The 51,341-nt window shown below is 39.6% G+C and overlaps 1 protein-coding gene and 1 long non-coding RNA gene across 4 annotated transcripts; both read left to right on the top strand.

Annotated features, from left to right (window-relative positions):
- Positions 1-2,575: 2,575 nt before the first annotated feature.
- On the top strand, positions 2,576-34,072 carry LOC145787120 (STAM-binding protein-like A). Its single transcript, XM_082598846.1, has 11 exons — positions 2,576-2,737; positions 18,457-18,521; positions 27,050-27,221; positions 28,889-29,085; positions 29,376-29,545; positions 31,547-31,688; positions 32,152-32,290; positions 32,395-32,532; positions 32,715-32,828; positions 33,283-33,384; positions 33,501-34,072. The coding sequence occupies exons 1-11, from the start codon at positions 2,624-2,626 to the stop codon at positions 33,564-33,566; spliced, it is 1,419 nt and encodes a 472-aa protein (XP_082454972.1). The 5' UTR covers positions 2,576-2,623; the 3' UTR covers positions 33,567-34,072.
- A 7,655-nt stretch (positions 34,073-41,727) lies between these two features.
- On the top strand, positions 41,728-50,601 carry LOC145787710 (uncharacterized). 3 transcript variants are annotated; one of them, XR_014291436.1, is made up of 7 exons: positions 41,728-42,177; positions 42,402-42,485; positions 42,691-42,820; positions 43,461-43,597; positions 43,934-44,110; positions 48,548-48,660; positions 50,477-50,601. It is a non-coding gene; the product is annotated as an uncharacterized LOC145787710 (long non-coding RNA). The 3 variants fall into 3 exon arrangements; XR_014291435.1 differs by having other exon boundaries at positions 42,402-42,491; XR_014291434.1 differs by lacking the exon at positions 42,402-42,485.
- Positions 50,602-51,341: the final 740 nt, after the last annotated feature.

Below are 51,341 nucleotides of genomic sequence, written 5' to 3'. Positions count from 1 at the left end.
TTGTTTTGGATTTGTAGCCAATTGATTCGGGTAGATGTATGATTGTGCTTTCCAACGATGGCAAAATTGTTCAAATCCGAGCGGAAACAAGAAAACTACAGCAAGTTTAGTTGAAGCACTATTTACCGATCACTGCAAACAGGGGGTGGTGTATACTGAATAAGGATCGATTTGCCTTTACAATGCATTGGAAAAAAGTGTCGCCGAGCGGCTACGTTTGAACGACGATTGCCAGTTTTGTGGATAAGATATAAACCTGAAAGTTTTCATGTGCATAAAGCAAGACATATTCTTTTAGTTTGCAAAGATTTAATGATTTTATTGCAAAAATTAAATTGCTGAGAATCGTTACAAGTTGGTGAAGTTTAAGTTATTACAAGATAAAGCTAGTACCTATTTTGTGCTACTGTTTAATTGATTCGTGTAGATGTATGATTGTGCTTTCCAACGATGGCAAAATTGTTAAAATCCGAGCAGAAACGAGAAAACTACAGCAAGTTTAGTGGAAGCACTATTTACCGATCACAGCAAACAGGGGTGGCTTATACTGAATAAGGATCGATTCGCCTTTACAATGCATTGGAAAAAAGTGTCGCCGAGCGGCTACGTTTGAACGACGATTGCCCGTTTTGTAGATAAGATATAAACCTGAAACTTTCCAGGTGCATAAAGCAAGACATACTCTTTGCAGTTACGTTAGATTGGTACTTTTATTGTAAAAATTAAAATGCGAGCTGAAATTAGATAGCTACAACACATTTAGTTGCAAACGTTTCATATTTTTATTTTTAAAGTTTAATTGGGTAAATTTTTAGCTGAATTGATGCAATTTGGTAAATTTTATGTCATTCTAGGTAGTTATATTCAACACTCGACGTTGGTTTAATGTTTTTATTGTAAAAACACAGTAAAATTGTTAAAAAATCCATATCCATTCCGCTTTATCACCTTCATTCCGCCGCTTTTCAGCATCCTTTTTTTCACCCCTTATGTAGTAGTTGCGTCCGTTTTGTGACGTCATGTTGACTAGGGTGGCGGATTCTATACTTGCACCCCCGTTCGTTATACGTGCTGGTAGGTCTGTATCGATTTTTGTAGTTAGTATATTTTTCGTCCCGGACGCGTTAATGACGAAAAATAAAACGATTCATTGATTGATTGAAACACTCCTATAAAATGAGTAGATATTCACTCAACTTGTTTAGTTTCTGTTTAAGTAGGCCTAGTCTCTAGTCAATACTTTGAGGTGTAGAGGAAAAGATTGTATTTGACAAAGAAGAGATATTGTAGCGATCCATTAGCAAGTACCTCCACGTGGTCGTCCCCGCAAGTACCTACTTTGGGAAACTAAACTTGCTACAACTGTCGCTATAAAAGTCAACATGCGGAAGATTTCATCATATAAGTTTTCCTGCCTTTTACTATAGACTAGTGAACTAGTTTAACCTAAATTTATTTCCTAGTGTTTCTGTAATTTTCCATGTAATCTGCTCCCGAAGTCAATAAGAAAAAGAGAACTGTTAATATAAAATGATTCGTTCGCATTTGGCGAGAGCCGAATTAGACAAAAAGGTCAATCAGACCAGCTTAAGCTGAGCTCACTTCCGAAAAGATAAAATAGATTATGCAGTATGTAACAAGTCATTAACAAATTTGACGACTGTTGAAATGTGAAAATTTGTAACCCTTCTTACTGGACGGTTACTGGACAAGCATTGCCATAAGCCTTCTTAAATCTTTGTTATTTCATGCAAAACATTGACAGGGGGGGGGGACCGGGGGGTCAATTATACTTTTAGCGTTACTTTTAGCTTGATATTATTGTTTTGTTAATAATGTTGTTTCCAAAACAAATTAGTATCAAAATTGTAGTTTGTAGATGTATTTCAGCTATTTATGCACTCCATGGCCTTGATTTCTGGATGTAGCACAATATGAATGTGTAATAAACGTAACGTCAAACCTTACACTTTTGGCAAAAGTAACAATTTGCTGTTATCGTTTCTCACAAACCTGACGTGATAGGATAAATCTGAGGTCAGATTTGGAATCAGCATCCCACAGTTATTATAGTATATATAAGTCATATATTTTCATTTGAGAAATAAATTTGATGTTGCCCAGTGTTCGAAAACACACGATTGTGAAGAGAAAGTGTTTTATAAGAATTATTTAAATACGTAACAATGAATAAACAATGGATAATTTGAGATAAAAGTTACTGCTGGGCATTGTGACATATTTCCTGCTTTGATGGGTTAATGTGGTTTAATTGTGTCGCTGTTCCCAATTTACAATGCTTCTGCGAGGATTTTGAAAAAATTACTCTCATAATACACAAAAAGTTTGTCAACAGCCATAATTTGACAAATTTTGACTTTATTAAAAAATTTGACTTTATTGTCAATTTTGACTTTATTTTGACCTATAAACTTCTTAGAAACAGCCCCTAGGTGCTTAAAACAACTTTATTCTTTGATTAGTGGACAGACGAGATCCTTAAGATTTTGACTTTATTGACTTTTGCGGACCCTATTTATCATTTATATTTTTACATGCGATACAGATTCCATTGTTTACATAGTAATTACTAAGTGAAAAGTTAACAATAAAAAAGTGATTAATGGAGCCGGGTGAGAGGCTTAGGATATTGTTTGAAAAGGGTACTCAAGTTAATGTGCAGAATAATGTTCCAATACGGAGATATTTTAGATCCTGCCAAGAATTAATCCGCATGGTGAGATATATATTTTTTATTTTAGTGATGAATTTACAGTTGACTGCTTTTATTTCATGTTTTTGTAGGTTCTATTTTTAGGATGCCACCCATTTCGTACCCTGAAAAGATCGAGAGAAAAATAAAACAAAACCAAAGTCGCTGATCGGAGTTTTCGCCAAACATTTTAACATTTTTCTCTTGAATTAATCATTGAATTTGTATGGGCCAGCACTAAATAAGTGTGATTTTTTCTTTGTAATTTTGTCTAGAAATGTTAGTTGCAAGTGAATAGACCATTGCGGTACCTTATAGCAGCTCGTGATCATTTGCTACAATCTTAATTCAATTTGTGTATTGACCGGTGATGATCCTAAGAGTTTTAAAATATATTATATGCAAGAAAGATCGGTATACTGATAAGTAGCCTATAGCTTAGCTTTGAAACACTGTCATTAGCCTACGTTGTGTTGCCAATGCTACTATCAGCTAGAAAATTCCAATGCAATTGCGCCCCACTGTCTTGCTTCTTTCCTGTTACGGTAGGCTACGTCACAATAAAAAAAAGTCATTCATAGGGGCTGTCATGCAATACAGCCCACAATTTACATTTTTATTGAAAGAACACAGGCTACTTCCCCTTTGTAAAGATTTTGAAATTTCATGACAAACTTATCATTACCCCCTATGCAGTTTTTAACCAACTGGCAAAACAAGATTTTAGAAAAGTAACTAAAACAACGTGCAGATTAGTGGTCAATCCGGTGACAGATCAATTTTGTTTAAAAATTTAAGGCCACTTTGTAACAACAACAGACTGCTCTTCTCTTGCCAGATAAAGTGGGGCAACCCCTTTCCAATTTCCATGCACACCATTCATCTACTTAACTACATTCAAATCAGCACAATTTCTACAAACACTGACATCACAATTCACAAAACTATCGCAACAGAAAGGTGTCATACCAGGAATTTGTGACCACCAAACATATCGTATACAGGAGTGGGTTTGATACTACTCCGCTAGTTTCCTATTCGGTTACAGTTTTGAATTGTATTTTATTCCACAATATTGTTTCTTTTGCATTCCGACAAAGAAAAATAAATTGAAATGAAATTTAGCGCAAAATGTTTGAATTATTAAATTGAAATGTTTGCTCACATAAAATCAACATGTATCCTACGTCACTGTCTGTAATGCAAACTTAGAATACATTAGAATCCTCAACTATTACAAAATTCTTAATCCAACGACGCCTTCTGGGTTATTTCATTATATATAATACAAACAAAATTTGAAAATTTTGGCACCACCTAATTTTTTATTGGCTTAAAACATGCTTCTCACTTTTCTGAGAAGAATGGTGCAAATTTGATGAAAATCAGACAAGTGATTCTCGAGTTATATAAGTGAAATAACCTTAGCCCCTAAATGGCTTTATATATACCAGATTATGCAGTCACAGTAGGAATGAAGCAACTGCGACAAAATCATTCATGCATGACTGTTCGTATCAATTATTTAATAACTTTTTTTCTGTTGCTCTGAGACACTTTTTAATATATTTTTTGAACTCCTTACCCCCAAAAACCCCTTGACAGCAACTTTCACCATTTTTCTAGTATTATTTGGCAATAAATTAACAAAAATCAATCATGCGTGACTGCATAATCTGGGTACTTAAACGGTCATAACTCTGGTACCAATTGTACAATTTTGATAATTTTTTTTTAATTCTTTAGCATAAGAAATGCTTTCAGATAATCTAGATATCAGCATACTAGGTTAAAAGTAAAGGGGTTTTAACGGGGATTTTTGTAATTTTTATGAAAAGTTGTTGCTAAGCAACAGCGAATAACTTCCCAGACGTTGATCAAAAAAAATTTTTATGCATATTTTTGAAATCAGCATCGAAAACCCATGCAGAAAAGTCACAATATAGATGAAAACAAAAGAAAGTCTGGGGATTGGAGAAGTCTAATAGACATGTTTAAAAGAAATATGGTTGCACTTAATCCATCCAATTTGAACTAGTTTGCAGGACTTTGAGACTTTAGCACTTTTCTGTTTTTGCTAAACTTTTCGTCCATCTTTCCTCTACCCAATTAATTTTTTTTGCTAAGTTACGCATCATGGTTTTTTGGTAAGTAATGACAAGAGGTCAATTTTTTTTATCTTAAAAAGTAGTAGCCAAAACTTGTTTTAGTGTTTATAAACAGATAGGAGAACATGGGGGTTAAGCTAAAAATTATCCAAATATGTTAAGTGGTTTTTCCGATATTGCCGTTTTTGTATTGCTCTTTATCTATGAAGCCACCTAGTGGCCAAGGATTATTTCACTTATAACTCAAGAACCGCTTGTCTGATTTTCATCAAATTTGCACCATTCTTCTTAGAAAAGTGAGAAGCATGTTTTCAGCCAATAATAAAAATTAGGTGGTGCCAACCGGTACCCGGTCATTTGGTCAACAGGACGTTTGGTCGACAGACATTTGGTTGACAGGACGTTAGGTCGACAGACCAATTCATTTTAGGGTTAGTTAACTAACCTTAACCCTAACCTAACCCTAACCCAAATGTCCTGTCGACCAAATGACCGGCTACGGTGCCAACCAATGTTCCTATTATAATGAAATGACCCTTCTGTTTATTTAGAGAATGTTGTATTTTATTCCACAATATCGTTTCTTTTATATATTGTTGAAATTATCGAAGCTTTAGATGAGTGGGGTTTAGACCTAACCACTGAGATCTTAAAACTAATAAGTGAATTAAATTTATTTTTGAACTATTAATGTTTGCTCAGATAAAATTGACATGTATCCTGCGTCGCCGTTTGTATGCAAACTTAAAATATATTGGAATCCTCAACTATAACAAAAATCTAGATCCAACGACACCTTCTGTTTATTTAGAGCAGGGGTGATGAACCTTTTTGCGGTCGCGGGCCACTTTGTCAATTACACATGAGTTATCGGGCCACACAACTTTTTAATCGTAACCTACTATGAAATCTTTTAGAAGCGACTCAAGATATTATTCATGAAAAGTAACAAAAGGCACATGAAGGTAATAAAACCTACATAGTTGAAATTATCTTACACCAAACCAAAACATACAACAGTAAAAAATAAAAACAAATCAACTTGAGCAAAAAGGATAGAGCAACAGTACTTGTACTGATAATGAAGACAATTTAGTTTTCGAAGCGTTTTCTTTCATATGACTATGATATCTTCTTTTTTTGGTTCTATCCTGTTTGCTCAAGTTGACTAAATGTTTCGACCATTATGCTTCGAAACAACAAATCAGTTAATGAAATTTCTTTGCGAATCATACAGCTGAAGCTATCTAATGCAGCATTGAAGCATAAAATATTAAAAAATAACATTGAAGCATTGAATTTTTTGCTTAGTGAGATTTTTGGAAAGTTTCTTGCTTAACTAAGCGTTCAATATTACTATTAGGTCGAACAGACGATGTAGCAACTCTTAATTGCACACTAAGATTTTCATCTGTCAGCCTCGACCTGTAACGACTTAAAGAAAATAGCAAAGGAAAGGTGTACCAGTGAAGGCATAAAACAGCTTTGAGTTGTCTTTTGTCTTTAAATCAGAGGTGACAAACCTGTGGCCAGTCATAAAATTTGGTGGTGTCCGCAAAACAATATGACAAAACAATATGACAATGTTGTATTTTATTCCACAATATCTTTTTTTTATAGTTGAAATTATCAAAGCTTTAGATGAGTAATGAGTATACAGTGAGTAGGACACGTAGGATACATGTTGATTTTATGTGAGCAAACATTTCAATTTAATAGTTAAAACATTTTGCGCTAAATTTCATTTCAATTTATTTTTCTTTGTCAGAATGCAAAAGAAACAATATTGTGGAATAAAATACAAAATACATTTCAAAACTGTAGCCGGATAGGGAACTAGCCCAGGCCTTAAAACTCGTGTTTTTTTCTGGCAGCCATCGTGGCCTACCGAGAGCTCCTTCTCGGCGACCAAAATACAATAACGATAGATCAAGTAAATAGCATTAAACTTGCAACAATGTTAAAATAATCACTTAGCGATGTTGAAGTCTGGGCGACGTCCTGCAATAGAATCGTTGTACCACGCATTAAATGCTTTATCGGGATTGTAATCCGGTATTGCGGGACCATCTAACGACCCTAAATTGTTTTAACTGCTTGCAGCTCAGTAAATTGTTTCAACTGCATACCGTCTTTCATAAAACCTGACCATTTATTCCGTTATGATGTCACCATTGAGTAGAGCTGGGCGATATTACGATATTTCGATACGATACGATATTTTTTTGGCAGCGATATTTATTCACAAAGCTCCGATTTTATCGTTTATAAATGTACTGAAATTATAGCAACATTTTCGCATGCGCAGTGACACAGACATCGCATGCGCAGACAACCCAGTGTGTGTGCATTATTTACGCATTACAAGCAGTCTTTGTGATTACGCAATCCTGCTTATTGATTCCCACGTGTTGCGTTGTTGCGAAGGATGAAGTCCGGTAAATACGATAGGAAACTTGCGAGCTGACTGAATTTACGTAGTGTAGCCGCCGTAGCCTACGGTAGCTACAGCTAGGTGAACAAAGACGGTTATTTTTCTTGAATGTATTAACAAAAGAAAAATGATCGAATCGCAATTTCTGCAACAAAATACACAACGTAAGATTGTTAAACTCAACACTAGAACTAGAACAAAAGAAGCTGTTGTTCGCTAGCCTGCCAGAATGAAATGATACGAATAAAACAGAGTACTGCCTCGCGGAGTACACGTGACAAAAGGAGTGCAGAAGTAATCAAGGAAGCATGCTAACTGCAGGCATTTGTGCATCCCCCCCAGCTCGTAAGGCGAAACTGTAGACTTACGAGCTCGACCCCTTGATTACCCATTGACCAGAGGATGCGTCTAAATCCAATGCCGGCCGTCGGGACCGCGTGGAACGGCGCAAAACAGGCGATTTTTCAATGTGAGGGACTCCACTTGTAGGTTCGGTTGGTTCCACTGAATCGAAAGGTAGCGGCTGCTTTGGAGGTTCAGGTGAGTGCTGTGGCTCACAAAGCTTCGGGCTTGAGGCTGGTGTCGGGCAGGTGAGTGCGGGCGGACTGTGATCTGCATCGAGAAGCAACATCGGAGATTCTCCAATTTCTGGGCTAGGGCCTATTTCGTGATGCGGAGGGTGGGGAGGGCAGTAGTCCGTTTCAGGAGGCTGGGCAAAAGAAGATGATGGGAGGCTCTGTGGGTGAGCAATGATGTTTGGTTGAGGAGGGATGGGATCGGCACATGCTTTAGTATGTGGAATTACTCGCAAGAAACGTCGATTCCGTTTTGTGATTCTGCCCGACCCGTCAACTTTCACTACATATTTGTCATGCGGCAACGTTTCGACAACCATTCCCACTTTGTCCCATTTTCGAGGATAGTTGCCGTTTTGGTTTTGGATAAATACGCGTTTTCCACATTGTAAGGTACGTAAAGGACGAGTATGCTGAGACAGCGCCTTATCGGTTCGACCAGCTCGCAGGCGAAGGGCGTCTTCCTTTGCCTTCCATGTATCCCGCCATGTACGACGAATGTGACGATTGGAGAACTTGACTAGGCGGTTTACAAAACCGAATGCGTCGCGCAGAGGGTGACCGAACACGATCTCTGCTGGAGAGATGTCACAGTCAGGATCAGGTGTGTTTCGCAACTGTAACAATGCACGTAAGAAGGAATCGTTGTTCAGGTCTCCGTTTGGGCTCACATTAGTCATGAGCAAGCGTTTTACAGTTTTGACAGCCACCTCAGCTCGACCATTAGATTGAGGGAAGTAAGATGACGATATGCGGTGCTGCACACCCCAATTTTTAAGAAAGAGTTCAGTAACGGCAGCCGTAAATTCGGGACCCCCATCTGTAGATATTTCCTCAGGAACACCAAACGTGGCAAAGTACGAGCGCAAGAGTTGAGTCAAAGCAGCTGCTCCTGCGGCACTCGATCCTGATGGCGTGGCAAATACATCCGACCACCCAGAGAATCTGTCCCCAATGACCAAAAAGTGACGGCCCCCATAGTCAAAATAATCTGCAAAAATTTTCTCAAATGGTGTAGCTGGGGGATCACATGGCGTCGGGGGAGGAGCTGCTTGAGATGGAGCATTACGATTACATGAAGTACACGAGTCACGAATAGCATGGATATCATTAGTCATACCGGGCCAAAATACTATAGCACGTGCCCGGCGTTCCATGGCAGACACACCTTGATGACCAGCATGCAACGTTGAGAGTACTCTAGGCCTAAGCGATGGTGGTACAACAATACGATCATGATATAGAATAACGTCGTCTTCAACAAAGAACCCGTCACGATAGGGGAGATATGGGCGAATGTCGCCGGTGTTGGGAAAGGTGAATCCCGTTTCAATAGCTACCATTAACTTGCTAAGGTTTGGATCGGCGGCTGTTTCCCGAACGATTTCAGGCCATTGCAAGCAAAAGGCATGGGCGGCATCTGCCTGTATGGCAGTAACCAGCGCCATTTCTGCTACATTATTTTCTGCACACGACGCTACAGCAATGAGATCGCATGATACTGGGTGACGTGAGGCAGCATCGGCTGCGCAGTTGGTTGTGCCAGGTAAGTGTGCGATATCAAAGCGCCACATTAGTGTACGCTGTTTTAAACGAAACAGGCGAGTGTTAGTGATTTCGTCCAACGTACGGTCACCGAATATTGTTACCAATGGCTTATGATCCGTTACAATAACCAAATTATCACAGCCTTGCGTAAAATACTTTGTCTGTTCTAGGCCCCACGCAACTGCTAGGGCTTCGCCTTCTATGGGAGCATAACGTCGTTCGGCCGATGAGAGGAATCGGGATCCTGCAAGAGTCACTTTCCAACCTGATGAGCAGCAGTCCGGTATAGTGGAAGCACATACGCAATGTTTTTGGAGAAGGAAATATCCGATGCCTTTGTTGGACCAGTCAGGGCGCAAACATGTTCGACGGCAGGGGTCAAAGATTTCTACCCCATGGCGAATAGCATCAACGATTGCCGATTTGGAGGCGGCAAATGCGGAATCCAGCTCCTGAGACCATTCGAACTTATGCTTTGGGCTAAGGAACGGCTTGAACGGTGCCATTAGGTCACGCAGTTGAGCATAGTTTCCTACTTGGTTGATTAATCCGAACCAGCTGCGTATGTCTGTGATATTATTCGGGACTGGAAATTCTTGGATGGCGAGCAAGTATTTAGGGAGGGGCTCGACCATTGCTTCTGAGATACGGAATCCAGCGAAATCTACGGTGCGTTGGGCAAATTGAAACTTGTCAGGGTTAAGGACAATGCCCGCCCGTCCCACTAAAGTGAGGAATTTTATGGTTCGCCACCAATGTTCCTCCAGTTGGCTATCATAGAACACTGTGTCGTCGACACAGCGTTCTTTGCGCACAAAATCGGTTAATATGGTATTGAAACGGCGATTGTAGCCATCCCCAGAGGATAGGAATCCTTGCGGTGCCCTAGTGTAGCGCCATCTTCCAAAGGGAGTGATGAAAGTTGTGAGATGCCGATCAGAAGGACGCAGTGGAACACTGTGATAGCCGTTCCATGCGTCAGTCACCGATTTCCAAGTGTTTCCGGGGACACGACGGGACAGCTGGAATGGAGCTTCGGAGGCGAAGGTTTCTCTCTGGCAGAATTTGTTTAAGGGGGACAGGTCGACAGTACGGCGTGGTGAGCCATCATTTTTGCGTGTGATAACCATGCGATGACACCATGTGGTGGGTTCGCCGTGGGGGACTTTTTCAAGGATTCCCAGAGCCTCGTCGCGGAGGAGATCAGCGTGTACTTTTTCTTGCCAATGCAAGGGGATAGACGCTGGTGTATGAACGGCCACTGGTTTCGCGTTGGGGTCAACATGTATTTCTATGGGAGGACCAGCCATACAATGTAGCGCGCGGTGCGGGCAAGTGTTGAAAGTGGATGCGGCGTACCTCTGGAGTAGCCAGTTTGCCATCTTGTCATTGTTTTCAGGTGTGCATGGGAACGGAAGCTTGGTTGGGGGAGCTGGAACTGCACCACGTTGAGGGCAAGTGCACGACTCCAGTTGCTTGCTGGGTACTGTGCATCCACCGTTGACAAGTCTGACGACGTTGATTTCTGGTTCGATAAGATTGTGCGCCATTTCTTGCTTGATCTGATGTTCCCCTAGAGTTGGGAACTTCGGGGATAGGGCACCTAAATGCAATAGTGTGTCATGAGATAAGTATAACTTGTCAACGTCTGGACTGATGTAAATCATGCACCGACGTTCAACATTGCAGCCGTGCGCTGTACCCCGAATGATGGCACGAAATGCTCCTGTAATGGAAATAGTAGAGCGATTTGCAGCTATTAGGTTTGGTGCGGGTACAAGGGTCTCTTGTCCAAAGCCGGATTGCACAAAGTTCTTCAGTGACCATACATTTATTTGGGCACCAGTATCTGCGATTGCTGTTACTTGTGCTATCACGCTAGTGTACCTGCCTTGATGACATGAGTCATCCATAGATATGTCTACCCGAACTGTGGGATGTTCTCGCATGCGGGATGGTGTCCAATGCCCTTTTTGGAATGTGTGGTGAGGACCACGAATTGTTGAGAACATTGGGTCTCGGGCTGCGATGTCAGTTTGTGTTGAGGCAAATGTGCCTATTTGAGGTACAGTAGGTGCTACACAGAGTGCTCCGACTGATGCATCTTTAGGAGGAGCGCCCCATTTGTTTTTATGACGAGATGACCGAAAGCATTCGAGACAAAGGGAATAAGGCGTAGTGTTCCAACCTCTGGGGCCTTCTCTGTAACGATTGAATAATCTATTGCATTTAGGGCAGTGAGTTTTTTGTGACCAATTGGGAGAGGAAGGTGCTGCCTGGATGTGTCCACGGTCTCTTGGAATAGGGCTTTGGCTTTTCTTGCGCTTGAACGTCGACACTGCCGAAACGTCATGAGATGGTACCGCATTGCGAGCCATTTCTTTAATCTCGACAAGGGCGATGATATCGTTGATGGGAATCGACAATACTTTGTCCATTCCCATCATTTCGCGACGAATCTCACTGTCCGAAATTCCACTGAGTAGTGTGTCGCGGATCATGTGATCTGTATAACTAACTTTCAGCCCGCAGGAACATTTCGTAGTGAACGCACATATATCCGCTTTTCCTCGAGCACGAGCTGCAAAAGCGCGAAATTTTTCGTCGCGCATTTGGTGCATCGCCATAAACTCTGACCGTAACACCCCTGTGGCGACAGGTATAACGGCCAGTTGTCGCATTGCAAGCAAAAGTTCATCTACAGGTTTGCTCACTGTCTCAGCGTCAGCTTGGAGAAGGCTGTCCCCTAGGGCTTGGCCGGTACATTGAAATAACTGGACTGAAGCTGCTTCATCAGGAATGCTGCAACCTTCTTTAAAAGCCTTCCATCTTCTGGTGAACACGCTCCATTCTTCTGGAGAAACTCCAATATCTACAGTAGGTCGATTTAGCTTCGGGCCAAGGTTTACGGGCGCTGGAGCGTTGCGCGTCGTAGCAGCATGACTGTACGTGTGACTTTGCAGCACCACACAAGCAACCGCTTCGGGCACGTCGGCTGTTTCAAAATTACAGTTGGGAAAGGCGCATGTTATCACCACCATTCCACAAATTTCTTTAAATTAACCTTATCCTATTGCGATTCGATCATGAACAAAGACGGTTATTTTTCTTGAATGTATTAACAAAAGAAAAATGATCGAATCGCAATTTCTGCAACAAAATACACAACGTAAGATTGTTAAACTCAACACTAGAACTAGAACAAAAGAAGCTGTTGTTCGCTAGCCTGCCAGAATGAAATGATACGAATAAAACAGAGTACTGCCTCGCGGAGTACACGTGACAAAAGGAGTGCAGAAGTAATCAAGGAAGCATGCTAACTGCAGGCATTTGTGCACTAGGTAGAATGGTAGATACTTTATTTTGTTTTGCTACTCAAAGCTGCATTAGGGTGAATAAAAAAAAATGAATTTTTGGGTTCAACTTAGTGCATCTGCCAAAAGTTGCAGTTTGGGCTATCTTTTACATTGGTACTTGAAAAAACATTTTTTGACCCCGTTTGACCCCTATCCAAGAGCTCTCTAGTGGCCACCGAGCCAAAATTCCTTAAATTGGCGATATTTTTTTTTCTAGTAGGTGCAGGCTTGTGGTTTTGGTGTCTATCCCCGCTAAATCAAGTCTTGGGAAGTCATTTCTGCAATCTAAAATCATCTATGGGCAAGCAAAATGACATCAGAGCCTTTATTCAGCAAAAATGCTTGAAAAAGTTGGAAATTTATTGTTTTTTTAACCTTTTGCGGTCCAAGTAGATCCCTGGGATGCAAAATAAAATTATGTAACATGGTCTAACGTCACCCCTGGGATGATGTCTACATATTGGTGATCAACAAGGTCCAAGCATTTCCGTGGGGTGCTTTTGAAAATTGGGAAATTTTGAAAAAAAAATATTTTGGCCCTCAACGGACCAAAATCGGAAAAGAAATTTGGAGCTCAAAAGGTTAAAAAAGGGCAAAGAAAAACAAATGCATAATGCTTCTAAAGGTATTGCTGTTAATACACTAAAGAAAACATATAAAAGCAAACAATTACAGTATGAAGTTTTGCAAAAATGTCTTTAATTTATGCATCCAGTTATCCATAGCATTACAGTAATGGACACAAAATGCACAACAACGGGTTCAGGCAAAATCAGTCTGTTAGTGTTTTGTTGAGGAGCTTATATCAAATCCTGCAGACATATCTTTCTTAAAATCAATGATGCCTGACAGCGACAGGACAGCCACAATAGCCGGATTTGACTATTTCATTCGCACGATTTAGAAGGAAAGAAAATAGGATTCTGAGTGCAAAAAAACGACAAAAATACTCTAAAAAAGAAACACAAAAACTGCTTAGAACTACTGTAGCTCTTAAGATAAGGAACTTCTCTGGTCAGCTTGTTTACATCACATCGGTGAAAGCGTTGTGTCACGTATCTTTGAAGATTTAAAGCTAGAGGTTTCAAAATAACCAGAAATGAGCATCTTCATGAGACTCCGCAAGAACTGGGATTCTATTTCACAGTGGCCAACTGCTAAGTACACTGGATGTCAATAGCTTTCCAGTAACAACACACGATCTCATTCAGAACCTCAAAGATGGCGTTGTTCAACTTGCACAAAGCAAATTGTTCATTTGAGGCAACTATAAAGAACTTATGAACTTGTGCAATGTGCATTGCTTAAATATCAGTCCTGGTCTACAAAATGTGAAATTCTACCGTCCTGGGGCCACACACAAGGCCAGATGGATGGTCAAATTGATTCATTCCTTTTAATTGGTGCTCCTGGAAAATCAAATAGCTAAGTTACCTAAGGGAACTATCACATCAGTTCTACAAGTGGCTAAACTGAAAGATCTCATGAACTTCATTTCACTTGTCTAATGTCTACTGTACATATTGGTTTCGGTGTAGTACTGTAGATGCTCCTTGGAACTGTTTGACTATGTACAAGAACATTCTCAGATACGGAGCAGTGCATAAGTTGATATCAGATGCTGCTGAACGTAGCTTCAAACGTCACTTTTGGTATCTCTCTGCTGAGATGGTACCACTGGCAATGTTCAGCTCTGAAGTTCAGGAAGAGGGAAAACGTCAGATGGCTGATGAACTTATACATGTAAAACCTACAGATCCTGTTTTTACACCAGCAGATCGGTTTGGCACTGGCTAGCTACAGGAAACCACGTTTTCCATCAGAAATCAATCTGGAATCAAAACTGACAGATTTTATCACAAAGGACTCTCGGTTCTTTTTCTCTGTTTTAGAGATAAATGATGATTTTCTTCCTTTATCAGTAGAGAAATGGTCTGAATCAAAGTCGTACCAGAAAGCTGTTTACAATGTTGGTTCCATCAATGTCACAAATGATGTGGCTGAACGTGGAGTTAAACTGAACATCGATTACCTACATAGTGCCAGAAACGAGGAACACTATCAAAACACTTTACAAATAGTGAAAGCCAACAGAAACGACACACCTAATTTGAGAGAGAGAAAACTAATATCCTCTTGCACAGATTAGACTAGTCGATCACATTGCCTTCTGTGACAAGGTGTGTTTGTAAAAGTTTGCAGTTATACAGATTCAAGTTTCATGTAGCAAACTTACTAGCCTATTGTTAACCTTCTAGATGTGTATTTGATCTATTTCTAGTGCGAAAGTAGAATTTTAGACCACTTCCGCTCACTGAAGTTGTATTTTTAGCTATTCCAACGCGCAAAAAATGTGAATTTACAGAGAATATTCTTTTAATTCACTGTACAATAGATAGTCGAACAGGCATACTTTTTATGAGTTTTATGCATATTATTTTGTTGAAACATAGCCTACAAATTCTGCTAAGAAGCGTGAAAGTAATTCCATATTTACTTAATGGCAAACCTGGAAATTTGAATGGGATGGTGGCCCACATAAACATGCCCCAATTCTACTGATTTTTGGTCCAGCAAAGATTCTTGGCTAGTGGAAGAATCTCACAAATCTACAAGTCAATAGTACAAAAAAGGAAAAACCAAGGGGGTTGTGTGCACGCTACCTAGGATGTATTCAATGGGATGCTTATTCAGAAGCCAAATGCAAGTTTTGCCTCTAGTAAACATCATATAAACTCAATTGAAAATAAACCATTGAAATAAACAATATCTAAAGCTGTGATGAATGCAATAGTTAAGTTTACACTTGGACCTCATATCACCACCACCTCGACCATCTCATTGGACTAGAGGCCAGTTTGCACACAAATGGTCATATACTAGTGTGTTATACCTAGGTTACACTTTTTTTAGTATTTCATCCATAAAACTGCCCAAAATATCTAAAAATGCCATTTCTTCCCCATAAAATGCGTTTTTTAGAGCAAAAATGTCATTATGCAATTTTGGCTGCCCATGCATCATTTTAGACTGCATAATTGACTTCCCAAGACTTGATTTAGTGGGGTTAGACACCAAAATCATTAGCCTACACCCACTAGAAAAAAAATTATAGCCAATTTAAAGAATTTTGGCTTGACGGCCACTAGAGAGCTCTTGGATAGGGGTCAAACGGGGTCAAAAAATGTTTTTTCAAGTACCAATGTAAAAGATAGCCCAAACTGCAACTTTTGGCAGATGCACTAAGCCGAACCCAAAAATTCATTTTTTTTGATCCACCCTAAGCTGCATCTCTATTTTGCATCAAAAACTATCAACAAGGATAGCTGCATCTGTACATGGTGGCGAGCTAATGCACTGACTTTTCCTACACTTGCAAAAGTTGCAAGAAAACTTCTGTGCATTCAAGCCATCAGTGTTAGTAGTGAAAGGGTGTTTTCACTTAGTGACTCAATTGTTTCCAAGAAGAGATCGTGCCTAAAACCCTGCAATGTCAACATGCTGACATTTTTGTCCAAAAATGTTTAGTTTGCGACAGTTAAATCGCAGCATTGTTTGCAATAAATGTTGTTCATTTCAGTACCAGTGCTCAGTATGTTTTTCATGCAGTTATAGAAAGCTGTGCTTTGCGATTCGCCGTAAAATATCGAAACTTAGATAATATCGTTTTATTTTTGGTAATATCGTATCGAAATTATTTTACCAATATCGCCCAGCTCTACCATTGAGGGTGTGAAGACACTAACCCACAGCATTCTCAACTATGAAGACACGTGTTTTACCCACGGATGTCAACTAACCTAGTTCTCCTTTTTAACAACGATTCAATGTCCGACAACATTGAATCGATACAAAAACGGCAATATTGCCAGCCGATGTAAATTAGCACTTCGGATTAACACTTCGTTAAAATAAACATCGGGATTGCAAACAAGACTTACAGCGCTGGTGATCGCAGCTGGATGTATTCAATACAACCGTAGTGACTATGATGCGCTGACCTAATTCTGCGTCACTCTTTGATACTACATATTTTCAACATTTAATCCACGATCATTCTATTGCGAAAATAAAATAATTGGCTAGATGAAACCGGCGGCCAAACTTGGCCGACGGAGGAGGTAGCACAGGCGGTCATTCAAGCACTACTTAGCGGCCATGGCCGCGATGGCCGCCGGCTGCGTTAAGGCTTGTAGCCGAATCGGACTAGCCGAACCAGCCGAATTGGACCAGCCGAATCGGACCAGCCGAATTAGATCAGCCGAATTGGACCAGCTGAATCGGACCAGCCGAATCTGACTGTAGCTGAATAGGGAACTAGCCGAATCGGACTAGCCAAAACGGGCCATTCTGCTATATATATAGTATACACCATTACACCTATATAAGGCATGAAAGATATTGCCTTTCAGGCCTCGAAATTCGTTTTTGTTGACGGCGGACAAATGTGTCCGATCTGAGCAGCTATCTCGGCGGACAAATTATGTCTCACGGCACACACACCAGTTTTAGCATCGATCGTCATGCTTAATCACTTTATCTTGATAATTCTTCGCCATTTGAGCACTATAACTATGGTTTAGTAGGCTTTTTACAATTTCAAGAGTCAAGCGCCGTGTAGCTGCTTAATGCGCTGCATTACTGATTAACTTCTACTGAACGAGGTCGTGTGGCTTCTTGCGTCACAATGCTCTGGGCACGAGTCAGAAAACTTCTACACTAACTTTACTATTTTCTGCTGTGCAAAGTTTCACTAGGCTTTTTTCTTTAGGTTTGCGTGTCATGTGAGCAAAAATGAATTTTCCCTTGGTATTTCTTTCTTACTGTAATATCAAAACTTAACAAATTTTGCTGCATCTTGCTGTTATAGCCTACTCCTGTAATCTAATTTTGTAATCAACCTTGCCTTATCAATATTACTCAAAGATTAAAGCCAGACATTGTGATGTAAGACTTGAACTTAGTTGCGCGTGATTAGTGTCGAAGTACCCATACTCCTATCGATTCTTGCGAAGAATTCACCTTTGCTACGCTGATTCAATGCCATCAATCGTTGAAACAACATAAATATCCAAAGTTTTCCTGCTTCAACGGAAGCTGAGAGATACAGTATTCACACTTTCTAGATGCGCGCTGGATAGAATGCACGGGAAATTATATTCTTGCAACAATTGTTCGTGCTATGCAATAACGATTTATATCGCTATTTCTCGGCGGACAAATATGACCGATCTAGAAGGTACTTCCGGTGGACATCACATGCTGTGACGGCCATGAATTTCGAGTCCTGCCTTTAATGATGTACCAAAAACAATCGTGCATGAAAATTTCATCAGCAACAATATCCTAGCTAACCAAATGAAATATCTCGCGGCAACCTGGAGTATTATAGATGATGCCCCAGGATGTCGCGGCACCCCAGAGTATTATAAATGACAGCCCTGTTGGGAATCACTGGTATAAAGACTGTTAAGTTCGTAACTGTCAAGTTTATCACCAATCACCATACCTATTTTTGTTCCTGCAATTTTCCACAGTTATTTGACAAAAAAACATTAAAAATTAAGAATTTCCTGAAAAATTGTGTCTTTCAAAATGTATTTTTTTGCTTTCATGTTTGTTGAATTTCTTTATGTGTTCATTGTTTATACCATCTTCGTTCTATGTATGCTCGTAGCTATGCCAAAAAAGTTGCATTACAAATCATGTTCACTGTTTCCAGGCTGGAGTCTATTATGATGAAGAAAATTACGAAACGTCCTATGTTTATTATGCCAAGTTTATTGTGTAAGTTGATGTTTTTGATATTTTAGTGAGCTGCCATTTTTGTGAATTGCAAACCACAATTTATAATTTTTTGTCATCAACTGTGCGGTTTACATTCAAGGAGACTTTTGTTTTTATCAGAAGAATGTCCTGATTTTAACTAGTTTACCGGTATTTCTCCAACCACAAATCGCCCATCCATAAAATATGAATGACGTGTAATGAGAGGAAATAGTTTTCAAACAGAGATGTTATTATGTTGTAACCACATGCATTCATGTAATACAGACTACAGTAGTTCCGATTGTCCTCATTAGCAAGCAAGGAATTTTTAAGATAATTGCTATCCATTGTTATTGAACAGAGTATTGTAAGTAATTGATAAAGAGGTGTAGCAGTTCCAAAAAACAGCAAATGAGGTAGGGTCATGCGGGGTCAAACGGGACACTTTTTCAGTTTTTTGAATGCCACATAAAACCTATGATGAAATTTGAAAAAAAAATTTACCACAGAGCATTACACCTTTCAGCAATGAAATAAGACATTTTTCAGAAAAATTAAAAACTTGCAAAAACATAAAAAAATGTTCTAAGCTGGGGTAGGTGTGGCCCATTTGACCCCATCAGCTGTGGGATCAAATGGGCCACAACTTTTATACGTCTAAATGGTAAGGAAAGAACTTTATTTTTGCTATTTTATCACAGACCTGTTGGGTGGCATGTATTTTGTTCAAGTAATGCTCAACAATTTTAGCAATAAAGGCCTTCTACGCCCTTTTCTAATAAGGAAACACTTTACAAATGTTCAATTTTAAACAGGCAGTCATAAACAGGGTAGTAGAAGGCGGAATGGCCCGTTTCGGTGAGTCCGATTCGGTGAGTCCGATTCTGTGAGTCCGATCCCTTAACGGGGGATTTTTTCAATTTTTTTTTTAAATTAGTGGGTACCGTAGCCTAATTATCATTGCCGTTTTAGGGTTAGGGGTTAGGGTTAGAGGTTAGGAACTCACCGAATCAGACTCACCGAATCGGACTCACCGAATAGTAGCAGACCCAGTAGAAGGGGCCAAGTCAAACAGCAGGGTCTATAGTTGACAATTGAAATAGGATACTATACAATAGGGTGATTCATAAATTGGGGAAAACATTATATAATATTTTGAAATTCAAATCGGGCACCCTCTCGCATCGTGTCAATACCTGAAAAATAATCCTGTCAAATTTTTGGGGCAACTGAAAACATTTTAAAGGTTGCTACATACTTTGAAAGCTTCACAAAATACACTAATAGCAACACGGGATTACATGATAGGAATATAATGGCAAAATTACTCAAAATTAATTAGTTCAGTGTTGACAGATGTCCAGAATGTTATTAGTTATAGTTATTGCATCAATGTAGACATTCCTATCTGGATACAGCTGTCTGAAGTTTCAGACTGTCATGACGAGGAACTACTTTTGCTCTTTGTCATTGGTGTGCAGGCCTTAAAACTTGTGCTTTTTTCTGGCAGCCATCGTGGCCTACCGAGAGCTCCTTCTCGGCGGCTAAATCTGCGTGCTTGGAGGCCAAAATACAATAACTATAGCACAAGTAAATAGCATTAAACTTGCAACAATGTTAAAATGATCACTTAGCGTTGTTGAAGTTTGTGCGACGTCCTGCAATAGAATCGTTGTACCAGTACCACGCATTAAATGTTTTATCGGGATTGTAATCCGGTATTGCGGAACCATCTAACGACCCTAAATTGTTTTAACTGCTTGCAGCTCAGTAAATTGTTTCAACTGCATACCGTCTTTCATAAAACCTGACCATTTATTCCGTTATGATGTCACCATTGAGGGTGTAAAGTCACTAACCCACAGCGTTCTCAACTATGAAGACACGTGTTTTACCCACGGATGTCAACTAACCTAGTTCTCCTTTTTAACAACGATTCAATGTCCGACAACATTGAATCGATATAAAAATGACAATATTGCCAGTCGATGTAAATTGGCACTTCGGATTAACACTTTGTTAAAATATATTAACTTACATGCAGAACAATACATTGCAAAAGTGTTTAGCAACGCTTTCTGTCACAATAATGACTGCAGGCAATTCACCAATTCAATTTATTTTTCCTTGTCTTAATAAAAAAGAAACGATATAGTGGAAATAAGACACATCAACGAAACCAACAAAAGAAAAAAGTTCAAACCGCGAAAGTTTTATCTTAACTATTCATTACAATTTAGAGCTGAAAATGCCCACAGAATGCACCAAATTAGGTGTCATTTTTCAAAATTTTCTGGCGAAGGCCCCCCAGACCCCCCGTCGTTTTACTCGCCTTTGCCGAAAACACGCCCGGGCTGCGCCCGTCCGCAGCACCACCACTTTCACACCTCACCAACCGCCACTGCCTATGGCGCCGCGGCGCCCCCTAAAATTCCAATTTATTTCTTTATGTCTGCATGCAAATTTCCTTTATATGGTATACTTTAACTTGTAAATTTCCATTTTATTAACCTAAAACAATGCGTGATGTTTAGTCTCGGCAAGTAGACTTACTAACCGCTAATAACCCCTGATGACGGTACAAGAGACAATGGACATTATATAAAATACTAATAATTAATAACGAAACTTTTTTTAACTCAAGTTTAAGTAATATAATGCATGGTAGCAATCCAGATTTTATGGCAGTTTAGGCAGAGAGATAGGATGGAATGCCATACATCAACCTTTTGGACAGTGAAACTGGATCTGGTCTTGAACACATCTCTGCTAAATTTATTAGGCCTACGTATTTTATTCAAAACATGTTTGTGATCGAATTACTTGTTTGAGGAAATCTAATGTCATTTTTATATGTTGTTACAAATTACAATTACGTATTGAGACGTTTTTGCAACATTATCAGCATGAGTAGTTTAATCGTATTGTTCTTTTGCTCAATTGCATCATTGTCAGTTCACAATATTTTGTTTTTCTGATAGGGCATAGGCCCGATTTCGCTTATTCTACAAAATAGAAATACAGTAGAACTTGGATAACTCGTCTTCGGAAAACTCGTCAGTTTGCCCAAGTCGTCAATGATTGCCAGGTCCCGGCAGAAAGCCTATCTTTTGTACACAATCAAGTTCGGTTAAGTGGTCATCGCATAATTCGTCAATTTGATTAAGTCGTCACTGTTTTTCTTCCCCTGGGACGTAAAATTCGTCTAAGTTGTCATCCACCCAAATGCTGGCGTGGCATTTACAGACTCTTTCGAAAAGAAATTACTGCGCTAAGACGTGTGCACGCACACACTCTATCGGGCCAGACGCACATGCGTGGAGTATGTAGGTCTGGTCGATTGCGGGTGTGCGAGCACCGCGCACGTGCTCTATTGCCGATAAGAGAAGCGCTGTTCACCACGTGCGTGATTCATTTGCGACAATACCGTTTCGTGTAAACAAAAGTTGCAGCAACGCATGATGACGAAGAGAAAGGTAAAGTGCTTAAACTTACAAGCTAAGTATGAAATTGTAACGAAATTCAAAGAAGGCGAAATTAGGAACAAGACTAAATTTTCTGAAGAACATGACCTACCAAGGACGACGTTGAACACCCTCCTAAAAAATTCAGAAAAAATTATTGCGGATTATGAATCTGGTAAGAATAGCACCTCAAAAAGGAGAATACCACTATCGCATTTAATTAGTTCGCGGAGCACCATGAAATTAATGCGACACGAAAAAATGGCAAAATTTGGCTGTTTGCATTGGTCGTCAGTTCGCGTAAGTCGTCACTTTTTCTGTTCTCCCTAGAGTGACGAGTTATCCAAGTTCTACTGTAGTAAACTCTTATGCACTGCAAGTGCTTTGTTCATATTTGAATTATTTTTTTATTCGCAATAGTTGTTTTGTTTTTGTTTTATTATCTTCATCCTGCATTGCGGGAAAGCGGACTTGAGCGCTATGCATCGGTGTACGGCTGTACGCCTTCCGACGTACACCTGACCCACGCTGCAGCCGACTGCAATGTCTGTTTCCGGTTGTCTACTCTACTTATGACTTAAATTTGGTACTACCCATTACTCGAAATCGATCACTGGGTAGAGGCAATTATCGTAAAGTTTCTTGTCCAGAGAAACAACAGCAAGTGCGGGTGGCTGGAGTTGAACATGCAGGCTCTCGACTGCGAGCCCAACGTGCTAACCACTCGGCCAACTGAGTACCACTCACTTGTACTAAGTACACCTCTGAGGCCTCACCGTTTGAATGTTTTTTATAATGCATTTTTTTGAGCTATATGCACCAAGAAGATTTCAACGTTTAGCGACGTTAAAACGATGTAGAAACGGCAATTTCTGCTGGTCGGGATAATTAGCCTACGGTATTTCAACACTTAGTGACGTTAAAACGATAGGCCACACATTTGGTTATATGTTACTACAATGTAAAAATGAACTGTTAGGCTAACTGGGTTCTTGGAACAAATTTTTGCTGTTCGGGATCACTAGGCTACGGTACCCGATAAGTTCCTTTAAATCCAAGCTGTAGGCCACACATTTGTTGATCCAAACTACCAGTAAGCAGTTTAACTATTCAAAAGTACTAACTTATAGACATAAACATGATTTTTTTTTTGTAACATCTTTTTTATTTTCCATTCATATTATAAATTTTTCTGAAGGTGTTGCGATCGTGCCAAATTTCTTTCAACTCAATAACTTACTTCGATCACAAGCACGTTTTAACGTTCGCATTTTGTTGCTTCTACCTTTTTCTCAACCTTTGCTATGTTGACATGTATTGTTTTTGATATGATGGTCACAAATAAAAATAACTCAACTGAACTGACGAATTCAAGCACGTTTTAACGTTCGCGTTTTGTCGCTTCTGCCTTTGCTAATGCTATGTTGACGTGTATTGTTTTTGATATGATGGTCAGAAATAAAAACAAATCAACTGAACTGACATGACGAATGTTTATTTAATTGTTCAAACATTTTATTTCTATTTTTTCTGCACGGTTTCAACGTTTAGCGGCGTTAAAACGATGTAAAAACGGCAATGATAATTAAGCTACGGTACTCGATAATTTTCAAAAAAAAATTCAAAAAATCTCCGAATAGGGAATTCTCCGAAAAAGGCTGTCTCCGAATAGGGAACTCTTCGAATCGGACTCGCCGAATAGTAGCAGACCCAAGAAAACTACCGAAAAGATATTCTTGAGGGTTCAATGTTGTAACACTTCAAAAAGACGTAATTGGTCATTCCAACATGATTCTGCCCCTTCACATGGAGCTAAGAGAACGCAAAACTGGCTTTCAGCCAATGTGCTGTTCTTCATAATTTCCAAGGAGAAATGACCTCCTTCATCCCTAGACCTGAACCCCCCAGACTTTGGCATGTGGTCTTACCTGGAGAGCAAGGTTTCGACTAAACACCACCAAAGTATGGAAATGCTGAAGGCTAATCTGAAATAAGAATGGACCTAAAAATACCTCAAACAGTTATTCATGACTCTTGCAGGTCCTTTTTGAAGAGTCTCCCACTTGTTATCGGCGTAAATGATGGACACAAAGTAAAACTTGTTTTTCCTAAATATTTATTTATTTATTTGACAATAATATTATATGTTTCTTGCTCAAAAATTGTCTACCATAATTCGTTAAATACATTTGTTTGTAGTTGTAACGTTAATTGCTGAATGCTGATGACCCTGTATATGAAAGTTTCTAGTTAAAAAAACAAACCTTTGTTCGACGCCCTTTGAAATTTTAATCGAAGCAAACGAAGGAAACGCGACACATAGTTTAAGAGTCACTGTGGCCTAATACGCAAATATATACAACCAAGCAACCACACGGCATTTAACATGTACGGTAATCCATTAAAATTGAACATAAACTATAAGCTACAAACGTTTTCGGCCATACACACGTTAGCCCTTATCGAGTAATCATATCTACAATGAAAATAAATAACTGATCTAAACACTAAATTGAAAAACGAAATGCAAAATGAAACAAACTGTGGTTGAAGAAAGTGGTTGTGGTTGAAGAAAGTGACTGTGGTGACATGTCTGTGGTTGAAGAAAGTGACTGTGGTGACATGTCTGTGGTTGAATAAAGTGACCTCTTTACCAAAATTGTAATACACAAATAAAACACAACAATTTTATGTTTAAATGGCATTATTTGTTAATCATGCTAGAAATTCGGAAATTTTACTGACCCCCCTAAATACGCTTTACTGACACCTTGGGGATACGTGGATCCCCAGTTGAGAACCACTGGTCTAGACCTTGCATGAAATATCAGAAACAGAAAATCAGTTGTTGAGTCAATGTAGAAAGACGACTGATTCGCTGTCTGGGATCAGCACATTCCAAGAATAAAGCAGAATTTGCATCAAGTAGTCTTGCAGTGAGATATCTCTGTGACAGGTCGTTCGCGATCAGTTGTCTTGCAACATGTCGGAATGAATGTCGTGTACCCTTGCAGCTTGCACATATTCTATGTGCCCTTCACCTGCAGTACCAATAATATCAAGACAACAATTAAACGTGTCCCAAACACCATTTAGACTTTAGACTAGAGTGTGTTTGTCCAATATTTTTTGTGTTATGTTTGAACGTTTATTGAATGCATCTAAGTGCAGGTTTGTAAAGTATGGGATTGGGAGCTATGTACAATGTACAATTGTACATGCATTTTTATTTGTATTTTATAACAACAAATTGTAATAAATTCCAAAAATTTTGGAGAGTTGTGACTTGAGTCAATTAACACAAGCCAAACTAAACTTCTTTATCTTAATAAATATTGTGTTTGTATGAAACTTTTTTAATGCACGTCGGTTGCGTGGTCGAGAGATGAGAACGTCTGCATGATTTTCGAAAGAACGTGGATTCGACATCACTCCAGAGCACACGGCTGTGTCTTGGCAAAGACACTTATTGACATGCCAAAATAAGGAGAACAGCTGACTCGAAGACTAATGTGTCCCAAAATATGTACTAACTAATGTGTTTCGCTTCGCGTTGTCTGTTGTATCACATCTGTGATTGCAGTGTATTATATGTTGTCACAATAGGCACAAAATATAACATGATTTATTGTTAATATTATTATATTAGTTTGCTGTATATTATACATTGCTGTAAAGCATAAAGCATTACTGTCTTTTTAATTTGTATACAGAAATTTTTCGACGCATTGATGATATGAAAGGGGTAAATGTTGGTGGTTTGAACATTACAAATTTACGCTATGCTGATGGCTGTTCTGTTGACTGAATCATACGAAGATTTTCAAGAAATATTGGACAATGTTAACTCAATTGGTAATGAATTTAATATAAAAATTAACAAAGTCCAAATCAATGATAATCTCAAAATCACCAGACACTCTAGTACTCCAAGTTATAATATTATGCAAAACGTAAAATATTTTTCTTATCTTGGACATTTGATAACTGAAGATAGGAGGTGTGAACATGAAATTCTAAGACGGATAGAAATTGCAAGAATTATTATATATATGGAAAAATGAAAAATGTTTTAATCAATCAAAGTTTAAATTTATCAATTTGTCAAAGGATATTAAAATTCTATATCTGGTCAACCCTTTTATACAATTCTGAAACTTGGACAGTGTCACAAAAAATGGAAAAACGGATCGATGCCTTTGAGCTCTGGTCATATAGGCAAATGTTAAAAATTTCATGGAAACAAAAGATCACTAACGATGAAATACTCTTAAAATTCAATTCAAACAAAATTCTTTTACAAATAGTCAAAAGAAGAAAATTGAAATATTTTGGACACACAATAAGGCAAAACTCGTTACAAAGATCATTAGTAGAAGGGAAGATCAACTGTAAAAGAAACAAAGACAGACCAAGAATGATTTGGACATCAAACATCACTAAGTAGACAAAATTAAGTTATGAAAGTGCAGTACGAACAGCTCATGGTCGAGAACAATAGCGCATTGTATCCAAATCCAACACTCCATGCAAGGAAAGAACATAATGATGATGATGTAAAGCATAATATGGTTGATTGTTAAATATAAATGGAACGATTTTATGATATATAAACTACCTATGGTTTGTTTAAGTGTTGTAATTTTTTTTTATTAAGAATAAGGATTCAAAATTAATATTAATGCCCAACAAACTGCTTTATCTTCCCAGAAAAAGAAGAACCTTCCCGATTGTTTATAGTTTTAGAATTTAGGAGTTTTGATCCCATCTACTGACCAACAGTAGCTCTATGATTGTTTCTACATTTCCAGCTTTTCACATTTTGAGACATCCAATGTCAAGGCTGGTGCACTTTGTGAAGATTTTTTTTGGCTGCACCAGACTGCTTCAAGCTGTGCTAGACCGAGAAATAACACAAAAATGAAGGCGTTATGATACTCAGAAATAATAAAATTTGTTCTCCTCGCTTGATCCGACCAGTTTGGCTTGGTTCCTATGTGGTCCGATTAAGCGGGGTTGACTATTGCTATTTAATTATCAAACTATATGAATTGCATTAACAGTTCACTTTTATATGTCCAGGTTGTTGTTTGAGAAACTGAAGACCCATCCTGGTTACAGCAATGCCACAACTGCAGAAAAAGTTGCAAACCGTCAATCCCTAAAGAAAGTTGCGTTTCCTCGTGCAGAGAAGTTAAAGGCTCTTCTGAGAAAGAAGTATGAAGAAGATTACAAGAAGTACAAGTTAGAGCAGGTCAGTGTGCTATGGGATCCGCAAATAGTGGGTGGCCTTCCAGTCTGAGTCGTGACATGTTTTAGACTTACATAAATATAAGCATCGCATCTGTGTAATAATGAACTTCAGCTTTTTTAAACGTCTGATTATTATTATTATTGTTAAATAGTATTAATGTTAACGTCTGATTATGATCAATGCATAAAATATGAGTCGGTACGGTAGCCTAGATGTGTAATTGTGCAACCAGTCATGCTTTTTTGTTACAATTTTGCAATGCCAGGTTGGCAGCAACTGTGTGCAGTTGCTTAAGGGGCTAGGAATACTGATTGATGGGGCAAAACGATTGAAAGTGGAAGAATGGATATATTTTCTGAACTGAACAACTTTCTTGCAGAAAATGAGTTTAGTCAAAACGTTGTAAAGCAATCCATAACACAGGCTAAAAAAACTTTTTTTTTAAACACACGATATGTATGTGAGAGTCTTTTTGGGATATTTCAAGGCCCCTGATTCTGAAAATGCACTTGTTTTATTTCAAATTTGCTCCAGTTTTTGAGATACAGCAAAATTTCGCCAGTTTTGCAAACCCATATATATAAATTTAATATCGTGTTGCTCATTACATGGACAAAACTGGAAGTAATCCTAGGCACATTTCTGAATTATATAAGCGCTATTTAAAACCAATGAAGTTGATTACAAACAAACGGCGAGCATTGTGCTTCACTAACCATACCAGTGTAGCCTCCACACCAGCTATGAAGACTTTTCCAAAACTACTCAAAAATGCATTTGCTTTGGAGTTTTTCATTCATTAAAGGTTTTGAAATAGGAGGGTGGAAGAAGAAGGCAGAGACGTCACAATTTTGCCTGTGGCTAGTTGGCATTTAGGAGTCGTTAGCGTTTGGACCCTGAGGATGAACACATTTTTGACCCCACCCATTTCTAGATGCACGTCTGTGCTGCACCGAGGTTACTAGGAAGTTAAGATGCGTTGATGTCTCGACAGGCACAGACTCATCGGTCAAGCATAGATAATGGAACACAACCTGGTTGTCTAAATGTCTAAGAGAGTAACATGGATGCACAAAAGAGAGAAAACATCAAATATATAGTAATAAGTATACTACTTTCTAAAACCTCTACACTACAGCCTGTTTCACCCTAAAAGGAGGATCATCAGAAGGTCCTGAAATATATGCAAAAGCAATAAATCGATAATACCTAAAAAGATATTAAATATTATAACCTTAATTTAATCTGCAAAAAAACAACTCATAATTACAAAAGGCTACCTCCGTCGGTTACCACGAAAGCCTCAAAATAGAGAATACTTATCACCAACAGACTTTCGTTGAAGACATTGACAAGTGAACACGGAGGAATTGAATGTTTTTCAACAAACTACGAAAAGATTTAGTTGTCATTTGATTGATGGATGTCCATTTCTTTGGAAATTTAGTTTCTTTTGATTATTTAATTAAATTTAATTTTGAACAATTTTTATAAATTTCCAAATTCAATTAAATTGTTGTACTCAAGTTAACAATGATGGCCATTGGCCACTTATCATCTTAAAAGTAACCTCGTTCTGTTTGAAGATGTCATGTGACGTTTGTTGAAAACTTGAAACAAACGTGTTCAGAAATTTATGTGGATGTCTCAAATGTCATCTTCTCCAGGAGAAAGCAGCAGAAGTTGCTCTGCAGGAAAAAGAGAAGATGAGGTTGGAAGAGGAAAAGAAGATGAAGGAAGAAGAGGAACAAAAATTCAAGAATGAAAATGAGAAGACACAGCGTGAAAAAGATGAGATGGATGCCTTTCTAAGGGAGCGGCAAAGGAAAGAAATAGAGATGGAAAGGCTTGCCATTGTCGAACAGTATGTAAAATCATTCATTCTGATGACATGGAGGTTTGCTTTTGTTTACAGCAAATGTGCAGTTTCGTGTTTGTTGATCTCACAGCAGGCAGATGTTTCATTTCTGCAGCTATAGTAGCCCACTTGTTCAACTGCACGCTGTATCTGTTAGCTAAAACTGGCAATATGAGACATAGTGTTTCTCCTCTTTGTGATGTATTTGTTGTGTGTGCTCAATTGAAAGCAGTTACTATGGTAGTTAATGTTTCACTCTGTTCAGTCCGTGTGTGATTAACTCCATTCTTGCACAGGTACGGTGAGAAAGAGCCGAAACCTAGCGAAAGTCAGCCTTTGGTTCCAGAGGATTTTGCTCCTCCTCCCATTATTCTGCCTCCCACTACCTCGGCTGTAGGAAAGGTGGCTCCTTCTCACCCACCAACTCACACCTCCCAACAATCCTTTCCAACCGCCACCACTCACAGTGAGTTACATAATATCGACATCACGTTTTGCTCTAGGGATAGTATAGGAGGTGTAAGAACATTTTTAATATTTCATCATCATAATCCATCGTCGGTTTGTTCCCCACTAGTGGCGGTGGCCGATTGTTTCCGCGCAGCAATTCTTTTGCTGCATTTAAATAATATTTTTGGAGCATAGATTTTCCAGCCGGATGCCCTTCCTGACGCTAACCACAATTATTGGCGGTGGGCCTAGCCTTTACTTAAAAAAGTATTTCCTGCAAGGCAGCAGGATTTCTAACAAGTTTTAGCCAACCAGTCGAGGTTGTTGCCCATGAGGTGGGACGTGGACCAACTTGTTAGTTTGGTGTGTGATCAAGACCAGTGTTCCCCGAGACCCATGGTGTAACAATCCATGGCGACTGCCCAGGGTTCAAAGGTGCTACTTGTACCACACACCTACCTCACACACCTTTAAACTGTAGAAATGGATTGAAATTGTTGTATTTTTACTAGACTTGTATTTAACAAAACACAGAATAAAGCAAAACAGGCAAAATAAGTCGAAGTGAAATATTGTAGTCGATTGCACTACAGTAGTGGACTCACCTAATTTAAATGCCACGCAATTTATACTGAGAAAAGAACCCAAGAATGTAATTGAGGTGAAGAGTACAAAGGCACTGATTTGATTGGAACGCCGTTGGAGTAATCAAATTAGACGTTTGTACCCTGTAGATGAAAATGTTACATTTAACTAACGAAAGACCAGAACTGAAATAATGGAAAAATATAATTTGTAATTTTGTTGTAACCTCGCTGCAAATGGTCTGTTTTATGTGCATAGCGATGGTTGTTTGCTACTTTGCTACATTTGGTTCGTGAACAGCAGCTAATCCAACCTAATCCATCCAACCAATCTTTTCAATACAATTTCTTCAAACTTTTACCGCGTTTGATACACATTTGAGGTGACGCTCTTTCTTTTTACCAAGCCAGATCATTGCTGTTTTCCTGACTACACTGAAAGGTTACTGGAGCAACTAGACCAATCACCTGGTCCAGGTGATACCAGTCTTTGGTATCCAAGACACACCAACTTTCCGCTCCATGTTTTGGTATATGGTATAGTGTATAGTCTGCAGTGTCTTCCTCAGTGTTGCACTCACAAAAAGAGGAAGACCTCACTCTGTGAATGAAAAAAGTCTGATTCTCATGAAAAGATGGTTGAAGCCACGTCTGTCTCGGTGGGAACAGGGGTCGGTGAGGAAGGAACAAAGTCTGATTGCATTTCCACTTTGATTTTACTTATCCCCCCCCAAATGCCACAATCAGTCAGAAAGATGTTTTGTTTACTAAGCAAAAGTTGGCACGAATTAGTGTCTTGAAGTTGGCACGAATTAGTGTCTTGATTTCAGTCGTCGAGAGTTTGTTCAAAGTAGCACAAACCTTGGAGTGGAGAGCTGGGTTTGGTTCACTCCTCGCCATCCGAAATCAAATCGGCTTCTTCCCGACAAAACAATGAAAATAAACATCACACACAATTTACGTTGCACAACATCAAACCCTTTTCGTATGAGATATGATTGTTTAGATTTCAGGGCAGGTGGTGGAAAGCAGGTCAGGGAAACCTTCATCCGGTGCTGCTACCATGCAATTGGCGTTTCGTTTAGTTTGTTATAAGTTTGGTACTCAAGGTTGGCTTCACGGGATATTAGTGTTATAGTTGTGGTCTTTTCTAAAATAATTTGTTTTGGCCCAGTGACGCATTTGTGTTGAACATAGCTGGTTGAGCGAATGAAAATTGTTTCAGTATGGATGCTCTGCTACGCCACAATTCTTCCTCTACTGCGTGTTCAATGCGCTGTATCCCCAAACCAGATGCACTTCTTGCTTTGTGAGCAATCTGATGAAAGTGTTTGATTAATATCAATGGCTGTCTGATGTCGAAACCATGCAAGGTCTCTTTAATGACGTCATAGCTTGGTGCGATTCCCTAAAGTTTCTTTGTTTAATTTAAGATACAAGCAAACCTGGTTTGAACCTTGCAAGTTCCATGGTTCCTTCGTTCGATCGATCGCTAAAACCTTCGACCACGCCCTACCACGGCCCCAATAATGACGACAGCAACGTCATCAACCAGATGTCGACAGCGTTTGCCGCGTAAGTTGATCTAACTGTCACTGACGTTCAAATGTAGTTTTTGTCACCATGAAGTTGTCATTTTATAGTGATACTCGTCAAGAATTCAGTGACTAACGTTGGTTTTTCAGTCTTCACATGTGTTACCAAACTGTTTGCATTTTCAAGGCGGAATACCTTTTCGGTTATTCGAAACCAAAGCATTTCGGTCTATTTTGTTTATAGTCGACACTGAATTTTGTTGTTTTGATGTCATTTGGCAAAGTCGTCATTAATCGCAGGCATCAGAAGTCACAAGTACTCAGCTACATCTAAATAAAACAGCAATCTGGTTGTAGTTTTGTGCCCTACGATCGAATTGCTGCCTGAACGAACTAAGCTACACTCCAAGTACAGGTCACCACCGAAATGGCAAAAAAATTCAGACGTGTGGAAGCGATGCGACGTTTCTCGAGGCGAAAGTTAATGCAATATCTTCGTTTAGATCTTTGACACTCTCAGAAAACAAGTACGGTCTCAGAACCATCCTGTCCCCAAGCGAGCTCCCTGCCAAGTTCATGAAAGTTGCGCAGTCGAACACAGCCAGGAACATCGAAACATGTGGTGTTCTATTTGGCAAACTGGTTAGTTTGTAAAGTGTAAACACTCGGCCAAGCGGCCTTCATCGAGTTTCTTGATAATTGTTTGATGACTCGTGTCCTAATTTATCGCCGATCTTTCCTCTTAGGCTAACGAAGTGTTTGTAATCACCCATGTCCTGATCCCTCATCAAAAGGGAGCTCCGGACAGCTGCGATACCACCCGGGAGGAAGATATGTGGGACTTCCAGGATCAGTACAGCGGAATCTGTCTTGGATGGATCCATGTAAGCACTTTCTTTAGTTGACTTTGTTTGCGATTACCTGATGTCGTTTCCAATGAACTCGAGCCTCACATGCAGGAGACGCGAAGGTTTGACGTCCACCGATCCATATTATTTTTGGATTGGTGCTTAAAATTCAACTTTTGCATGTATCGCGTGTTTCTTACGGTGATCCTCCGTTGCAGACACATCCTTCGCAAACAGCTTTCCTGTCCAGCGTGGACCTCCACACTCACTACCCCTACCAGTGCCTGATGCCCGAATCTGTTGCAATCGTATGCTCGGGGAAGTTCAATGAGGTGGGTGCTGCAAGAGAGTGGAGTTATTGCGGATATCCAGCATGAAATCATGTGGCATTTATCCGATAAACGCTTAGGTGTAAAATTTGTACAACAGGTGAAGAGTACACTTACAAGTTACTCAGAATGAAAGGTTTCAACTGAATAGTTCGTTTCAATATTGCAATCTTCACCTTGCTATATCATAAGTTTCACTATATTCACTAAAATACCATAGTAGCTCACTAACTCCACTGGCTTTGTGTTGTGTCATTATATTGCAACGTCTTTATTGCCTTCCACGAATGGAATACAATCAGACTTCTACCTCTCGAACGATTATAATCGTCACCACTCCATAACTCCAACGTCGCCAAGGAAGGTCCCTTCAGTGAGGTCATAATAATGATTGCTACTGCTGCTAACTTGGCGCTGGCCTTGTTGGTTGGCGTTTATTACTCGCCTTATATTCCAGGTCGGGAACTTTATGTTGACGCCAGACCACGGTATGGGAACCATAGGGGGCTGTCAGAAGAAAGGGTTCCACCCCCACCCCACCAATCCCCCGTTGTTTGAGGTAATGTTTCTTCATTTTAGTTGTCAAGTGATGTGATGCAACAAAGTGATGAGAAACGACGGACACTGGCTTGGTCGCGGTCGCAACCGATGCAACTAATTGTTTTATCTTTTCAGTCATGTGACCACGTCAAGCCGTCACCGTCACACACCGTACAGGTCATCGATTGGAGGAATAAGTGACAAGCTCTGGCTGCATCATCATCAAGTTAACAACACGGGAGCCTGCGCGGAGTGGTCGGATTCAGAGTGCTACGAACTTTTCAGTTAATAGAAAATGTATTCTTCAATTTGTTTCTCTCTTTGCAACGACTTTTGCTCTTACGCCTGCGATGTTCTTTACTATGTGTTTGGGTTGTCCACCTGATGGAGCTACCTTACCTACCAAGGATGCGGTACGTAGCGTGTTGCATCGAGTTTGTGTCGATGAATGATCGGCAACACTGATTCCTGAGGACAAGAGTTCTCAAAGTTTGCGAGCGACCCTCCAAGATTGATCACTCGTCTTATCGTGAGCCATTCATTCCGTCGCTGCTCTAAAGCGTCGTCGTTTCCTAAGCATGCGCGCCTTACGTCATAGTGTCTAGCTGTGAGTTTATTAATGTTGATCGTCGCAATAAATTGGTTATTCTGTTTATATTTATAGCAAAATGCTCTTAGTGCTCCATCGATCATGTTATCTGCCGCAAAAGCGATGACTAGTTCAAATAAACTATAAACCACTGCTGTTGTTGCATCATATAGGAAGTTCGCGACTAGCTCGGTGCCTTTTAAATATCAGACTTTTTCATTGCTTTTTCACCTCTTCCCATATGACCTCACATGCAATGTATATTTCCAACAAGTCTGCCGTCTCAAGGTAAAGCGACGTAACTACAGATTTTTGATTTTCCCACTTTTTATTGGTAAACGCTTCGCAAAGACTATATTTTTCTTCAGGCAAAGATTCAACAGCGTAACTGCGGTAGTTAGCGAGATATTTGTTGGTAAAACGACGTAACTACATGTAAAGATGATATATGCAAAGCCAAAACGACGTAACTGGCAATTACGTCGTTTTACCATAGAATCTAGACCAAATAATCCCAGTTACGTCGAATTGCAGTAGAGTCTAGAGTTAATCCCAAATTCTCAATGGGGTGTCAGTCTCTGCCAAACAAGGCCAATTGTTTCGCTCGTTTTGTATTGATAAATGAGGTTAATCTTTTGTTAATGGGTTGACTTTGCAGCCTCTGTACTCAAACAGTAAACACTCTTCATAAAGCGCCTTGTAGCATCATTTTAGTGAACAGAATCAGCAGTTTGTGGATGGTTCTCATAGAGCCCAACTCTCCAAGGCAGTCCCGCGTGTTAAGCTTGCTGATATGAGTGCCGTGCTGTTCCAGAGAGGATAGAGGTCGGTTAAGTACAAAACTTCCCACAGCATCAATGCTGACTACCAATCCCTTGATTTCTTAAAGAAGAGGTTCAAAGTCGACAGTGTTCCATCATGTCGTTCAGCACCGCGTGGTGTGCCAGCATCAAAACGCGGGACATACTAAGCAAGCTATGCCCGCTTATGCCGGCAAATCGACGTCAATTTTGGGAACAGCTACCCACCAATGACAACTCACTTGACTTAATAGATGTTGACTAAAGATACTGCATTGTATTTGAACAATATTACAAATTTTGTGTGTGAGTCTAATGCATTGTTTGAGATATGCTGGTTTGCCTTTGCAGCATAGTCAGAAAAACAATCAGGTTAACAAAGGTAAAGCGACGTAACTACACTAATTAGCGAAAATTAGGACAACAATCAATGTTTTTGTTCTCATTCAAACAAAATGTAGGCAAGTTCTTTTAGTTAGAGGCATCAAATGTTAAATTGCGATTAAAATGTAGTTATGGTTTACGATTAACTTTGAAGCGCTTTTTCTCGGTTTTTACTTTTCTGTAGTTACGTCGCTTTACCTTGGGACGGCAGCAGTATGACGCAACATGGAAGTTTCGACAGCCATTCGGTGATAGTTGATATGTTCACTTTTCTAGGTTGACCCATTTTTAGACCAAATTCTACAGGACTATTTTGCATAAAGAACAGTAAGCTGCATTTAGTAATAGTCTGGGAGCCTACGACAGAAGATTTCACCCCATAAGGTACAAAAGGTTTGACCCCTTGAAGTTACTGGGGTCAACCATGTCACTCACAAAAAGTATGGAAGATTGACCGCGCCGGGTGGATCTGGTCCCTAGAGCCCCCTAAAAAGCCCAAAAAGGGGGTTAATTTCACCCCATAAGGTACATGGACCAAACTTGGTGAAAACGAAGTTCTATGTCAGGACATCACAAAAATATCAAATCTAACAATCTTTTCGAGTGGAAAGGTGATGTAAGACCCCCCCGAAAGTGACCCCCCGGGGGGTTAATTTCACCCCATAAGGTACATGGACCAAACTTGGTCAAAACGAAGTCTTATGTCAGGACATCACAAAAATATCAAATCTAACAATATTTTTGGGTGGAAAGGTGATGTAAGATGCCTTCAAAGTGACTTCCCTTAATGTGACCCCCTCGGAACGTTTATTTCACCCCATAAGGTACATGGACCAAACTTGGTCAAAATGAAGTCTTATGTCAGGACATCACAAAAATATCAAATCTAACAATATTTTCGAGTGGAAAGGTGATGTAAGATGACTTCAAAGTGACTTCCCATAATGTGACCCCTCGGAAGGTGTATTTCACCCCATAAAGTACATGGACCAAACTTGGTCAAAATGAAGTCTTATGTCAGGACATCACAAAAATATCAAATCTAACAATATTTTCGAGTGGAAAGGTGATGTAAGATGACTTCAAAGTGACTTCCCATAATGTGACCCCCTCGGAAGGTTTATTTCACCCCATAAAGTACATGGACCAAACTTGGTCAAAACAAAGTCTTGTCAGGACATCACAAAAATATGAAATCTAACAATAGTTTTGGGAGGAAAGATGATGTAAGACTCACCTAAAGTGACCCCCCAGGGGATTAATTGCACCCCATAAGGTAGGCTACATGGACTAAAGTAGGTTAAATCGAAGTCTTATTTCACGGCATAACAAAAATATCAAATCTAACAATATTTTCGGGTGGAAAGGTGATGTAAGATGTCATCAAAGTAACCCCCAGAGGGTTTATTTCATCATAGAGTACATGGACCAAACGTGGTCAAAACGAAGTCTTATAGGACACCACAAAATATCAAATCTAACAATACTCTCAGTTGGGAAGATGATAAAAGACCTACCCAAAAGTGAATCTCCTCCTATAATTTAATTTACTTCATCCCTTACTCGAACCAACCTTGGTGTAACGGAAGTGCTATGCCAGGACAGTACCAATGGATTAAATCTAAAAATATTTTTATTTAGGTTTTGGTGAAATACATTCACAAGCTGTCCCATGATGCATGAAGTGGAACTATAGCCTACCGTACTTTACAAAAAGTTTTTGTATAAATCATGTTCAGTCAATCGAAAAAAGGCAACAGGACATGACAATACATGGCTTTGTAACACCAAAAACAGAAAGTACATGAGAAGCATATAGGCTACAGTAGCCAGAAAATTGATCGAAGATCTTGATACGACCACTAAATGTTGAATTAATCGAACAACTGACTATCCAAATCAAAACGTTTCGAAGTGAATCATTTGGAACGTTAATTCAGGCAGTAATGAACATTTTCCAGCTGCTACAATAAATAACCCAATAAACCCAATGTAGTAAATTTTTGTTTAATGCCATTTGCTTCATGTCTCTAATCAGTTATTGTAACTGTTCATTCATAAACAGAGATTGTTTGTGTAAATGTAAACGGTCGTTTCTTTATTCTTCATTGTCACTGCTGTCGCTTTCACTTTTTAGTGGTCTTATCACACGCTTTCACATTTAGTGGTCGTATCAAGATCTTGGATCAATTTTCTGGCTACAGTATAGCCACGGCGCCGATCCCTATAGGACAGTGGGGACATGTCCCCACCATCTTTTTACATGTCCCCACCATCTTTTTACATGTCCCCATCATCTTTTTACATTATTTTTGTAACGTAAAAGGGAAAATATTACCCGAATGTCACAATTTTACCAGTTAAACGTTTAAAATATGTTGAAAGGAGGGGACAACATTTTTGTTTTATGCGAGGAAGCCCCAACCGTAGTAGAAATGTTTTATTAGGCAGAGAAACCCTAGTGTAACTCGCAAATTGTATTTAATTTGGTTACGCCAGGGCCACACAGTGCAGAGTTTTAGAATTACTTTGAAAGAGTCGTACCAGCATGTAGTGCAGTAAGTGTAGCTTGTGTTACTTTTGTATAAGAAAAAAGCTATTTTTTCAGTTATTATTACATTGAGGTTAAGAGCTGCTGAAATATCTTTACCGGTTTGGCAAAAAATTGTATATAGGAAAATCAGCAGTTGGAAGGCTGACAGGCAGCTTTTTTTCAATTGAAAAAACTCTTACCCTACTCAATTTTTAAAAGACTTGTCACGTTCCAAATCGTCTTCAGTGTGGACATGGCCATGGTCAACCTCCTAAACTTCAAGATCGATCGGTCAGAGTATTTTGCAGTCATTGACAGCTCGCAGCAAAATCTTACTGACTATTTCAAGTCGACCGATCTTGAGCACTACAAAATTCTACAAGAATCACTCTTTAGTGGAAAGCTACAATCACATTTGGTAGACGATTATCATCAGTTCTTTGACACAGAGTCCCTTGCACAAGATTTTCGAATGATATTCAAGAAGATACAATCCGCTGTTCGGCAAATGTTTCCGCAAGTGGAACTTTTGCTCATATCACCAGCCCGCTCGTGTTCAGCTGAACGCTCATTTTCAACTTTGCGACGTATCAAAACTTTGTTACGATCTACCATGACACAGAAACGGCCAAATCATGCAATGGTCTGCTATGTGCACAATAAAGTTTTGAATTCGATCAACCTTCATTACAAGCCAAGGATCAACCAAGGACTTCGTTTTTAGTTCGCCGGAGACTCGTTGCCGAGTTGCAGTGTTTGGACTTCTGCTGTCCAATGCTGACACAGACAATTAAAATACATCGCATTAGACTTGTAGCCTATCTACTGTAGGCCTATTTGTTTGTTTGTTGAACAGACCCCAATCTTTCAGCTCGCTTCGCTCGTCTGCCCTTTCTTTCCTAGTAAATGTCCCCACCAATCTTAGAGAGCGATCGGCGCCCATGACTGTAGCCTATATGCTTCTTATGTACTTTCTGTTTTTGGTGTTACAAAGCCATGTATTGTTACGTCCTGTTGCCTTTTTTAGATTGACTGAATATGATTTATACAAAAACTGTTTGTAAAGTAGGCTATAATTCCATTTCATGCATCATGGGACAGCTTGTGAATGTATTTCACCAAAACCTATATAAAAATATTTTTCGATTTAATCCATTGGTACTGTCCTGGCATAGCACTTCCGTTACACCAAGGTTGGTTCGAGTAAGGAATGAAGTAGGCTAAATTAAACTATAGGAGGAGATTCACTTTTGGGTAGGTCTTTTATCATCTTCCCAACTGAGAGTATTGTTAGATTTGATATTTTGTGGTGTCCTATAAGACTTCGTTTTGACCACGTTTGGTCCATGTACTCTATGATGAAATAAACCCTCTGGGGGTTACTTTGATGACATCTTACATCACCTTTCCACCCGAAAATATTGTTAGATTTGATATTTTTGTTATGCCGTGAAATAAGACTTCGATTTAACCTACTTTAGTCCATGTAGCCTACCTTATGGGGTGCAATTAACCCCCTGGGGGGTCACTTTGGGGGAGTCTTACATCATCTTTCCTCCCAAAACTATTGTTAGATTTGATATTTTTGTGATGTCCTGACATAAGACTTCGTTTTGACCAAGTTTGGTCCATGTACTTTATGGGGTGAAATAAACCTTCCGAGGGGGTCACATTATGGGAAGTCCCCAGTAAACATTTTTCTTTGGCCCAACGTTGGCTGACGGTTGTTCGGGTTGGCTGAGGGTAGTGTAGTTTTGCCAACTTTGCCAACTTTGGAAATATTTTAATTGATAATACCTACGAAGAATTATTTAAGTTTGCTTTATTGTATTCCTTTTACAATTGTAATGGGACAATGAAAATGCAAAAAAACTTAGAATTAGAAAGTCGGTCTTGCTAATGTTGGTGTGCAGTTGTACAAAACGTTGGGCCAACGTCATTATTTGCGGATGTACTACGGTAATATCTCAATTTTTTTACATTATTGTTTTAAGGAAAAAAAAAAAATTGAAACGTTTTTCTAAATCATGCATCACTATGAGGATCACTAATTCTGAACAAAAACACTAATTCGCAAATCAAGGCTGTAGTTTCATCTCGCAATTTTTGCGTGCTCGGTTCATTTTTGTTTTCGTTTTTTTTATTTTATTTTTGAAACAAAATATGACAACACTGAGCTGAATAACTGTACCACAGTTCCCTTTACCATGTGTTCGTAGGTAAGCACTTTAACCATAGACATCTTATAACAACTAGATTGCGCTTGTCCCATCTCGATTGAGAAAATTAAAAAAAATGTCCGCCATTGTTAGTGTCTCGAGCCAATCAGAAGCTACTTTGTCTGTGACGTGCGATAGTAAAAAACGCGCGAAAACCCCAATGGAGGCAGGGTTGCCAGATTGGCCTTTTTACGGCCAAATTTCAGAAATTTGGCCTTTTTGAAAAGTGTTTGGCCGGACAATTTTTGTTTGGCCGCTTGGCCTTTTTTTGGCCTTTTGCAGTTTCCCGATTGGCATTTGTTTGGCCTTTTTTTACTTGGTTTTCATAGTTCTTTTGGTTATCCCTAGCAACAGTGAAAAGTTTTGGTGTAGCCTTTTACATCATGCCCATTTCAAAGACCTTGCTAGCTATGCTTTAACATGTCTCTGCATCCCTGTCAGTAATGCAGTAGTAGAGAGGATTTTTTCATTACTTACTGCAGTGAAAACAAAACCACGAAACAAAATGCAGACTGAGCTTTTGGAAGTGATTTTGCGAATACGAACGGACATGCTGCTAAATGGAAAATGTTGCACAAACTTTGATGCTAGTGCCATCATGACAAGGCGTTTCACATGTGATATTGTTTATAGTGAAACTAGCAGTAACGAAATGGCAGAGGCGCTAACATTCCTAGAATAAAGAGTGTTCATTGTAGAAGGATGTTGGACATAAATGCAATTGACTTCTCTGATTTTGCAGTACTGTATTGGGTGTTTAATGTAGCCTACAAGTAATTGTAATGTGTCTAAATATTATATACCGGTATATATACTATTTCATATTGCATTAAGTGATATGCCAATATTAACTCCTTTTCTTCTGCTCACTAGTCACCAGGGTCTCACTGGTGGACGTTATTGGCTTTTTAGTCTACAGGATGATGCTTAGCCTAATGTTATATACATATTTCAGTTGTATTGTAATTGTTTCCATACCTATCTGTTTGTATTTTATGGATTGCATTTTTTCAGGAATTTTACTAAGCAATTCTTCTTTAACAGATAACATGTAGAACAATATAAACTGGGTAAATATTATCTAATTTGTTGTTGAAAGTAAGTGCAAAAACACCACTGATTTCAACAAAGAGAACAGAACCTCAGGTTTGGCCTTTTTTTCTATAATTTGGCCTTTTTTGGGGATGCATTTGGCCTTTTTTGTTTTATCAATCTGGCAACCCTGAATGGAGGACATTTGCATTAATTAGCTTCAAAGTTGACGGCGTGACGACATTTGTATTGGCTGACATTTGCAGTTTTGCACATTGCATTAGCTTCATAGCTGGCAGGTTAGTGCAGGAAAACGCAAGTAGCGCACATAATGAAACTCAGGTAAGGTTATTTCAGTTGACTCAGATATATTCTTCAGGGTAAACTATTAATACTACAAAAAGTGCTTATATTTGATTTAGATCTTAAGAGCATATATTTTAACAAAAAGTAGTGATATTTGAAGTTCAACAGTTGTCAGCTACATGGCGTGTGTTTGCACTGTGTTTACTTGCCAGTGCATACAATTATTACACTGGACAACATCAAGTTTTTTCCTCAAATAAAAATATATGACTTAGATCTTTGCTTTCTCAAACTCCGGTTCTGGCAAATTTCTATTGCAGGCTTTGACTATCCTGGAACTTCAAATTTATCTAATTCTAGATTTTCGTCACCAACGACTTTGAAATTTTTCAAAATCAAGGACAAAATTCCCCATTTGGTTATGTATTTCTGTGTTGCAAAACTTTTTGAAAACTACGCACAATTTGTCACAAAAATATCATTAACAGCACAGAATTAGGTCATCAAAAAGTTCACCTATATTATCAAACAATTTTACATAGAGACATGTCAGTTTTACAGCTGTGCATGTTTCACAGTACGATCACAATTTGACAATATGCTAATGACTCCATATTAAAATAAGCTTTGCAGAAAGTAAGATCTTCTGCGGACCGGCTTTTGACAACCACTTCTTTACATCATATTGTGTTTCAGTTTATATCAGAACTTTCTGTAGGTGTTAGTTATATAATTACTAATGCAATGTACCGGTACCAAGTTGTGCAATTTTGTAAAGAGCGGAACATGCCTGTGGAAGTAATATGTTCACTTTGGTCAAACCATAAAAAACATTTGTCAAAATGGCCACCTTGTGCATCGAAATTGCGCTACAAAGGTTTGTTGGAATCAATGGCCACCCTTAAAAGTGATTGAGCAGAATACAGTGTAACTATTCTTTATGAAACAGGTGGGCTACATCTCAATATATTACCGGTACATGTTATATGACTGAAGTTTAATTTTCGAACTCTTTGTTCTGATGCTTTCTATAAAATAGCAAATTGTGTTAAAATGCTTGATTTACCATTATTTTGCACATTCTCCAGTGTCCACTGCTGTTCAGTTGAATTATCTGCATTTTTTTACCGATTGTCTGGCCTAGTGGTTAGCATGTGCACCCTCTGTTTGTAGGTATCGGGTTCAAGTTCGGACTGAGTCACACCAAGATGATAAATTGGTACTTCATTCTTGCTAGCTGTGTTGTGTTAGAATGAAGTAAGGGTAAGTTTCACACATTGTGCTGCCAGTGACTCGCTACTGATGCAGTAATCTTACTCGAGTAGCTGTGCGGCCCGGATACAAAGCATGCGGCGATGGGCTTTACTGACCACTCACGACACCTGAACTTAGTACTTATAATGAGACTTAGTTTTATCTATGAAAGCTTTAACATATATTTTGATATATATATACATATTAGATGACTTGCGAAGGGCTGAAAGATGGTGTAAAGAATACACATTACGAAGTGATGTTGAATTGTCATCAACAGATGACAATGAATCACAATCTTCATCCAAAGGTGTTTTGCACGAAAAGAGAAAACACAGGTATGTCTATCTAATGTTTGACATAATTGTTAACATGAAACAGCGATTAACTGTTGTAATACTTCCTATAGGGTTTTACGATACGACACAAGTTAGACCATAATCAGATTAGTACACTTAGTACAGATTACGTTGTTGCATTGTTTCATTGCCCTCCTAAAAAACAAAGTGCTTTTCCCCCCACAGTCTGCAGTCCTGAAGAAAACGGCTGACCCGGATAAATCGGATATAAAGAATTATCTGCTTCTGTAAAAATTTCTTCCTTGTTTGTTGATTGTCGCTAGTTTTTCTGTCCTCTTTTCTGAAAACTTTAAAGTGTTTTTGTCCATTTTAAATATATATCCTAATCGTCATGTGTGGCACCTTGAAAAAGATTCTCACCCGGATCTAGTCTCCCCTCCTATTGTCATCTCCCGAGTAACTGACCAAACTTGGTATCGGAGTGGAACCCATGATTGTCCTCACAGCGGTTGTATTGCAAAAGTAAGAACAGTGCTTTTTTTGGAAAGCAAGCTTTAGCCAACCAGACATTGTGGTTAAGGTTATCAATATTGGGTTACAAGCACAAATCTAAGCCCAACTACTAGTAGATATTAAGTATACAGATGCTCACTGTACCAGGATTTACGTTTGCTTACAGAAGGAAAAGTGTTCACTTATCTTCAAACAATTCTGACAGAGCAACGTCAAATGAACGTCACTCTTCCTGCTACAACCATAGCGGAATTAAAAACCGTAAACAGCATGCTGGAGAATGAGGAGACCTATCAGATTGTGGTTAGCGAACACGATATGTTCTTAGTTCTTACTGCGCATTACCTATCTAAAGTTACCCACATTTTTGGTAATACATGAGTTGTATGTGTGGGGAGTTAGTTTTTCTATTTAGCCTAAAATGAGTTTAAACTTGAATGAATAAATTCTAAACCATTTAATGTCTGCCTCAACAGGCTTATTGCACAATTCATCACACATAATCACATGGTACACACCAATATACAAAAAAATTCATGCTATTGTACGCTGGTAGCCTGGTACGCACCGCGACTGTTTGATGGGGCTGTTTTAACAATCTCGGCTTATGCATTTCAACATCCATCTGTTCTATTGCAGTTCAAACACTGTGTCGTATAGGAGGAAGAAGCCTATACGACACGGTTAATCGATTGATGCCTGCTGTTAAACGAAGTCGCAAGTTACGTCTCGCGGACCGGGAAGGGGAAAAATAAATTAAGTGGAGAGAAAAAGTTTTCTTTTGATTCCATGCAAAACTTAAAGAACATGGTTAAGGTAAGTAGTTTGTTTAAGTTTTGTATTCATAGTCCAGTCGTTGAAGCGAAAAAAAGGGTCGAACCTTGACTTAATTGGTGTAAAGCTGAAACTTTGCACATAGCTTCTGTTGATTATGTACATTGACCAAAAAAAAATCCCCGTGAAAATCTTTTGGTGAAAAAAAGTTATCCGCTTTTTTTGAAAATCCGCCAATTTTTTTCTCAAACTGGCGGATAAACAAACTTTTCAAACAAAAATTTAAAAACAAAAAAAATTTTCTACAAAAGGTTTTCCAAAAGGTTTTTTCTAGTAGGCCTATTTAGGCTATCATCAAGAATAATATATTAAAAATCTAGGAGAATCAGAGCACCGGAAAGTTGTCATTTTCAAGATGGCCGACAAAACAGTGTAATGACAATAATTCACTTAATATTCATGCTAGAGCTTTAATTCTGGCGTCTATCCCTAAGCTTAAGGTGGTAAAGAATTCATTAAAACAATTGAAAATGAAATTAACTCATTAGTTTAATGGAAAGACTTATATGAAACAAAACCAATAACGTGAAACATTGGCTGTACAGGAATGGCAGACCACTTATTAAGTTATTTACATTCAGTTGAATACTGAAAAGTTTGGGTGTTCATTAGGACAATTATCGCTTCTAGTACTAGTTGCAACGTTCATCTGATGAAATTGAAAGTAAAAGCTACAACAAACAGGATGGTTTATTGCTTTACTGACGTTTCGCGCACCATGAGAACGCGCATCCTCAGAGCGAATAACATTCAAAATAAAACTTCACAAGGTTATATACTGTAGTGCGGTTGAAGGCAAGAAAAAATAACAGATAACTTAAAATTGAACAACTGGCCAATGATGTGTGAGCGGTTACTTTCCACGTTAAATTACGTAAAAACCTCCATCAATTAGTCCTGGTCATCATCTTCATCCAGTAATGACTGATTGTACGTATTGTTACAGGCATCAAGTTGCACTGTCCACATGATGCGGTACAGGGTAGATTATTCTGCCTACAGCTCCACCTGGCAGTGCTACAGCCAGTTGTACAGTTGCTGTAGGTTCTATAAGAGGGAATCTGGGTCAGCATCCATGTCCGACTCTGTTGTCACAAACTGACTGCCTTCCAGTTTCCAACCCCACCCGTAAGTTTCCATATCACCTCCTGTCCTAGCCAGACCATTATTTGGTAGTAAACCCTTAGACAGTGAAATTTTGTCGATGACTCAGTAGGTGGTAGGCGTTCTGGGCGTTCTGGTAGGCGTCACAAATGATTGGGAAGAGACTACTTTTTTATTAGTAATCTGTAGCAATGACGAGAGGGAATCCGTCCGCGTGCCCCCAAAAATCACAACCATTGCTTGACAATCTTTGTTCACAATGGATGCTGCTGTCTGCTTTGGAAGAAGGAAGTAATTGGCACAGTCTTTCAGAGTAGCAGCACCCTTTACCAGCTTGTGAAAGACAAATTGCTTATCAACACCAAAGATTCTTGATGCTGTGTCACATCCAGTGTAGGCATGTAGAAAAAGTAATTGGGAACATAATTCTTCACCCATCACCATTTTCAGTTCGTTTATTTGATACACTTTGTCAGCATTTTCCTTGTCGGAACGGAAATATAGATCTTTGTTTGCTTGTTGCGCATAATGAAGAAGCAGGACCAACAGATCTGTGTCTTCTTCAATCAACGTTGTCGAGTATGACATTACATTAACAACAGTAGCCTTCACAATCGGAACATCAGCATCCCCTGGGACATTGATCACTTTGCAGCCTTTTGACTACCCTGAAGTGTTTTACTGATCAAGTCGATCATTTTTCGTTTGTTTATGCCTACATTAACGTCATTCTCGGCCACAACACCATTCACAATATTCCTCAGGGTTTGATCCTGAGAAAAAGGTACATAACCAGCCAGTGATGTATTCTGCGCTTCAGGATGCCTTCTGCGCTTCAGGATGTCTTCTGCGTCTTCAGGACCGAGATTGAGTGTCGGTTGCGTAGCGAAGTGGTGAGAACGTCTGCGCGACGTTCGAAAGGATGTGGGTTCGACACCGCTCCAGAGCACGCGACTGTGTCTAGACACAGACACTTAATGGCAACCCAAAATAAGGAGAGAAGCTGACTCGAAGACTAAGCCTATATGTCACTTCGCTGCCTCCTGTCGTCTGTTGTAGGCTATCACATCTGTGATCGCAGTGTCATTGTATGTTATGTATCGCCTTGGGCGCAAATGAAACACGATTATTATTATTATTTAGGAGTGCGTCTGTGCTTGGATAGTGATCATTAACAGTTGGAACACCATTATTGATGAGCCTTGCCGCAGTTTTAACTATTTCTCTCTTTTGTGACTTTTCATCATCCTCATGTCTTGTTTTTAGGTAATGAGATCGGAGGATTTCGGATGTCTTCTCTCTCATAGTGACAATGCAATGAAGGCCCTGACCTTCAGCTATATAAATAGATTCACCACACTGTTTCTATAATTGGGTCTTCAGATATTTTGATCCTTAAGGAAGGCAATCATCATTTGCTAAAAACTCCTTCATTTTAGATCTGAGATCTGATATCGTTAACTGTTCTTCATCATTCCGTTCAAGATGGGAACACATCTTTAGAAATGCCTGGTCCTGTTCCTCATCCTTAGGTCGCCCAGATTTTAGACGTTTTGCCTCAGGTACTCTGCCGCATTGCAAGGGTACGTTAAATCCACATATAAAATTAACACTACAAGAATGATGGTATAAACAGTCTGCAGCATGCAAATCGCTACCGTAATATTCAATACGACCTTTCATGGCGCATGACCATTGACCAATTGTCAGAACGTCTCTCACAACACTCTAATATAGTCCTTGCAAAAACATCTGTTTTAACAAAACTAAAGCCAGGTCTGTCCGTGAGAACTCCAGTCCCACAAAACAAACAATGAGTCTTACTGTGGAAATTGCCATCAAAAATTCGAACACTTTGTTTCCCCGTGAGGCAGGACCCACTTTCCTCTCTGTTCGTCTTAAGCTGCAGTGTATATCGATTGGGTGGGTATAATGTTTACGACAGTCTATGTGTACTTTTCGACCAGCTGTCGCAACAGTATTGTCCCCTCTATTAGTACTAGCAGCATTAATCCTATCAGCACCTTTTTGACGCAGTATAGCCTACTGGAGGCTCCAGAAGCTTGAATTTCCTTGTCACAGACGGTAATTTCTTTGCAGGCATTTTTTCTGAACTCTTTTTCCGTGTATCCGTAAACTTCCTCCGGCAATCACGGTGGACCAAAACTTTGCCAGTGTGAAATAATTGCAGTATAAAATTTACTTTTAAATGAGCACCAACACTAACTATAATTTCATAAAAATTGAATAATTCAGTAATTGTATATCCGCCATTTTGAAAAAAATGGCGGAATTTCGAAAATAGCGGATAACTTTTTTTCACCAAAAAATTTTGACGGGGATTTTTTTTTGGTCATTGTACATAATGAACAGAACCAATGTGCAAAATTTCAGCTTTACACCAATTAAGTCAAGGTAAAACCCTTCAACGACTGGACTATCACCTTTTGTTGGTATGATATCGTCTCCAGAAAGAATACTTACTGTTCATGATTAATTTTCAATGAAATAACAACCTTGGATATAAGTTTTACAGCATCTGAAGTTTACCTTTTTCGTAATCCTTTTTGTCAATTTGCTGTTTACTATCCCTGATTAATGCCTCAGTCTAGATCCAGTTGAAAAACACCTGCTGTTTACTCGTGTGCAATAAAAAAGATGAGATTAGAAAATTGATCTGGCCGATTTCGCAGGGAAGGGTGGCCTTCTCTGCGAAAAGCTCCGGAAGGCCGACCTTCCCGGGTTCGGCGGCTATGTTTATGGTGATGTCCTCGCTTTTATTTTCATTACAGCTCTCCTGATGTTCGTGCCACACACGTGAAACAGACTGTAGAGCAACGTTCTTAACCTTTTCTGACCCGTTACCCCACTTAAGCATGGTGGGCAATGGGCATCTTAAATCTATTATTTGTCTATTAAATCCCATAACCTTGTCCATTTGCCCTGCAAGCAGTTCAAGGCGTTTATGTCAGAGAAAAAGTCGCACAAATAAGCAACCTTCGACAATAACACACTGTTCTGCATCTTCTCGTGAAGACTTCCAAACAGCAGCATAAAATTAATTCCATTCGTACCAATTTTATTAGTCTTTGGCAATCAATTGAATAGAATAGCCAAACCCAACAATGATTTAAGTTTGATTAAAAATTGGTAATAATTTGCACTGTCCTGCTCATTGCCCTCTGGAAGACCTCAAACCTCCCCAGATTGAGTAATTACACACAGGTTAAGAGCCGCTGGCCACTGCTGTAGATGATTGTGTCAAAATAAAAATCGATGTAACATTATTTGTTTACAAAACTGCTTTACTTATAGATGTTGTCCAGAGCAATACGAAATCATGCACTCTACAAGAACTCGACCACAAACTGACGTGGGAAGACCGCGATGGGGGCCGGCTTAAACGTCTTGCTAAAAAAGTACTGCGGGTATGTTCATTTGTTCTCTCCGTCACTGACAAATCGTTACTATTCTCTCAATTAAGGGCACCTGCAAACTACTTCGTCTCCTTCCTGACAGGCACATGGTCCATATGATTATGGAACTTGTGCAAAACCGCAGCTTTACTCTTTCCACCGGTAGCGGCCGACGAAGTAGACTACGTCGACTCAGGAACGGCGTCCCACAGGGCTCTGTCCTGGCTCCCCTCCTCTTTAACACTTACATCTATGACCTGCCTGACACCATCTCCAGGAAGTATGCTTACGCAGACGATCTGGCTCTCCTGCATCCAGCCGGAGACTGGCAGTCAATGGAGAGGAACCTAAGCCAGGACATGTCAACTATATCAACATATCTCCAGAAATGGAAGCTACAGCTCAGCAAGGCAAAGACAGTGTCGGCGGCCTTCCATCTAAACAACAAGGAAGCAAAACGTGAGATCAACATTACCACCGATGACGAACACCTCCCCTACTGCGCCGAACCCACCTACCTCGGCGTAACCCTGGACAGGTCACTCACGTACCGACGACACCTGGAGTCACTGCGCAAAAAACTATCGGCGCGCGTTGCACTTTTGAGGCGGCTGGCGGGTTCCGGCTGGGGAGCTGATGCGAAAACCCTTCGCACAGCTACCTTGGCCCTCGTCCATTCTACCGCTGAGTACTGCGCACCAGTGTGGTGCCGCAGCTCTCACACCCGCCACATTGACACCGCCATCAATGACGCACTACGCACTGTGACTGGATGCCTGCGTCCCACTCCAACGGACTGCCTTCCCATCCTTGCAGGCATCCAACCTGCTGAGCTTCGCCGTAAAGGAGCCATGATTTCCCTTGCTCGTCGCGCACTGGACCCCGACCACCTCCTCCACAGTGCACTCCAGCGCCTACCTGGAGGACAGCAGCGACTGAAATCAAGACGCCCATTTGTGCCCGCCGCACAACAGCTTCTGAACAACGTTGAAGATCTTGGAATAAGTGCGGCACACTGGACGAACTACACATGGAACATGGAGTGGCAAAACAACACCTCCCGACTCCATGATTTCCTACCCGACGTCGATCCCCACCCTCCGGGAATGTCCCTCGCAAGACTTGCGTGGGTCCGGCTTAACCGCCTACGAACCGGCGTCGGTCGCTTTCGTTCAGACATGTGCAGATGGGGCCTGGCTCCCTCACCGGGATGCGAGTGTGGCGCCACAGACCAGACAGTAGATCATGTCGTCCATGACTGCCCAATCCATCAACCACCACATGGAACGCTTGGACTGAAGACCCTGGATGACGAGACTGTAGAGTGGCTGATGACATCATGCCCAAACATATAGTCCCGAAGAACAGCTCATACGACGAAGAAAATAAGGGCAATAAAAGCATTTTTATTTACTAAACCAGCGATTAGTTTATTACTGGAGCAGAACTTCAAGAAATATGCACACATTTTAAGACTTGACTTCGAAGATCTATCAAACGATAACAATAATAATTTGCACTGGTTAGAGAAGGCAAACTACATTAACACGATTAACGAATGTGCATTAATGTTAGAGGTTAATAGAACATAACAGTATACCCATTCCCCACCCCATCGTATAGGCTACGAATTACAGAATTAAAACATACTGAGGAATGTTAGGATGTATTAAAAAAATGCTTGTTATTGTAAAATAACCGGGTGTTGCATACACATATCCATGAGATATGTAGCAATTAGAGTCTGTTCTTTCGCGGTGCTGTAAACACGATCTAATTTGCACTGTACAGTATATTTTCTTTACATATGTTGCATATTGTTTTATAGGTACTTGCGTTTGAGGCCGCCACAGATCACGTTGTTACATCCAGGCGCAGTCTTCTGATGAGGCATGAAGTACCTCAGTCCACTGTGTTTTTAGACTTTTGTGCATGTCTTGTCGTAGCTGTGAATTGTGCATGGGTGGTGCATTTTACCATTCGAATAAATGTATTTTTCAACAACTTTACGTTTGTTTACATCATTGACTTAAATTTGCTCAGTACAAGAAGGTGGTCATCGTATTGGCATATGGATCATCAGGACAGTGTCAATTTGAAATTGCAGGTTAAGTTTAACCAACGTTGCTCAACTACAACGATTAGTGCAAAATATGTATGGCCAACTGCGACGAAAGGTGCAAAGTGCGTTTGGCCAGCGTAGGTACCAACGATGAACTACGTTGGCAGTAGAGTTGGGATTACGTAGACCCAAAGATTTTAAAATAAGTCGGCTCAACTGCGACGAATGGTGCAAAATACGTTGGGCCATCGTAGGGTACCAACGATTAACTACGTTGGGTGTAGAGTTGGGATAACGTTGGCCCAAATATTTTAAAGAAGTTGTCCCAACTGCGACGAATGGTGCAAAATACGTTGGGCCATCGTAGGGTACCAACGATTAACTACGTTGGGTGTAGAGTTGGGATAACGTTGGCCCAAATATTTTAAAGAAGTTGTCCCAACTGCGACGAATGGTGCAAAATACGTTGGGCCATCGTAGGGTACCAACGATTAACTACGTTGGGTGCAGAGTTGGGATAACGTTGGCCCAAATATTTTAAAGAAGTTGTCCCAACTGCGACGAATGGTGCAAGATACGTTGGGTCAACTTCGGCCACAACGTAGTGCCAACGGAGGAGCATTATTTTACC

The sequence above is a fragment of the Aplidium turbinatum genome, chromosome 18 (assembly GCF_918807975.1).
Source record: "Aplidium turbinatum chromosome 18, kaAplTurb1.1, whole genome shotgun sequence".
In the NCBI taxonomy this organism is placed as follows: domain Eukaryota; kingdom Metazoa; phylum Chordata; class Ascidiacea; order Aplousobranchia; family Polyclinidae; genus Aplidium; species Aplidium turbinatum.
This window is presented reverse-complemented; position numbering and strand designations above follow the sequence as displayed.

Coding starts and splice junctions, on each gene's coding strand:
- LOC145787120 (XM_082598846.1), top strand. CDS start 2,624: ATGGAGCCGGGTGAGAGGCTTAGGATATTGTTTGAAAAGGGTACTCAA. Junction 31,689..32,151: donor ATGTCGACAGCGTTTGCCGC/GTAAGTTGATCT, acceptor ATCTTCGTTTAG/ATCTTTGACACTCTCAGAAA. Junction 32,829..33,282: donor GCTCGGGGAAGTTCAATGAG/GTGGGTGCTGCA, acceptor CTTATATTCCAG/GTCGGGAACTTTATGTTGAC.